At 33.1% G+C, this 72,089-nt stretch overlaps 3 protein-coding genes and 1 long non-coding RNA gene across 7 annotated transcripts; 2 read left to right on the top strand and 2 right to left on the bottom strand.

Moving 5' to 3' along the window:
* Positions 1–1,980: 1,980 nt before the first annotated feature.
* On the bottom strand, positions 1,981–16,183 carry LOC108473383 (probable polyribonucleotide nucleotidyltransferase 1, chloroplastic). Of its 4 annotated transcripts, XR_001869741.2 has the most exons (25): positions 15,747–16,182; positions 15,170–15,238; positions 14,900–15,006; positions 14,766–14,808; positions 14,189–14,272; positions 12,436–12,500; positions 12,176–12,332; positions 10,720–10,776; positions 9,690–9,803; positions 9,034–9,297; positions 8,847–8,918; positions 8,199–8,312; positions 7,778–7,870; positions 6,690–6,868; positions 6,373–6,556; positions 6,187–6,234; positions 5,999–6,071; positions 5,380–5,453; positions 5,180–5,287; positions 5,008–5,102; positions 4,467–4,530; positions 4,012–4,065; positions 3,871–3,912; positions 2,559–3,036; positions 1,981–2,147 (listed from the first exon to the last, which is right to left on the bottom strand). XR_001869741.2 is itself a non-coding variant. In XM_017774908.2 (24 exons), exons 1-24 carry the CDS (start codon positions 16,062–16,064, stop codon positions 2,674–2,676), a joined length of 2,841 nt encoding a protein of 946 aa, XP_017630397.1. In that variant the 5' UTR covers positions 16,065–16,182; the 3' UTR covers positions 1,981–2,673. The 4 variants fall into 4 exon arrangements, 2 of the variants coding, with proteins under 2 accessions (XP_017630397.1, XP_052877459.1); XR_001869743.2 differs by lacking the exon at positions 8,847–8,918; XM_017774908.2 differs by having other exon boundaries at positions 1,981–3,036.
* Positions 16,184–24,907: 8,724 nt separating this feature from the next.
* Positions 24,908–27,839, top strand: LOC108471545 (uncharacterized). Its single transcript, XM_017773146.1, has 5 exons — positions 24,908–25,099; positions 25,674–25,780; positions 25,972–26,584; positions 26,718–27,234; positions 27,358–27,839. The coding sequence occupies exons 1-5, from the start codon at positions 24,908–24,910 to the stop codon at positions 27,837–27,839; spliced, it is 1,911 nt and encodes a 636-aa protein (XP_017628635.1).
* Positions 27,840–53,198: 25,359 nt separating this feature from the next.
* On the top strand, positions 53,199–54,320 carry LOC108473255 (cytosolic sulfotransferase 15-like). The gene has a single exon (XM_017774772.2). It carries the CDS (start codon positions 53,209–53,211, stop codon positions 54,238–54,240), a length of 1,032 nt encoding a protein of 343 aa, XP_017630261.2. The 5' UTR covers positions 53,199–53,208; the 3' UTR covers positions 54,241–54,320.
* A 680-nt stretch (positions 54,321–55,000) lies between these two features.
* LOC108470890 (uncharacterized) lies at positions 55,001–59,342 on the bottom strand. The gene is made up of 6 exons (XR_001869427.2): positions 59,014–59,342; positions 58,758–58,876; positions 57,305–57,396; positions 56,525–57,069; positions 55,657–55,926; positions 55,001–55,256 (listed from the first exon to the last, which is right to left on the bottom strand). It is a non-coding gene; the product is annotated as an uncharacterized LOC108470890 (long non-coding RNA).
* Positions 59,343–72,089: the final 12,747 nt, after the last annotated feature.

Below are 72,089 nucleotides of genomic sequence, written 5' to 3' on the forward strand. Positions count from 1 at the left end.
TAGCGTAGTACTCTAATGAATTTCCCTTGTGGCAGGTTCTGTATGAAATTATACGGTGTATCCAGTATGGCTTTTAAGCATGATCATAAGAATAGCATGAGTTTAAGGTATCTAATGAATACAAGGTAAATACTAAACAAAGATAAGAAATTACTGAAAATGATGAGTTGAAGAGATATTCAAATATGTCGGTTTTTATTTTTTTATTGAAAAGACACTTCTGAACAAATATTTGAGATTGAATAATAGAAGAGGCCATCCATCAATTATCCGTAATTGTGAAAGTTAGCATGGGTTAAATCTATGTTTGAAATGAAGTTCTGAATGTGTCGAATTGCAAAGGATACTGATAAGAAACTATGAATAAAAAGAGTTGATAGAAATTCTTGGAAAGTTCAAAGTTATTGTCAAAATGATGGAAGTGGATACAAGACAAGATATGGCAAGTCATGGAGAATAAATATGTCTGAGTTGGATAATGTTCTCTTTAATAGAACTATGTCCTTGAGAAAAAGAAAAGATCGCTTTGTTGAGCTATATGCTATTTTATGAAAGTACCAGTTAAGGTAAATGAAAATTTTCTCACTAAGTTTCTGTGAACTTATTAATGTTTTATGCTCTTGTTTCAAGCTTAAAGGATTAAGTTTGCGCCAAGAGGGATGACGCCAAGACTACGCCAAAAAGAATGGCATATCAGGTTATTATGCATACAAAACAAGTTTGGTGGCATAGATAATCGTAATAAGTTAAGATATTAGATTGGAAACCTTTGTAATTAAACTATCTTATTTAGCATTGTGTAATTACTTGAGCTTTTTGTATGTTGGTTTAAATTCGTGATAGGTAAAGTTGTAAATAATTGAAAGTTGTACTAGCAGCTCAAATTCTTGTATGTAATTATATGGTAACCCCCGAGATTTGGATCTGACTATTCAAATCGAATTGAGGGTATTACATAAAATAGAGAGGAGGAAAAAAAAAAATAGAAGAGCTGTAATATCAATAATTTGTAATATTCGATTTTTATCATTGCTATTCTATTACATTTAACGAATCAAGTATCACCTAAGATTAAGTCCACATCAGTGATGAAAAATTTGAATGGGATAAGCCTACAAAGCAAATTTAGCCAAAAATCCAAAATCTATCCAATCCATGTACATGCTATATGAAAAAAGAAAAGAGAAATCAAAATCATAATAAATTGATTGTAAATATTGAAAAAGAGTTAACTTATTGTTTTTCATTAAAAAAAAACTTTTAATGCCGAGCGTAGATTTTGTTTTCGGGGCCAAGTTTAATGCGAAACCATCCCGTCTTTAAATATTTACAAAAATCTATCTTTATATATTTTTTTATATGAAGTGAAAAAATTCCTTATGCTTTATCACTCCCAACATCATTTTATGACCTTTATTTTACTAGTTTCTTTCCTCCTTTCATTTTAATTTATTTTTCCAAACCTCCCTCTCCTTTTCGTTTCTTATTTTTTCCTTCTATGATGTAATATATATTTACTCAGTCACCCCAAGCATAATTTTTTTAAAAATAATTTTGAATTTAATTAATCACATTTTCCAATAAAAAAAGTTTGAACTCAAGATTAGATCAGGGTCAGGTATGCAATTAATTTTCAAGCTCAGGACAGATTAATTCTTTTTAAGCTCAGGGACAGGTCAAGGTCAAGGCATGACGGTAGAGTATCTGGTCGGAATAGGCAGCCAAAAGTCCGCCCCACCCCGCCCTGTTACCATCACTAATTTTTATCAACTATTTACTACATATAATATTTAAATTATTTTTAAAAATATTTGAATTCTTGTTTAAATAAGTAGACCGATCCAACCAATTTGCCTAGTCCTTTTTTCTTAACCTTTCTTCAAATGCATAAATATGTATTTGCCAAACCCAAGATCCAATACAAAACAATGGTCCAAACAGAAAATAGAAAACAAGGGGGCTAGCAGAGCATAAAATCAGTAACTTTGCAACCATCAAAATGTTATTTCTTTTCTCCGAAACAGAACTTAAGATCCAGCTTGTGGCAGCCTTACCTGCCTTAACCATCTTACATAAAAATATGAGACGAAGACTAGCTTCTGAATCACATTTCACAAGTGTAGGCCTCCAGTTATGATGAAATGTACCTGTACAAGAATCTAATATTTAGCCAATTCACTAGTAACAATAGATTTCAGACGATCGGTATGAGCATCCAGTACCCATTTCATCCAATGAGTATATTGCTGCTCAGGTTCTAGTGCTATTTCATTTGTTTGAGACAACCCAGGCATTTTCCCCCTTTTCTTACCAGTCATAATTAATGTCGCATGCTTAATTGGTAAGTTACCTCATGATAAGCAATTCAAGAACTTATCTGATTAGTAATTTATAACTCCACATTGAACCCAACAACAAGAACGCAAGTTCTCATAATGGAATCACAAGCAATTAATAAGACTAGAAAGACGTTGATGTAGTCTGCTTTTTGTAACAGCATATCTGCTTTAAATGGTGTTTAAAAGGACCAGTGAACAAAAGAAAGTAGGTTGCCTTACCTCTGTTTCTTCTATGTGAGGAAGCTATTCTGTCACCTTTCGTACAATGGTCATTGGATATGGAAATTCTTGTCAGCATATTATAAGCACAATAAAACTCCCATTCAGTTATTGACTACTCCCCATCATTGCTGGAGACACCAGTGACAGCTTTACTGCCACTCTTCTTTACCCTCTTAAAAACCTTCTTCCGTGGAAGTAGAGTGGTCTCCGCAGAATTACTTTTGGATGAGGTTGCAACTTTGGTAGCACTACTTTTAACCTTGGCCCTATCAATCTTCTCTTCAGCTAAACCTTCTGCTTTGGGGACACTCACATATTTTTGAGGCGCACCTTCGTCAGATGCTTTACCAGAATCAGCAATAACAACCACATCTGGGTTGCCAGTAAGCTGCTTTGAACTGGGATCCTCTGGACTTGTTTCAGGAACAGGAAGAAGTGCACGGCGGCTAAGGCGAAGTTGTCCCTTATCATTAACCTGCATCAGGTGACACAGCTAATGGAGAGAGATTTTTTGAAGTAAGGAAAAACGGTGCAGATAAAGAAAACGACTAATAATTGATGCAATCTAGCTCTTTGATGGATTTACAAGACCAACAGTAAGGATAAAAATTTGGGAACCACTTTTACCATCTCACTGATTACATATTTAATATGCATAGTACTAGAATATAGCTCAAGCCTGTAGAATGGTTGAGTACTGCATGAACAAGCCACGGAATAACGGTAAAACATCCAGTTAAGTATATGGTTATCATCAACTTATTAAGTGGTAAGTAGCAAGCCAACATCGAACGCATAGAATAACAAGTTTTTTATACAATGAGAAGATTAGTTGTTAAGCATCCAACCTAAAACCAATTGATAATAGAAAAGGCCCAACTTTAAGATAAAACCAGAAGAAATCTAATAGTTAGTAGATGTGAGATAAAACCACTTAACACCTCAAGAGTAGCTCACAAGGCCTACACATGGACAACCTCACCGAGGGTCGTCAACCTCACATGGAGATAGGTAGGAAGAACAACATAATAAAACCTGGGCTGTGATACCATGTTCAGCATTGAATCTAAAATCAATTGGTAATAGGCTGAAAGACCTACTTTAATACAAGGCAACGGGAAACTAATACTTGATAGATGTGAGATAAGACCACTTAAACAATTAGTAATGTACTAGCATGATACAAGCAAAGATAGTAGGGATCCAACACTAAAATGCATGGATAAATCAATTTTAAGTGGACAACATTCACCATATCTAGTTTATGATTGAATAAGCTTGTCAACAAGACAAAAAATAAGTTGCTTACCTCGATAAGTTTAACATCAACACGTTCACCAACCTTAAAAGCCTATGATGGAACCAAATTACATCAAATAATAATTTCAATAGCTCATCACAATAAAGCATCTATAAGTTGAGGATAAAAGAAACAGAAAAATATGCTTACATCTTCAGCCTTGGCCAACCAGTCTGACGTCAGCTCACTAATGTGGCAAAGTCCCTGAGAGAACAGATTTTTTCATACATTTGAATCTCCCATACTCGTCACTAAAAATCTCACACTTTCCTTATATAAATTTGTTAGTATTTCAAGCACCACAGGACTCTTCTTTCAATATTTTGCTCAATTGCTTCAATTTGAAGTAATTTTATTGCAAGAAGAAAAGTCATGGTTTTTGTGTCAACTATAAAAGTATCACCAAAAATAGTGCATACAAGTGTGTGTATGTATATATACTTTTTATACATCCCAATTGTATGAACCTCAAATTAAAACACAAATGGAAATGTGAGTTAAAGCAAAGGAGAAAACTTTCTATGTAAAACAAATTCTATATTACCTAAACTAAATCATTAAACTTTTACCAAAAAATGTGCAATTTTCAGGATAAAAAAATGTACCTCTCGTCCTGGAGCTATCTCAACGAAAACCCCATATGGAACTATTGATTTGATCTCACAGTTCCTGCTTGAAACGATGATAGAGACTCAAAGACTTCCCCACTTTACATTAACATCCAACAAGCAAACAAGAAATGATATGCTTCTTAAAGATACAGAGAACAGAACATAAAACTTGTTTCCTACACTGAATGGTAGCATCAGAGACTTCTACTGAAATATGACAAGTTTGGCCCCAATCAAACAATACCAATGGCGAAAATTAGCTCCCCAAACTGCCATAATAAATTTTAACCTTTGCCAAGTTTTGTCTGGGAGACATCAAATCTGCGTAAAACTGTTTCCCAGGCCCCACAGAAAGAACCAGACACATCACACAAGAACTTTGACAAACAGAAAGAATGCTTGAACATCTATGGTGCATATCTCCAATATGCAGTTCTAAGACATCTTTACTGTAACATAAAGATAGAAAGTTAACAATGGTATTCTTCGTTTATCTGAAAGGCGAGGAAAATGAAATGGTAAATAAACGAGATACCTGTATATATCACCAACAGTTGGAACCATCGTCAGGCTGCTAATAATGGATTTGGACTTCTCCAGACTTGACAGATCTTTTGCAGTGATTTTTACCTGTGAAAAACATAGATAAGAAACCTTGTGTTGAAATAATCATGTCTATTGCATAAAAAGGTTGCATAGGATCTTACAATTCCATCATCTTGCGTGTCAATAGCTTCTACTCCAGTTTCTTCAATAATGCTTTTTACCTTTTTTCCACCAGAACCTATAATCATGTTAACTTTCTCTGGAGCAACCTGAAATTGACACAACGCAATGGAATGCATTATATACTGCAGACTGTCCATTAAATGAACAAGAAAAAAGAATGGGTCTAAGATCAACAGACCTTCATGATATGAATAAGTGGAGCATACTTCGAGAGACTTTTTGCAGGGGGAGGGGAACATTTCATCATTTCAGCTAAAGAATTCAGTCAAGAACAAGAATGTATGAAAAAGAAAGAGAAATTAGTTTATATGATGAAAAAATTTTAATTTCTTGGATAGCATCTCTACATCTAGAGCATGGCAATCATCAGACAGTTCTCCACCCCATGCATATAAAAACAAGTTGCAATCAACAAAAAAGCGTACATACTGCTCAAGGCAATATATGGTTGGCATGCCACCATATATGTAAGAAATTTAAGCCATATCCATGCCTAGTATGTATGACATTGAATAAAAATGAAGTACAGATTTAAAGTACCCATGGCTGAACCTTTAAAGAAAACCTAATTCAACAGGAACATGTATAAGAAAGAAAGGTAATGTTAGCTATGACACTCTTAACAAGGGGGAAAATATACAAGATATTAGAAAAGGGATCAGGAAGCAACTTTGCCTGGCATAGAAATGATTGTACAATTAAACTTATCAATGTGCCATCAAATTATATACGGTGTAAGAACCACACTTAAACTATTAACTCAAGAAGGTTAAATCAAGAGAATACAGGTTTATTACCAAGAATACGCCTGCGCCCATCCCTTGCCTGTAGGAGTGCCTCTCTCATAACAGGTAAGGTTATCCCTTCTACCTGTCAGAGAAGAATAATGATCATCTATTATAATCTAAAACTGACAAAAGGATGGGAAACACATATCAGTAATTGGAGCCGGAAAGGCAGATTACAATAGTGTAGGACCAGTGACCTTTATGTCCATCTGAAATGCAGTTATGCCATCTTCATTTCCAGCAACCTGAAAAGAACATTCTTACAAGGTCATTTATGCAACTCTGTGATCGGTTCTGAGAGGAAACTACATAATTTTTTATCTTCCCAAGAATACTTCACTGAACAAAATAGATCTCAAATTATAACCAAAATCCATGAAGACCTTGAAATCCATATCTCCAGAAGCATCTTCAGCTCCAGTAATGTCAGAAAGAATAAGTGGTGTACCATCTCCTCCAAATTCATGTGTGTCTAAAACCAAACCCATCGCAATCCCCGCAATAGAGCATTTTAGGGGAACACCAGCATCTTGCAATGCCAAGCAACCTCCACAAACAGATGCCATACTGTTATGCAGCAAAACTTCATGTTAAGTGATATCACAACATAAAACACTTAACATGCAGATATTAAAGAAACAGAGGTTTTGAATGCAGAAAAGTGCATGACAGCATTTGGACACTTCATTTTCAAAAACACCTTGAGGAACCATTGCTTTCAGTAATGGTACTTTCAACTCGTATAGTGTAAGGAAATGCATCTTCAGTAGGTAATATAGGCTCAAGAGCTCTCTCTGCAAGAGTTCCATGTCCAATTTCTCTTCTACTAGGAGCTCCCATCCGTCCGACCTCTCCAACACTTGACGGAGGAAATGAGTACTGAAATATCAGATAAAATATCGCAAGTTGTTAGCAGGTCTCTCTTAGGAAAGAAGGGGTTTCTCATTTGATTAGGAAGCAAAGCTTTGATTCCGCTAATTATTAGCAGATTAATTATGATGTTGAGCAAAGATTTTTCTTTAAATATGTGAGCATCATCCACAGTTTTTCACAGGGAAAGAGTGCAACATCCCCCTATTTAAGAGAGGCGGTATTGAAGAAAGCCAAAGACTAAATTATAAATTATACTTTGACTAAGTTGCATTACAACTGCAGGTACATGTGAACTGAATAAGTAAATAGGCAATTTTCAAAATGAAATCAACATTAGTTCTCCGAGGCAAAGTTTCCTATAACATAATCATATCATGACAAAGTTAACTACATGTGATTATTATTTGTCCTGCAAAACTATTACAGTAAATTAAAATTATCCATTTCACCATACCACTTATTTCAATAATCAAGCACTTCATCCAACCAATTTTATGGGATAGCAAAGCAAATCACAATAATTATCTATCTGAAAAGTATGACATGAACATGATAACCAAATAACCATGTCAATAACATCCACGTTTATCACGTCCATTTGCAGGTAAATCACATGCCACCCTATTAGCCAGGCTAACAAGTAGAACCTAAGGATGCAACAAAACTTCAGTGAATAGTTCCAAATTAAACAGAGAAGACTACGTAAATTATGATCTTGGTTTCTCTGATATCAATACGAACTCATTAATAATGTATTTGTTGAAGATAAATGTTGTATTAGTGGTGTCAAAGGTTAATTGCAAATTTGACAAGTTCAGTCCCACAAAAGCAGGAACTACTAACTAGTATATACATAAAGGAACTATAGCTGATAACTGAAGAAAAGAACAAGATATTGAATATTTCAGACTTGACCTGAAGATAGAACCTCTTGAATTCCTCTACATTTGCTAGATTGTCCAGTTTTTGTGCCATTTGTTTATCACCAAGTGTGACCACTGCCAGCGACTAAAAGGAGAACAGATGAAAAAGATAAAATAAGTATTAAGGCACAGTGAAAACATAGCAATACGCAACCACGCATCATGCAGATAAAATCAATGGACAGAAAGACATGAAAAGTTTTCTATCAGGAACGAACATATGAAATTATGAAACTGAATGTTATCTTGGGGACACCTTAATGTAAACCAGAATTCAGAAAATATCAAATGAGCAGGAATAACAGTCATATGGGCATATTAAATCACTTATCCATAAAACAAGGATGCATGTGGTAACAAAAACCATGGGTGCACACTTAAACATTCTAAGCAAAAGCACTGCATTTACAAACCTGTGTCTCCCCACGTGTAAAGAGAGCACTTCCATGCGCCCTTGGAAGCAATCCACAGCTTGAAGTGATTGGACGTATATCTTCTGGAGACCTCCCATCGCTTCTTTTTCCTCCCTGTAACAGTTTTCAAGATAAAATGTTAAGAAAGTGTATCTGCTAGGAAGAATTCACGTTTGGCTGAAAAGCACCCATCCCTAAGAAGCAAAAAAGGTTATTGACCTTTCTCAGTGTAGTCCAGCATAAACTGGCTAAGCAGATACTATTGAATGTATATGACATGATTTGCCACTTGAGAACAGTTTCAAGAGAAAACTATGTGTTCTAGAGCAAAATGCTAGTCTTAGAAAATGACAGTAGTCTTAGAAAATATAGGTTTTACTTTTGAGTACACAAAATTCTAGTTCACAGGATTAACACTGATTTCACTTAACTACTTTAAAGATCAGGAAAATAAAAGATTACAGATGGAATACATATAAACTCCACGGATAAAGGACAAAGCTCTCCCTCCATAGTTTCAGAATCACTGCTTCATTGCTTTGAAGAGAAAGCAAAACTCAGAGAAATTTAATACCAATAAAGTTATTATCCACCAATGGTTATTTAGACCAAAATTCTCATTTTCTAATTGAATATATGCCTTATTACCTCCACAATACGTCTCCGTAAGATTTTGGATGAAACCTCCTTAAATACCAGCTTCACATCTACCTCAGTAAACTATAATAGAACAATAGGAATAAGAAACTCTGTCATTGAATTGACAAACCCCAAATATTTACTAAATTTTACAGGACAGGCAAATGAACTGCCGATTACCCTGTTTACAACTCACCAAAGGAGTGGATTTTCGAGAACCCGGCTTTATGTGCACATCACCTTCATCTACTTCACCATCAACAACAATTTCTTCATCCTCGTCTTCCTCATCAATTAAGTCTTGTATTGTTTCACCAGATCCTGATAGGCCCTCTATGCTGATATATCCCTTATCTGTCAGTCTGTTAATAACTTTCTCTTCTAACAATGAGATGGCCTTTCTTCTTGGTATTTTACTCTTAATTTGAAGTACATTATGCAATTCGTCACCTGCAATTTTCTGTATATAGAAATTAACCATTCCATTACCACAAAGTACATTTTGTTAGAGGAAGCTACAAAGAAAAGGTAGAGAAGTAAATACACATGGAAAACAACAAAACATTGAAAATACTATAATTACATAACACTGAGAAATAGGACTCTGAGTTATAACTACAAAGTTGCAATGTCATGCTCAGTTGACTCAAATTATCAGTATTATCTTCTATCACCACTAATTGCTCAAAAGTTTCAATTGTTAAAACAGATAAGAGCTAGCTTAGTTAAATAAGATCACATAAATTAGTGAAAACAATAGAAATTTATATGAAAAAAAATCAAAATCAGTTCAAAAGTCAACAGAAAGAAAAAACAATACATGCTGATGGAAATAGAAAAGAAGAACCATACTTCCACGAGCCGATAAAGCTCAGGAGGTGGCAATCTGATAGCATCAAGCATTTTGGGTTTCCCACACTTCATAACCAAAGCCTTCACAGCGCTGCAGATTTCTCTCACTGCACCCTGGTATTAGTGAAGTAGAAAAGATTAAATATTATAATCAAGATGATCTGGAAATCTCTAGATTCTTTTTTTCTTTTGGCATTTGTAAGATGCAATGCTGATAAACTTTCAGCATAATAATGCAGGACAGATATAGTAAATGCAAAATTGCAATTGAAAAAGCATATGTACATTTCTATATATGCCAGTTAATGTATCTCTTCAAAATTTAAAATAGAACAGGTACCGGCCAAGAAAGGTAAGGTTAATGCACAATGCTCATTCTTTTCAAAATTGCCTAATCAGTTTCCTATAATGAGTAAACCAAAGATAAAAAGGATGAGCCATTTAAAATGTAACATAAAAATTCCATAAAAGTTGTTAATGGTTTCTTCTCTAAAAACCTCCTAAATAAAGTTTTTAAAATTATCATGGCAAAAAGAAGAAGAAGAAGGAGAAGAAGAAGAAGAAGAAGAAGAAGAAAAGGATATGACAAGACAAGCTAACTCGTAAGAATATAATCTAAAATGCGCATCCAAGTGACATGTTGAAATCAACATCCCTTTAAAATCTAAATAATCTCATGCAGAAGACAAGACACTTTCAGGCTAGGGGGTGCTCACAGTTTGAAATAGTCCAGTCTAGCGTTCTGAAACAAAAATGAAAATCTAAGTTCAGTTTGAGCTTCCTTTGGGGGTGTTCTTAATAAACCTACCAAATTCTGAATTTAACAAATTCAATTCAAGTCTTAGCCTCTCAGACACTCTCTTTCCAGTTGGGTTCAACCAAGGTAGTAGATTGATGCCATTGCATGAAGACATAGCAACTCTCATGGGCAATAGAAAACCGAGTTCCTCAAATGACATCAAATTGACAACTCATGGCTTTAAGAAAATGAAATACTAGATAAGTAATATACTAAGATATAAGAAACAACCTGCCCTACTTGTACTGCTTCAAGCAACTTTTCTTCAGGTAGAAAATCACAATAGCCCTGCAAGGGATAAATTTTGGAACATCTGTGACTATCAACATGCCAATGAGTGGTAGTTAAATAAGAAAATAAGTAAATAAAAGACCCAAAATCTAGAACAATGTATAACCTTGAATAACATTCATACAGGCAAACAAAGTGAAATGATAAATGGCCTTGGAGCTCATAAAAATGATCCGTCCTTGACCATTCACCTTTTGAAAACTGTTAGGAATAGGGATTGGTTTATGATCCGTCCTTGACCATTCACCTTTTTTCTTGGTTTATATCTATGTACCTCATAACATTCAATTATTGATGAGCACAGGTCCATTACTAAATAGAAAAATTTAGAAACTGATAAGTCAGCTCATAACATTCAGTTATTGATGAGCACAGGCTCCATTACTAAATAGAAAAATTTAGAAACTGATAAGTCAGCTCCACATCTATGAATCTGTTATGTGTGTCTATTGAATGATGATCTTGTAAGTGCTAACCTGTCCTCGACTCAACTCTCAAGTTTGGATCACAAGTGCAACTTATCCAATAATAAACCTAGTACAAGAAATTTCTTGGTCATTAGAAAAGATAATAACTTCAAGGGTAACATTTACCCACATCATTGCATACAACTAGGGAATGTCTTTGCACATAAATTATTGTTTTTTTCAGTTGCCTCTCTTGTTTGTGAAATCCTTGATCTTTTCTATCACATCACCTAAGAAATAAGGCTACATACTATACTCCATCTGTTGACATTTAAACCATGTACACTTTCTCATTCTACTGTAAACTTATTTTATAATGTTTTCAATTACAGTTTCTTGGACTTTGAAGATGCTCAATTGAATCCCAAACGAAATAACTCGCAGAAGCACAACTGCTTAACAATTAAACCATAAGCCCCATATAATCATGGTATAAAATTAAGGAGATAGCAACAAAACAGGTAGAGGAAAACACGAGCACTTCTACCATGAGCTTCATCTTAGAAAAGCTCTTACTAAAATATCTAAGGATTTACCAATATTTCTTAGAAATATTAGAAATATTGGTAAATCCTTAGATATTTTGGTAAAAGCTTTTCTTAAGCTTTTTTTTGTGGAGCTCACCCTAGAATTTCCCAGGAAAACACACCAAATTTCATGTTTCTTAACTTGAAATTCCTTATATGACAGTTAGAACAGGCTTCAACATCCAACAAATGAGGTAAAGTTAACAGGAGATGATTTAGATGGAATCATGCTAACAGTGCACACACCAATCAAAATATTTCCATGAACAAACGATAAAAGGAAAAACAAAAACAAAGATCCTTTAGAAAAGAACAAAATCAGCAGCCATGTGTTCTAGTAACTGGTAAAAGTTCATCATAATCCTTTATATCCTAATACAAAGAATTAGGATTGAAATTAACCTCTATCATTAATATAGCATTATCCGTGCCTGCCAAAAATAGGTCTAGTGTTGAGTCTTCCATCTCCTTTGTCGTTGGATTTACAACAAATTTATCACCAAGTAAACCAACTCGAACTCCTGCGATAGCTTCTGAGTGTGGCACTTCAGAGAGCGCTCTGTGGCATTGGTGAGTATATTGAACAACATCGTCTCAAAAGTTACTATACATATAAAAAGGCCACATATGCAAGGAAGACCAAAAACTATAATAACCCTTACACTGCTATACCGGCTGCAGTAACTGCTAAAGCATCTGGACAGTGTAAACCATCATAACTCAAAACCTGAAAGAAAAAATGTAATTTAGACATGAACCAAGAAATGAAATGTATACAAGTCACGTGTAACTAATGCCTCAAATCCTAGAAAGCAAGCATCAATAATAGAGCATAGGGAACAGAGAGAAGCACGTCATCCACAACATATTGGTCAAAATTACCCTCAGCAGATAATCTGCTCTTATGGGAAACAAAATCCTCAAGTGTATGTCACTTTTGCATAAATATTACAATATATACTTACACAGAATGCAAGTCCCTAAATGAAACTATGTACATAATCTTTTAGAACAATAATCAAACAAAGACAACATCAGTATTCAAAACATCTGCCAATAGTAACTGCTTTCCAACTATGGATAGTGCAAGGACATTGTGGACATGCATCTTTTAGGGCCCCTTTGGATGGGCAGTGCGTTTACTTAAGGTTAGTGTAAAAATAGCGGTGGCGACGAGATTAGATACTGTAGTGTGAGACAAAAAGAAAGCTAAACAAACCGCACTGGAGGTAAACACCCACCCAAAGGGGCCCTTAATTATTAAGATGAAGGTTAGAGAGAGGATCAGCCAACCATGTAGTTCAGTTGACAAAGCAAACATCCCTCTACAGAGGGAAAATCCAGGAGAAGGAAACAGGGAAGTAAGTTCTCCAAGAAATATTTACCTAATGTTGCTCCCTCTGTAACCAAATTACAGTCTCTCCATTGACCAATGAAGCATGGATGCATTGACATTGAGGGAAGAGAATGAACCGGGAATTAAGTTCTCCAGGAACGATTACCTAACACTGCTCCCTTTTACAAAAGAATAGTCTCTTTCTTGACCTAGGAAGCATGGGCACAGCAACATGGGAATTTCTATAAAATTCTTGACATTGTCCTATTTTTTTTGGCATGTCGTTATCTGTGCAACACGTATCCGGCCATGTCATATGCCCGTCTCAGACACATGTACAAGACTAGCATGCAATGGTGAATGATGTCTCCATGTTTCATATCCTTTGACCAGGTACAAAATCTAATGAAATTGCATATTACTGCACTCATGTGACATATTGTTTAGTTTTGGTGTTTTTATCAACAAAAAAGATGGCATGCATGCTAATATTTCCACAAAGGAAAAATTAAAGAACAAATAAATAACAATGACATGTTCCAAGTTGTGTGAAAGGGTAATGCATGTAGATGATTTGCATTTGAGTAACAAGTTGTGCTCTACACAAAAGCATAATCATATTGTAAAATTTCAAATCATGGTCAAGCTTCCAGGTCAGGCACTTTCTGTAAACCCAAAAAACAACTAATGAACAAGGATGCAGTCCTTCAAATTAAACAGAAATCAGAAAAAAAGAAAAAAAAAAACAGCCAAAAAACGAAGCAGCTTATCAAGCATGGAAAACAAAAGGGTTGGTTACCTCTCATTTTAGCTAACATTTGAAACAATATGAAATAATTATTATTTAGACATTGCAGATAATTAGGCTTTGAAACCTTATCGTGTAGATTTAAAACAACTGCATAGATAAAGTTCACTTATTTTCTACACCATCATGTGTTTAAGAATCACCACAGTATCAAATTTTAGAAAATGAATTTTCACCGAAAAATTCAAAATATAAGTCAAAATTACATAAAATTCAACAGACGCTGGCTAAAAGAAAAACAATCATGTGAAGAAAAAGAAATAAGGTTTACCCAAGATAGTAACTGAGTTTCATGGTAGAATCCCTTAAGCATAGTTGGGCGCAATGGCCTATCAATCATCCGACAAATAAGAACCTACAAATAACAAAAGAAAAAAGAATAGATAAATGACACATTAAAAGGCATTTGCATCAGTGACTCATGAAGACATGGAAGCCATAAAATAACAAAAAAAACAACTGCAGCCTTCAGTAAGTTACTAAAGAAAATAGCTCCTCAAACACCAAGTGCTGAGCCAAATTGAACTACTCATATTGTCCTACGATTGTCAAATTTAAATACTTATTTTTAAGAAAACTGAAACAGGAAAGTTACATATAAAAGTGGTCAAACTAATAGTCTGCCTAGTGGAGTCTCTTACTTTTTAAAGGTAACTATGAAAGAGTAATAAGGGAAACTGAAGCATTAATATACTGACTATTAGAACAAGGACATTTTAGTTGCGACAATTTACAATGATAAAGTGATGAAATGATAGGATGGATGGAGCATGTCCATCGTTCCAAGAATTCTTCATACGTCAACTAGGTCTAAAAATTTTCCATGCTTGGATAGCAGTGATTAGTACCTCATTGTCCTTTGTCTTCCCTTCGCGTTTAAAGAAACCACCACTGAAGCAATAGAAAAAAGTTTAAGCATGATATACATAAGTTCATTTCAAGTAATTAATTAAACTAATACATAGGTTGGAAAAAGACACACCTAGTCCGACCTGCTGCTGAAAATCGTTCTTGATATGTAACACTAAGCGGGAAAAAATCAGAAGGCTCACTTGGGACATCTGACAAACAAACAGATGTGTATACAATCTACAAAAAAAATAATAATAATAATAATAACAAAAATAATAAACCCTACTATTTCTTTTGATATATGAAATATACATATATAATATACAAATCTAAATGCAATGAATTTTAATATTTTTTCATAGGAACACATTACTCATCCACGGAAGGAATTAACACTTACTGTTTCTCCATCAGTTGCCATCACAGAACCACTAGCTTGCCTCCCTATATGACCTGTCTCAATCAGAATCTGCAATAAGCAACAAAATTACTTATGCATTCAGCAAATAACATCAGGTTGAGTTCAGTATTCGCCTGATTATCATCATGAAACACAACAAGTAACAACACCAAAACAAAACTAGCATTTCAACTAACCCAAAGCGCAAAAGCTGAGCAAGAAAAGAAATGCAGAAAAATGTATGGCCGCTACTTTCTAAAAGAAAACTGCCTATATATGTCCCAACTATTGCATTAGCAACTACTTAGCATACACTCATTTCCTAAACATTTCCATTATCAAGTTCCCGTAACACATTATGTTAAATTTGCTCAGATTTTTTTTCGCAAAGCTAATGGTAAAAAGGCTACATTCAATCAAAAGCAAGCACCTTTTAAATAGTTAAAATATTTAGATAACAAAATTCATGGTTCTAAATTTAAGTTGTAAATCACTTGAAGAATTTGTTTTTACTTTGTACTCCATCTACGACTAAATTTTGGTATTAGGAGTAAAATAATAAGTTCCCTCAGCTTACCTCTCTATCTCCAAAGGGAATTTTGACAGAAACAGGTGGCAGTAAACCAGAACCACCAGCACCAGCTCCCCCGGCAGCAGCAGCAACAGACTCGGAAACTTCCGGCTCGGCCAAAGCTTTAACGGCAAAGCGGTTACATCTGACGCCATCTCGCGATAAAAGCAGTGAGAGAGAGCAAAACTTAGAGGTTTTTTTGGGACTAAGAAAGCGAGGGCGATTTGGAAAAGATGAAAGAAGTTTGCAACGGCCGGAGAAAGCGAAATGAGAAGGTTGAGCATAACACGCCGTGCTTCGTACGCCGCTAGGGTTTGCCAGCATTTCGTTTTTTTTTTTCCTTTTTTTTTTTTTTTTTAAGTTTCAGAGCTTGGAGAGGGAGAAAAGAAGAAAAAAGAGAAGGTTTATCCGTTTCCAAGGCGCGCTACGGGTAAAGAGAGTGGAAGGGAACGGAGATGACGTAGTTTGGGCTCATAATGGATATTGATTCAATGGGCCTATCTATATTACCCATTCGTCCTTCAATTACGGGCTTCTAATTTTCAATGAATTTAATGAGTCCTTACGTGAATCCTTTTAACGTTAAAAATCCACTTGTTTATTATCAAATTGGCTTAAATTGAATTTGGTCCCTTAACTTGTCACCTTCTCCCGAATTTCAAATTGGTACTTGCAGGTTCATTCCGTCAATTAATTTAGTACTTTTTATGAAACACGGTATAAAGTCAGAAATTTTGGACCTAGTAAAGAGATTACGAGCTATTCGTAGAAGTGGTATACTATTAAGTTTCGTACGGGATGTAACCCCTATGCCACATAATGGTCAGAGACCCTAAAAAAGACGTGTGTAGAAATAAACACTAAAGAGATTTCAAGAGAAATAAATGATTCAATGATCGATCAAATAAAATAATATTACTATGGTTCGAGAGAAAGTAAAAGTCTCTACTTGACTCGGACACGACAAAGGAAGTGTGTTGAATCAAGAATGATAGTAAACGCCTTTATTATGGACGCTTTATTCTGCTCCACTTATGAAAGGCCAAGCCGACACAATAGGCATTATGATGCGAAGAGCTTTGCTTGGAGAACTAGAAGGAACATGCATTACACGTGCAAAATCTGAGAAAATACCCCACGAATATTCTACCATAGTAGGTATTCAAGAATCAATCCATGAAATTTTAATGAATTTGAAAGAAATTGTATTGAGAGGAATTTGAAAGAAATTAAATCCTTTTAGAACTCTTATATATATAAAAAACAATATTCTTTAAGGGTTATTTTATTTCTAATTAATTAAATTAATATGAGGTAAATAATAAATAAATGAGTTTAGTCCTTATAGAATCCTCAAATGAAGAAGTTAAATTCTAAAAGAACTCTCACTTGACTAATTGGCACTATAAAAACAGGTTACCTCCAAACCTTTAACACACATTAACAAGTTCAAGAAGTTCAGAAATCATCTGTAGAAATCTTTGAAGAAATTTTGATGAACAACATATTAGTTCTGAACAAAAGCTACCTTCCAATCCAAGTTCAACCAAGAAGAGAACCAAAAGCTGTTTTTGAAAAAAGTTGCCTTTTGATCCATTTCAACTAATAGAAAGGAGACTAAACTTTTTTTTCAAGATCAAGCCTAAAAGGCCTTTGAAGCAGAATCTTCCATCCAATATTGAATCTAGACAACACTCAGGTCAAAACTCTCCTCAATTCAATTGCATCAACGTAAAAAATATAAAACCCATTTTCAAGATAAGGTTCGATGACTCAAGACAAACTCAACCATCTAAGATCAAGTCTGGATGATCTTTCCATCCAAACTCTCTCCAAACCTCTTTTTAAGATCAAATCTTGACAACTCATGAATCCAAATGAAATTAATTTTTCAAACAAGTATCTCGCCTTCAAGATCAAGTTTCGACAATCCTTGAATCAATGCTATATCAAAGAGAAGAACCAAATGAGATTTTTTTTTTTTTTGTTTGCAATCAAGAAATATTCGACTTGAAATTTGTGGGTCCACACTATTTAACTTGGGATAGGTGGCATTCTTGTATTTTGAAACATGGAATGATAATATTGTATATATAATTTAAAGAAAAAATTTTAAAAATTAGAAAAATAGAAGAGATTAAAAATATAAAAATAATTTAAAATTTAAAATAATATGTTTTTAAATTCTAAAAGTACAATATATATGTATAAAAATTTCAAATCTAAAAATTTAAACTTTCTTTTCATTTTCAAATTTAATCATAGAACTAAAAAAACCAACATCTTGAAATCAATTAAGGCCTCGTTCTTCATTCCTTTTCTGATGGGCTTTTGCTCAAAAAACTGCTTTTTCTTTAAAAGCAATAGAAAACAAATAGCAGTGTTGAAATTTTTTTAACTTAAATTAAGCACTTTTGCACAGATGAAAAAGGAGAAATTTTGAGCTTTTCTCAACCAAAAGTGCTTCTTGGCTGGTATTTTACTATTTTAACCTTGCTGCTTTTTCTAGACATTAGAAGATTTTTTTTCCCTTTTCTTGTCTGAACTTTACTTTTCTTGTCTGGTTTGTTCCTCTTCTCCACCACTGGTGAGTTTTATATTTTCCTTCTCATCTTCTTCTCTTTGATTTTATGAAATAATTATGAAATATAGTTTAAATTTTTCACATTTTTTCAGCTCAGTAACGTCGGCATCTTGTTAATATTTAAATATAGTTTATATATTCTAATTAAATTTAATAAATAATTAATATTAATTACTTAGAAATATTAAAATTTAATATTATATATTAAAATATTAACAATAAGTTATAATAAATTATTTTTTATATTTTTGCTAAAATATCGTAATATTAACTAATTTGAATATTATTTAAATACATATTTGTTACTTTATAATATCATGTCTAAAATGGACATTTTACTTCTCAAAAGCACTTTTTGACAGCAATACCAAACACTTAAATTTTTCAAAAGTACTTCTGAAAAGCATTCTCAAAAGCACTTTTCCACAGCACTTCTCAAAAGCATTTCTCAAAAGCATTGCCAAACTGACCCTAAACCTTTTAAGGTGAACCTCGCTACGCGTTGAAATATGAGTCACGATTTTAAAGTTCCCGGTCATTCTTAACAGATATTCTCTTGAAATATGATAGAAATAGGAAGGAAAAGATATCAAAGGATAACTTGGGATATAATTTTCGAACTTGAAACAAACCAGAAACGAACCTACGTTATAAAACAATGCGACCCAATTTCTATAAGATTGTTAAAAACTCGAGAAGTTTTTTAAAAGGATGAAGAACCTTGACCCACTATCTATATGGAGATAGGAACCAAAGATATAGGGTTGATCGCTACACTGACAAACTTAGAAGGAAAAACAGGAGTGATAAGATCGAAATGGCGTGAATGCCATAAGAACGAATCTTGGTAAGTTCAGAATAAGTTCTTAAAGAATAAAGAGAAGTTATCTCACAATTATAAAATGTTCATTCATTGATCAACCTTCAAATGTTTACAAGACAACAATTTATACTAAAAATATGAACATGAATAGCAATTTTCAGCCATTAATAAGTTACAAGTATCAACCCATTCATGAACCAAATTAATGATGTTAGTTCATTTGTAGAAACCCATTTTTGCCCGGGCTCGTGAAATAAAATAAACAAAATTTATAAACTAAATAAATAAAATGTCCCTGTTAAATGTCCAAATTATAATATACAGGCTTAAAGGCCTGATAACCTAAAATTTGGTTACAGCCCAATTAGTCTAAAACCCAAATACCCGGTTACACCCAACCCAACAAATAAACATGGCCCAAAGGGCCCAAACCATTAACAGAAGATAGAGGGCCTAAGGTTTCTGAAACCCTAGGCGCCGCAAGCACCCCGACACCAGGCCTTATCTCGCGCCGCAATCGGCGCCCCAATCCCACCACAGGCAGATTCGCGTCATCAGCGCACGATCATCGCCGATTCTCTCGTCGTCACCTGCAAAAGGAAAGAAACAGCAGAGACAAATACCAATATAGCAAGAAATAAATATTGTAAAATTTTATGTTGATTTTCAGTGGCTATAAATGCCCGAATCAAAACAATGTAAAAGGAATGGGTTTTTTACAAGCACATATACAATAAAAATACAGCAATTTATCGAAGAAACAGAGGTGATTCGTTTTTATCCTCTCTTTTTTTTTTCTTTCTTTTTATTATGAATATATACATATAAAATACTAAAAAATAAATAAAAAGAGGATTACCTCTCGATTCGCTGTGAAAAGTGAGGCTCTTCGAATTTCGACCGCCGTGTGTGGTGGAGTTGACAGCGGCATGTGGGCGCGTGGGTGCGTGGGAGCCCGATGACGGAGGCTCGACGGAGCTCTGAGGGCCTGCTCTCTGCCCCCTTTCAGAGGTTTATTTAGTTTTTTTTTTAAAACAGGTTAAAAAATGAATTTTAGGGGCCAAAATTTGGCTTATATAGCCTCATGGAAACGACGTCGTTTTGCTTAAAACGATAAGCTTCAAAACGGCGTCGTTTCAAAGCTTAGGATACGCGCGTTGACCTGTGACCCAGATAGGATCCGCATGTTTTTGTTTAAAGGGCTAATTGCCCAATTGATCCTTCCGCATTTTTAATATTTATAATTTCATTTTATTTTTATTTTAATTTGGCCCTGACCTTTTATTTTTGTTTTAATTTAGTCCTAGTTGCTATTATAAGACTTATTTTGAGAACGAAGCCGTTTTGGGATTAGGGCTAATTGCTCAGTGAGTCCCTCAGATTTTAGCGCACGTTTCAATTAGGTCCAAATTTTTTTATTATTTTAAAATTAACCCTAGAACTTTATTTTTATTTAATTTTAATCCTTTTAAATATTTTTATATAATTTATTTATTAAATACTTTATATATTATTTATCTTTACTATCAATATTATTTATATATGTAAAAATTATTATATATTATATCTTTTATTATTCATTATATTATTTTATTTTACTATATCATTTTATTATTAATTATTTATTATGTATAATTTTAAAATTTGTAAATTATTATTGAAAATTACATTTTTATATATCATTATTTAGTGTTTAGTATGTAATATTCTAAAATTTAATATAAAATTTTGTTCCTATTTAATATATTAATATTTTTTATAAATATATATTAAGTTATTATATCATATAATATATATTTTATATTAACCATTTTTTTAAAAATTCTCCTTTATTATTTATATATTGTTTTAAATATTTTTTACCTCATTTATTTTTTTAATTGTATTTAGATTTTATCTTTTTTATATGTTCATAATTTGTTTGCTTATTTTTGTATCTTTTTATATTTATTTAGTATTGTTTTAATATGTTAATTTTATCTCATAAATTATTTATTATTTTATTTATTTTTTTATGTATTTGCATGAAAATTGATTGTTTATGTTGTTATTTTAAGTTATATTCGCATGAAATATTATTGTATATATTATGTAATTTATATTTTTATATTCATTATTCTCTATGTTGTATTTTGCATGAAATGATAATGTATGTATATTTATGTTATTTATGATTATATATGCATGAAATGTTAATGTATATTGTGTAATTTATGTCATTATTTATCATTTTCTATACTATATTTGCATGAAATGTTAAAGTATGTATCATGTAGTTTAATTTATTTAATATTGATCTTTTGTAATATGTTAAATACATCATTGCTTTTAAAAATTATGTTCATTTAATCCAAAAGAATTTTAAAAGTGAGGCGTTGTTTTTATATTTAGGAATTTGGGAAGTAGTGCCCTAACATGTCTTTGGTTGCGATCTCCGTTTGTCTAAATGTCTAAAGTATCCTTTTAAATAGATTTTGTAAATCACGAGATGATTTTAGAAAGTTTAAGAATATCGTGTCCAATCATACTGGATGTGATGTTTATACTCTTTTGGAGCAAAAGAATCTCGATTTTCAGCTCAAATTATTTCGATTTCAAAAAAAGGATCCTATTTTTAAATTCTTTCAAACTTTTGACACTAAGACAGAAAACTATTCAATTTGGTACCAATTTTGGGTGTTGCGAGGGTGCTAATCCTTCCTCGTGCGTAACCGACTCCCGAACCTGTTTTCTCACATTTTTTGTAGACCAAAATGTTTTATAAGGTGATCCAATCACACTTAAAAGTGTTGGTGGCGACTCCTGTTTTCAAAATCTCCCTTAAAAAATGGTTTCAACAGCTTGGCGACTCCACTGGGGAAGTCATAAGAGAGTCAAGCCAAGAAATTGATTATTTTTTGTCTTAATGTCAAAAGTTTGGAAAAATTTTAAAATATCGATCTTTTACATATGTTTGCTGCATATGTTTGTTATTTTGATTTCACACACATTGCATTTGCATGACTGCTGTGGTCGCGCCCTTAAGTGGGAGTGAGAAGCTACGCTTTCGTGAGGTTTTCACCTCCGCATCGGCTAGTAGATTGCTTCCGGGATACATCCATACCTATGTCTTCGTGAGATTTTCATCTCCGCATGGCCATAGGGAAATGTGTCCCCCTGAACCGAACTTGGTCCATATGAGCCTATAATGGGTGAGGACCGAGGAATCTGCTAGTTCAGGTACCCTTGCTTCAGAACTGAAACACATATAGTGAACTTTAAGCGCTTACCCTAGGAAGTATAGTGATAGCCTTTAGTAAGCTACCTTTATAAGTGCTTGTTTATTATACCTTTTATATATGATACTGACTTATTTTATTTTGCTATTATTGCATGTCACTCAATATTTAAAGGTATCGATTCACGATTTGATTTCTAGATTAAAAAGTTTTGTAATGAGGAACGAATATCTTGATAAAGTGGAGGACAACGCTTCTATCTGTGCGTAGTCAAAGAAAACCCAGTTAGAGAAAGGAGAAAGTGTCACCGAAGGGTATAAGTCAGAGTTGTGGGACTTCACTCATATTAGTTCGACACAAAATGAGTTTCAAGAGTTGAAGGACATTTGGGCCCAATGGGATGACGAGGCTAAGCAACTGTTCTATCAGAATTATGGAGATCTTCTCTATTTGCTAGACATCAAGGTGGATAAGCATCTGTTTCAAGCTATGGTACAGTTTTGGAACCCTGCTTATAGTTGTTTTACATTTGGAGAGGTAGATTTTGTACCTACTTTGGAGGAGTATACGACCTTGCTTCGCTGTCCAAAAATTCAAAGTAACAAAGCTTATGTTAGGGCTGCTAATCTCCCAACTTTCGTGAAGAAATTAATGATGATCACAGGGATGAGTGAACAGTGGGCCGCAGCTCGAATCCAACAAAAGGGTGATGGTAAATGCATTCCATAGGTAAGTTTGAGGGATCTGATATTGGCGCACCCAGATGTGAAGAAGAGGGTTGATGTCTTGGCCTTAAGTATTTATGGTTTGGTAATTTTCCCCAAAGCTATGGTGCACATAGATGAAGCAGTTACAGATTTGTTCGATAGACTTGGTAAACAGAACACACTTGTGCTTGCAATCCTAGCCGAGAAGTTTAGATCCTTGAGTGCATGTCGGAGAGCTGGTGAAGGTCGATTCATTGGATGCGCACAGTTGTTGTTAGTATGGTTTCACAGTCACTTTTGGAAGGTTGATAAGGTTCCTTGCCGAGTGTTCTTTGAGGATTATTCTCCCTTAAAGGAAGCAGCAGCTACGCCAAGGAGGGACGACATTATAGAGGAAAGGTGGATGGAAATACTTCAGAATCTCCGAGAGGAAGATGTTATGTGGAAAGCCCCTTGGATGGCTCCTAATGAAGTCCTTTATTATTGCGGAAGCTTTGATTGGGTACCTTTTCCTGGAATTTGGGGAGTTGTTGGTTATGCGCCATTACTCGTCCTAAGGCAATACAAAGCGGGGCAGTTTATACCAGCAACACAAGGGTTAGCTCAGAGTGATTTTTCATATAAAGGGGATCATTATAAGAAGAAGATGCGAGAAATTTTCGAGGCTTGGAAGAAGATTTGCTGTGTGAAGATTCTGACGGAAGGCTCGACTACAACTCTTGAGTACAAAGGGTGGTTTAGCAAAAGGATCAATGATAACATTCTTAGGCCGAGTTCGGGGGCTGATCGATCGATGGAAGAGAGTTTACGAGTGATTCTATTGGAGTTAGAAGTCATAAAACAAGAGTTCAAAAGGAAGAATTTGGAGCTTGGGAGAGATATAGAAAGGCTTGAAGAGGAGAAGATGTACCTAAACTTAGACATCGACGTTCAGAAAATTGAGGTCGAAAATGTGATGAAAGAAAAGAGGAAGATTGAGGAAGACCAAGATGGCTTGAAGATGCAATATAAGATGATACAGTTATCAATGAAGAGAGTTGGATTGGGGAAGTCTTCAGAGTAGTGGCAATAAGAGGTTCAAGAAGAAAAAGCCAAAGCCGAGTATTGGGAGAAGAAGTTTCAATAGATGCAGGCACAGAATTAGGTCCTAGAGAAGGAGAATCAAGGATTAAAAGCTAAGGTGACTGAGCTTGGACGATCTCTTCATCATCATCGAAGTCGTAACTCTGCGGTCGAATTAAAGGCAAGTCTGAACAAGATCGAGGAAATGAAGCACAATATCGGAGGGTTGGAAGCAGCACTGCAGAACTGTGAACTTCAGATTGAGCAGCTCGAGGAAAGAGAAGGACATTAGAAGGGATAGCTTCACCATTTTCAGGATCAAGTCAAAGATAGGGACTATCTCATGGGAGAAACCATAGTCCAGATTCGAGAGGTTGCTGATCATTTGCAAGACCTGGCAACTCAAGCTAATGTATTGAGTGCAAAGTATGAGTTAGTGTCAGATAGAGGTCGAGAGTTAGCTTTGTTATTGGATAGGGTTAAAACTCTGGGCCTGAAGGAAAAAGCATATTTGTAATTCGTTTTATGTAAAGATTTTTGTTTCTTAAATAACGTTTTCTAAAAGAAACTGAATCAGAATCGATTTCTTTTTGCATTCATGCATTTTCATCTCATTGCATCATATGCATTCCAATTTATAGAATGACCCTAATTAGTTAAAATTACAGAGAGAGAGAGAGAGAGAGAAAGAAAACCTGGAAGTAACACATCCTTACAATACACGCACTAAAACAAAAAATATGGATCAAAGACTTGAGCAGATCTAGAAAAAAATGCAAGAGCAATTGCAGGAACAATTGACAAAAACCCAACAAAAGATGAAGGATCAAATGTTGGAGGCCCAAAAGAATATGATGGCTGAAATGGCTCAGTTGCTGAAGGGGGCAACGGATAAAAGAAAGGCCTCTATGACTATCACTGAAGAGGATAATGAGGATCATCCTCCTGGTTTTACTCTACCTCATGTGTAAACTCAACCTGAGGCGTATCCCCGGAGGCCGTCCATCACAATAAGGCCTCAACATGGGCAAGTAGATACTGGAATACCCATGAACTTTCAAACTGGCTCGGGATTCAACCTGGGACTACCAATCCAGTCATCCCTGATTTAGATATAGCTGAGAGGGAAGAGATGAGACTCGAATCATTAAGGTAATTAGAGGAACGTTATAGATTATTAGAGGAGAAATTTAAGGCATTGGAAAACACTGATAATCGTCAGGGAATTGATGCCAAGGACTTGAGTTTGGTCCCAGATTTGGTGCTTCCTCATAAGTTTAAGATGCCGGAATTTAAGAAGTACAATGGACTACTTATCCTGAGGCCCATATCACCATGTTCTATAGGCGGATGACTAGCTATATAAACAATGATCAATTATTGATCCATTGTTTTCAGGATAGTTTGGTTGGGGCAGCTGCTAGGTGGTACAATCAATTGAGTCACGCAAGGATCGGTTTTTGGAGAGACTTAGCGTAAACCTTTATGCAGCAATATAATCATGTGACTGACATGACTCTTGATAAAATCACTTTGCAGAACATGGAAAAGAAGCCTAATGAGAGCTTTAGGCAATATGCATTGAGGTGGAGGGAGGTTGCCATACAAGTTCAACCACCGCTCTTGGAGAAAGAAACTACCATGATGTTCATTAACACCTTGAAGGCCCCATTCATTACTCATATGATTGGAAGTACCACCAAGAGCTTTGCTGATATAGTTATGGTAGGAGAAATGATTGAGAACGCCATAAGAGGTGGCAAGATAGAGGGGGAAACTGCTAAAAGATCAACCCCAAGAAGGAAAGATAATGAGGTAACAATACGATTACGATTAGTCAGCCCAGAGCAACTACAGTTGGGCAACAGGATTCCCAAAAGCAGGGATCTGGTTCGAGACAAAATTCTAAGAAGGTCTCATTTACGCGTCACCGGGAGCTTTATCAAAGTCTATTTAATGCGCATGCAATAGCTCATTTTCATTTGAAACCACTGCAACCCCCATATCCCAAATGGTACGGTGCAAATGCCAAATGTGAATACCATGCAGGGATATCGGGGCATTCAATCAAAAATTGCACTGGCTTTAAAAAAGCAGTGGAAAGACTGATCAAGATGGGGATCGTAAAATTTGACGACACCCCTAGTACAAAGAACCCGTTGTCAAACCATGATGATCAAGGGGTAAACGCAATTGGGGAAACTGGAATGAGAAGGATTAAAGAGGATGTGGCCAAGGTAAGAATGCCGATGAAAATAATTTGGGAAAAAATGGTGGAAAGAGAGATGATAATCTCTGGAGAAAGAAATAAAGGAGTGAGGGACTACTACGAGTTCCATGTAGAAGAGGGACACGAGATCCAGGAATGTGATGAGTTTAAGGCTTTGATACAAAGCCTTATAGATAATAAGGAGCTGGAATTTTATGAAGTTGGCTCAGATAAAGGACATGTATGCACATTGAAAGGAGAATCAAAGAATCAACCGGCCAAGGATCATTATTTCTATACCAAGGAATAATGAAGTTGAGATACAAACAGTGCCGAAAGTCATTATTCACAAACCTGTTTCCTTTCCTTATAAGGATAACAAGAGGGTACCTTGGAATTATGACTGTAATGTGACAATACCAGAGAGAGAAGATATAGCTAGTACTTCTAAGGAGGTTCAAGTTGAAGGATCCTACACACGTAGTGGGAAGTATTATGATGCAAAAGGCATCAGAGTTGAGACCACAAAAGTGAAAGCCTTTGACGTTGAAAAGGATAATAGGACTGAGATACTTGTTAATGAACCAGTGAAGGAAGAAGAAGCTAGAGAGTTTCTAAAATTCCTGAAATACAGTGAATACAGCGTGATTGAACAATTGCATAAACAACCAGCTCGTATATCAGTGTTGGCTTTGCTTTTGAGTTCAGAGGTACATCGTGAGGCATTAATGAAGGTGCTGAATGAGACTTACGTTACCAATAATATATCTGTCAACAAGTTGGATCGATTGGTTAGTAATATAAGCGCTGACAATTTCATTTATTTCAATGATGATGAAATTCCACCTGGCGACATGGGATCAGCTAAAGCTTTGCACATCACCACTCACTGTAAATGATATACATTGCCTAGTGTGCTTATTGATAATGGGTCAACCTTAAATGTCTTGCCATTTTCTACATTAAACAGATTACCCATAGACAGTTCTCTCACGAAAACATGCCATAATGTAGTGAGAGCATTCGATGGCACGGAGAGAAAGGTCATGAGAAGAATTGATATCCCTTTAATGATCGAGCCAAACACGTATGAGGTAGACTTTCTAGTAATGGACATCAAGCCTTCTTATAATTACTTGTTGGGGAAGCCTTGGATACATTCGGCAGGAGTGGCGCCCTCATCTTTGCACCAGAAATTAAAGCTAGTAACAGACGAACAGCTGATCACCATAAATGCAGAGGAAGACATCATAGCAGCAGTTACTAGTGGTGCACCCTATGTAGAGGTGAACGAGGAGGCCGTTGAGTGCTCTTTTCGTTCCTTAGAATTCGTTAATGCAACATTTATTTCAGAGGGTAATGAGGTGTCGGTGCCTAGGATGTCTAGAACCACAAGAATGGGTTTGCAGATGACAGTGAGGAAAGGAGCCTTGCCAGGAAAAGGATTGGGAAGATATCTCCAAGGAGGAATTCAAGTTCCAGAACTAAAAGAGTAGAGAGATCATTTTAGCTTAGGTTTTAGGCCAGATCACAGGCATAGAAGGTAGGAAATAGAGAAGCGTCAAGAAAGAAGAAGGGCGCGTTTAAGTGGAAGAGAAGTAGAGTGGAGATCAATAACTTTCCCTCATACATCCTAGACCTTTATATTAGGAGGGATAATTCACCCTAAGAGAGGGCTACTCGAAAAAGGAAGTCATCATATCAATGCTGTATATAATGAAGAGTCTGAACGAAGAAACCTTAAGGGCATTCGCCCTTATGAACCGGGAAGCTCTTTAAATAATTGGACTGCAGAAGAACTTCCTGTAGTTTTTAAAGATTTTTCAAAGTAATTTTCAGAACACTCTTGTTACTCTATAGCCTAGGAGTAATAAGATTTCATTTGTAAAATAGGCTCATGTTCGGATATTTGTATTTCAATAAAACACGACTTTTATTATCAATCCGAGTGAATATTCTTTTATACCGATCAATATTCTTTTGACCTTTTTTAATTTCTTTCAAATTTTTCATTTCATACATAACACATAAATAAATATTCTTAAAATTCATTCATTCTTTGTACATTCTTTCGTATCCCGCAGATCCCTAGATATCAATGACATGAGCACTGATACTACAAATCCTGAATTCTCTTTTGAGCAAGACATGTATTTAGAAGAACCTCAGGATCTTGAAGATAACAGGGATTGTGAGGTGTCTCTAGATCTGTTGAGAATGGTGAAACAAGAGGAAAAACAAATCCTACCCTATGAAAAAGATGCAATAGAGAATGTAGCCTTGGAGGAAGGAAAAGAGGTGAAAATTGGGACACACATTGCTAAGGAAACGAGACAAGGTCTTGTTGAGCTGCTACATGAATTCAAAGATATCTTTGCATGGTCATATAAGGATATGCTGGGGTTGAATACTGATATCGTGGTACATCATCTCCCTATAAGACAGGATTGCAAGCCAGTCCAACAAAAATTGCGAAGGATGAGGCCTGATATTGTACTGAAAATAAAAGATAAAGTCAAGAACAGTTTGATGCTGGAATCCTACAAGAGGTTAAGTACTCAGAATGGGTGGCTAACATTGTGCCTGTCCCTAAGAAGGATGGAAAGGTACGAATGTGTGTTGATTACAGATATTTGAATAAAGCTAGCCCAAAGGATAATTTTTCTTTACCGCACATCGACACTTTGGTGGACAATACAGCAGGATATTCTTTGTTCTCCTTTATGGATGGCTTCTCAAGGTATAATCAGATAAAGATGCATTTTGAAGACATGGATAAAACCACCTTCATAACATTGTGGGGCACCTTTTGTTACAAGGTAATGCCCTTTGGGCTGAAGAATGCAAGTGCAACATATCAAAGGGCTATGGTGACCTTATTCCACGATATGATGCACAAGGAGATTGAGGTGTATGTTGATGACATGATTGTCAAATCTCGAATAGAGACGGAGCATATTGAAGTCTTAAGAAAGTTGTTTCTGAGATTGAAGAAGTTTCAGTTGAAGCTTAATCCGGCAAAGTGCATATTCAGAGCTGGGTCGGGGAAGTTATTGGGCTTTGTGGTCAGCGAAAAGGGAATAGAAGTTGACTTAGACAAGGTCAGAGCCATACAAGAATTGCCTCCACCACTTACTCAGAAGGAAGTTCGGGGTTTTCTTGAAAGGCTGAATTATATTGCTAGGTTTATTTCACAATTAACTGAGAAATGTGATCTTATATTTTGCCTCCTTAGAAAATACAGCCAATGTACTTTGGATGAGGAATGCAAGAATGCTTTTAATAAAGTCAAGCAATACTTGTTAAACGCTCTATATTATCCTCGCTCAGTCCAGATAGACCATTAATTCTGTACTTATCAGTATTTAGTAATTCTATGGGATGTGTGCTTGGTCAACATGACGAGTCAGGAAGGAAAGAAAAGGCGATATATTACTTCAGTAAGAAATTCACAAAGTGTGAGATGAGATATTCGCTAATTGAGAAGTTGTGTTGTACTTTAATCTGGACAACTCGAAGGTTGAGGCAATATATGCTATATCATATGACTTGGCTAATTTCGAAGCTTGATCCATTAAAGTACATGATGGAGTCAACAGCTCTAAATGGAAGAATGGCAAGGTGGCAAGTACTGCTTTCAGAGTTTGATATAGTCTATGTAAGTCAAAAGGCTATAAAAGGAAGCGCAATAGCAGAATTTCTGGCTAGCAGAGCTCTGGAAGATTATGAGCCATTGAGCTTTGATTTCCCTAATGAGGAGTTGATGTATGTGGCAACTACTGAAGAACATCCATGGAAGCTAAACTTTGACGGCGCATCCAACGCGATAGGAAATGGAATTGGTGCAGTCTTAGTATCCCCAAATGGTGATCATTATCCATTTACATGTAAATTGGATTTTGACTATAGGAATAATATGGCCGAGTATAAAGCATGCATCATGGGGATTCGAGCGGCCAAAGAGCAAAAAATTAGAACCCTGGAAGTATATGGAGACTCTGCGTTGGTAATTTACCAGCTTAGGGGTGAATGGGAGACAGGGGACCTTAAATTGATTAATTATCGAAGGGTAGTTTTGGAGTTACTTGAAGAGTTTGATAACATCACCTTCAATTATCTCCCACGGGACGAAAATCAGATGGCAGATGCTTTAGCAACACTAGTTTCCATGATTAAAGCAAATAAAAAAGAGGATGTAAGACCAATTCAGATGAGTATTTCTAAGGTCCCAGCTCATTGTTGTAACATCGAAGAAGAGGAAAAGGAGGACCATCCTTGGTATCAAGATATATTACGGTATGTGAGAAATCGTGAATATCCTGAGCAGGCAACTGAGAATGACAAAAGAACCTTGAGGAGGTTAGCATGTGAATATGTACTAGATGGGGATATCCTTTATAAAAGAAGGAAAGATCAGGTGCTTTTGAGATGTGTTGACGCTGTGGAAGCCAGACAAATCTTGGAAGAAGTACATGAAGGTGTTTGTGGGACACATGCTAATGGTTTTACAATGGCAAGGCAAATTATGAGGTTTGGATACTATTGGTCTACTATGAAAGGAGATTGTATCAGCTATGCCAAGAAATGTCATAAATGCCAGATATATGGGGACAAGATTCATGTACCACCTTCACCTTTGCATGTTATGACTTCTCCATGGCCCTTTTCCATGTGAGGCATGGATGTTATTGGGCCAATATCACCAAAAGCTTCGAATGGGCATCGTTGCATTTTCGTGGTCATTGACTACTTCACGAAATGGGTAGAGGTAGCTTCATATGCTAGTGTTACCAAGTCAGCAGTAAGTTGATTCTTGAAAAAGGAGATTATTTATCGGTATGGAATGCCTGAGAGGATTATATTGGACAATGCATTGAACTTGAATAACAGCATGATTGCAGAAGTTTGCAGCTAATTCAAGATCAAACATCATAATACATCTCCATATTGCCCAAAAATGAATGGAGCAGTGGAAGTTGCCAATAAAAATATCAAGAAGATAGTAAGGAAAATAACTGAGACCTACAGAGATTGGCATGAGAAATTACCATTTGCACTCTTTGCCTATCAAACGTCCGTCAGAACCTTTACTAGGGCAACTCATTTCTCGTTGGTTTATGGGATAGAGGCAGTGTTACCCATTGAAGTGGAAATACCTTCTCTTTGAATTTTGTCAGAGATAAAGCTAGATGAAGCAGAATGGATTCAATCGCGGTATGACCAATTGAACTTGATTGAAGAAAAGAGGCTAAGGGCTATTCGTCATGGCCAGATGTATCAGAAGCGAATGATGCGACATGACAAGAAAGTTCATCCAAGAGAATTTCACGAAGGGGATCTTGTATTGAAAAAAATTCTTCCCATACAGAAGGAATTTAGAGGAAAATGGATGCCAAATTGAGAAGGGCCGTATGTTGTGAATAAGGCTTTCTCTGGTGGTGCACTGATTTTTACAAAAATGGATGGGAAGAGTTTACCTAATCCAGTGAATTCAGACTCAGTTAAGAAGTACTTTGTCTAAAGAGAAGGGAATCCAAGGTGAAAACCCGCAAAGGGCACTTTGAGACTTCTAAAAAAATAAAAATAATAAAAAAAATGGAGAGGCCAAGGTGAAAACCCACAAAGGGCGCCTTGAGACCAAAAGGGGTTTTGAGTTGAAAACCAGAAAAGGGCAGCTCAAAATTTGAAAAGCATGCAGTGACTTTGCTATACTGGATTCAACAAGAAGTGGAGTGTTACATACTGGGGCATCAACAAAGTACTTTGGATTTTCTAAACACATGTTAAATTCAAAACAATCTTCATGAAGTTTGTATATAGAAGCCCAAGCTGTGATATGTAGGGCATCCGATTTTTGTCCTGTTTACTATCTTTGGATTCTTTTTCTTCTCAAAGATATGTTTTCAGATCAATTTCCTTTTGTATTTTTGATAATTTTTCTAACTATTCTCAAGATCAAATTATTTGTCTTCCATTATTCATAAAGTGTGTTGGATTGAAATAATGATTGATGAACTAAATATTTTTACAAACGAAGTTTTGCATAATACTCTGGAAATCTCTAGAGAATATGAGAAACTAAAATAGAACAATTGTTTGAAGAATTCCCATGAGTGAGGGTTGGAAGTGCTCGGAAAAATTTCTTCTTCAGGATGAGTGGACAATTCAAACGATTCAATCCTAGGGAAGGATTATCTCCAGCAAGTCGTAACATTCGAAGAATGGTATAATAGGACCAATTTGATTTAAAACATATGAGCAAAGTATGATTGATACTTTGAGTAGAATAAAAATGAAACTTTGATGGATGAATGAGTAAAGATGTCCGAAATATGAGTCATTCTCATAACATTTTGCATCATAATATGTCTAATTAGGAGCATTTGACTCATTTCGATCATGACATCCTAATCATTCGGCATAAGCACATATGCATTCTACAGGTTATGTCCTTTAGGGGACAATGTAGATCACTGATAGCAGATTTGACATCTCTGTATTGACGGGGAACAAATCGAATATGACAGATTTGGCGTCTCTGTATTAGACAGAGAGCAGATCGAGGATAGCAGATCTGACATTCGTGTGTTTACATCGAAGCAGATCGAAGATGACAGATTTGGCGTCTCTGTATTAGACGGGGAGCAGATCGAGGATAGCAGATCTGACATTCGTGTATTTACATCAAAGCAGATCGAAGATGACAGATTTGGCATCTCTGTATTAGACAGAGAGCAGATCGAGGATAGCAGATCTGACATTCGTGTATTTACATTGAAGCAGATCGAAGATGACAGATTTGGCGTCTCTCTATTAGACAGGGATTAGTTTGAGGATAGAAGATTTGACATTCGTGTATTTACATTGAAGCAGATCGAAGATGACAGATTTGGTGTCTCTGTATTAGATGGGGAGTAGATCGAGAATAGCAGATCTGACATTCGTGTATTTACATCGAAGCAGATCGAAGATGACAGATTTGGCATCCCTGTATTAGATGGGGAGCAGATCGAAGATAGCAGATCTGACATTCGTATGTTTACATCGAAGCAGATCGACGATGGCAGATTTGGTGTCTCTGTAATAGATAGGGAACAGATCAAAAATAGCAGATCTGACATTCGTGTGTTTACATCGAAGCAGATCGAAGATGACAGATTTGGTGTCTTTGTATTAGACGAGGAGCAGATCGAGGATAGCAGATCTGACATTTGTGTGTTTACATCGAAGTAGATCGAAGATGACAAATTTAGCGTCTCTGTATTAGGCGGGGAGCAGATCAAAGATTTCAACATGGCGTCCTTGAGTTTGTAGAGAGCAGGTTGAAGATAGCAGATTTGACATTCCTGAGTTACAATGAAGCAGTTCGAAGCTATTAGAATATCTTTGAAGAAGATGAGGATCAAGATTTCGAGACTTGGCCAGGCCGGGCAAAATTAGGTCCTTTTTTATAGTCTTTGCTCTATTCCCGTTACACGGTAATGAGCAAAGAGGGGCAGCTATAGGAACCCTTTTTTGCCCGGGCCCGTGAAATAAAATAATTTAAATTTATAAACTAAATAAATAAAATGTCCCTGTTAAATGTCCAAATTACAATAAACAGGCTTAAAGGCCTGATAACCCAAAATTTGGTTACAGCCCAATTAGTCTAAAACCCAAATACCCGGTTATACCCAACCCAACAAATAAACACGGCCCAAAGGGCCCAAACCATTAACAGAAGACAGAAGGCCTAAGGTTTCTAAAACCCTAGGCACCGCAAGCACCCCGACACCAGGCCTTATCTCGCGCCGCAATCGGCGCGCCAATCCCACCACCGGTAGATTCACGTCATCAGTACACGATCATCGCTGATTCTCTCGTCGTCACCTGTAAAAGGAAAGAAACAACAAAGACAAATACCAATATAGCAAGAAATAAATATTGTAAAATTTTATGTTGATTTTCAGTGGCTATAAATGCCCGAATCGAAACAATGTAAAAGGAATGGGTTTTTTACAAGCACATATACAATGAAAATACAGCAGTTTATCAAAGAAACAGAGGTGATTCGTTTTTATCCTTTTTTTTTTCTTTTTGTTATGAATATATACATATAAAATTCTAAAAAATAAATAAAAAGAGGATTACCTCTCGATTCGCTGTGAAAAGTGAGGCTCTTCGAATCCTGACCGCTGTGTGTGGTGGAGTTGACAGTGGCATGTGAGCGCGTGGGTGCGTGGGAGCCCGATGACAGAGGCTCGACGGAGCTCCAAGGGCCTGCTCTCTGCCCCCTTTCAGAGGTTTCTTTGGTTTTTTTTTTTAAAACAGGTTAAAAAATGAATTTTAGGGGCCAAAATTTGGCTTATATAGCCTCATGGAAATGGCGCCATTTTGCTTAAAACGATAAGCTTCAAAACGGCGTTGTTTCAAAGCTTAGGATCCATGCGTTGACCTGTGACCCAGGTAGGATCCGCGTGTTTTTGTTTAAAGGGCTAATTGCCCAATTGATCCTTCCGCATTTTTAATATTTATAATTTCATTTTATTTTTATTTTTATTTTAATTTGGCCCTGACCTTTTATTTTTGTTTTAATTTAGTCCTAGTTACAATTATAAGACTTATTTTGAGAACGACGCCGTTTTGGGATTAGGGCTAATTGCTCAGTGAGTCCCTCAGATTTTAGCGCGCGTTTCAATTAGGTCCAAATTTTTTTATTATTTTAAAATTAACCCTAGAGCTTTATTTTTATTTAATTTTAATCATTTTAAATATTTTTATATAATTTATTTATTAAATACTTTATATATTATTTATCTTTACTATCAACATTATTTATATATGTAAAAATTATTATATATTATATCTTTTTATTAGTCATTATATTATTTTTATTTTACTATATCATTTTATTATTAATTATTTATTATGTATAATTTTAAAATTTGTAAATTATTATTGAAAATTACATTTTATATATCATTATTTAGTATTTAGTATGTAATATTCTAAAATTTAATATAAAATTTTGTTTCTATTTAATATATTAATATTTTTATAAATATATATATTAAGTTATTATATCATATAATATATATTTTTATATTAACCATTTTTTTAACAAAATTCTCCTTTATTATTTATATATTGTTTTAAATATTTTTACCTCATTTATTTTTTTAATTGTATTTAAATTTTATCTTTTTTAGATGTTCATAATTTGTTTGTTTATTTTTGTATCTTTTTATATTTATTTAGTATTGTTTTATTATGTTAATTTTATCTCATAAATTATTTGTTACTTTATTTATTGTTTTTATGTATTTGCATGAAAATTGATTGTTTCGCATGAAATATTATTGTATATATTATGTAATTTATATTGTTATATTCATTATTCTCTATGTTGTATTTTGCATGAAATGATAATGCATGTATATTTATGATTATATATGCATGAAATGTTAAAGTATGTATCATGTAGTTTAATTTATTTAATATTGATCTTTTGTAATATGTTAAATACATCATTGCTTTTAAAAAATTATGTTCATTTAATCCTAAAGAATTTTAAAAGTGAGGCAATGTTTTTATATTTAGGAATTTGGGAAGTAGTGCCCTAACATGCTGGGTTGCGATCTCCCGTTTGTCTAAATGTCTAAAGTATCCTTTTAAATAGATTTTGTAAATCACGAGATGATTTTAGAAAGTTTAAGAATATCGTGTCCAATCATGCTGGATGTGATGTTTATACTCTTTTGGAGCAAAAGAATCTCGATTTTCAGCTCAAATTATTTCGGTTTCAAAAAAAGGATCCTATTTTTAAATTCTTTCAAACTTTTGACATTAAGATAGAAAACTATTCAATTTGGTACCAATTTTGGGTGTTGCGAGGGTGCTAATCCTTCCTCATGCGTAACCGACTTCCGAACCTATTTTCTCACATTTTTCGTAGACCAAAATGTTTTATAAGGTAATCCAATCACATCTAAAAGGGTTGGTGGTGACTCCTGTTTTCAAAATCTCCCTTAAAAAATGGTTTCGACACATTCATTGAATGACCATAAAGTCACATTTTTCCCCGTGTCGTCCATTCATGCATGCTTAATGGCTAAGCATTCTTCAAAAGTCTCATACTTCCCCTTTGGTGGATGATAGCCTTTATGGTGAATGGAAATGACCAAAAGTCTTCTTCTAGAATTCTCCAAAGAGCCTTGTTTAGCCCTCATTTGGACAATGGCAATTAATAAGGAAATGATTGGTTGAATGGTCATCTTTCAACCTAAAAAGAAACAACCATCTGGAATGTGAACACACATTGATTCCAAAAACGAACAGTCCTTTTGTAATACTTGAAAAATTGGCCGACCATTGGTACTCTTAGGATATAATAAACACACCATTAGGACCCAATAAACAAACTATTTAAAATGTAATAAAACAGACATGACAATGACAACAAAATTAAAATAGATTTTAGTTCATATTAAAATCTATGCAATAATAATACATAAATTAAACTTTAAATTAAATGTTGTGTAATTTAGAATACTAAGAAGGACTGTTTGGGCCTTAAAAGCCCGCATGCAAAATATTGCATAGACTTTAAACGTTTTCATCTTGAATTTGGGCCCTTTTGCGCTTGGCCCAATCTCGAGTCTTTTTAGCCATATCACATGATGTGACCGAGATCACATTATACCCTGCCTGTTTTAAGTGATTTCTCCTCAAATCGGACTATTTTCTCGAGAAAAATCTTTGTTAATCACGATCCCTTAAGTTGTACTTTCCAACCATTGAGTTAGTAACAACTCTTTTAATAACCTGACAAACAAAAACACCTTTACAACCAAAATCAATATAAGTTTGTTATTTCAATTCATCACCTACACAGAATTGAGATAATTTAAAGATCATGCAATTTATATAAACATGATGAATATCAAGATCTCCTTTCAAAATTTTGTAAACACAAGTTAACTACGGATCAAAGACATAGTTTTACCTTACCATTTCATCACAAATCACAAACTTCATTTTTGATAGCAACGGTGAAACATTGAGCAATTGAAAGTCATCAACACAATTATACAAAATGAAATTCTTACACTTGGAACCTTGTAAAAATGGTGTATTAACTTTCACTCCGAGTTGAAACACGCAGTTTTGATCTGCCACATCTTCATGCAGCAATTGTGTTTCTTTTGAGATCAAATCACACATGCTAAATAAAGAAAAAATAGGTATATGCATGTTCAAACAAACTAAACCCTCAATCTTTACTCGAATAAGCATGTATATCCATGAAAATTTTTAACCATGATTTAAAGAACTCACATAATAATTAGAATCCAAAATTTTAAAAGTTTTATGTGAAAATACTTTATCATTCCTAACAAAAAAATTTTGTAGGCATCTAGTTAAACTAAAGGCATCAATGGATATCTCAATTTGCGGTTTAATGTCACGTAAACCAACACAAAACATGTCATGAGGAAAATTTTTTAAGACACTATTAGAGACAAACTCATCAACAACATTCAAAGAATACCATGGTTTAGTCTTAAAAAGTTTGTTACCTTGTTTACCTTCAGACACTTGAAGAATATTTTCATTTTCCAACTTACCTTTCTCTCAAACATGGAATCACCTTTCATTAGGGGAAGTAATGAAATTGGAACTCCACCAATGGATCTTTACAAACCTAAAATGAAGAGATATCACAAGGCAAACTCGCATGTTGATTAGTTAAAATATCTCTCACTTTTGTATGAACATGTTCTTTCTTTTCACTCTCTTCTTTTTCAATCTCAATTTCTCTTCTCTCACACTTTTTTTCTTCTCTCAAGCTCTTTTATTTTTCTCTCGTTTTCTTTCATCAACAACTTTTCTTTTTCTTTTCTCTCAATTTCTTTTTGTCTCCATTTCTCACTTTCAAGTTCTTCTGTTCTTGCTTGGTATTTACAAATGGATTTTGAATTTGAAGAACCTAAAATGGTGGACTTCTCTTGGGATCGAATTTGAGGATTATCATAGAAAACACGTTCATCTTCCCTCATTGATGTGGGTGTATATATTGCCACACTCGTGGTAACAGTTGCATACTTGATTCATGTACCTTTATGTTTGCTTCGGAAATATGCAAACTTGCTATCCTCATTGCTTCGTCTTGGCTTTTATGTTAAAGAAGAATCAAAAAATTGATCCCTCCTAATGGAATCCTTTCTTTCTCATTACATAATAGAAGTCTTGTGTAATTGACTCCCTGGTGATCTTCCTTTAACTCAGTTTGATCTTTATGTACTTGTTTGAATTCAGATCAAATAAATCTCCGCATCTCTCTCATTAGATCTTGAAGTTCTAAATCTCAAAACTCTTCTTGGGACATGATTAACAAATATTAGTATACAAAAGAATAAATTTGATAGGAAATTGTGTATCTCACCAAAGCAAACCTCACAAATTTCATTCAGAAAGAAAGCCACTCATCTCGTGTTTGCAAACAAAATTCAACTTTTTCCACTCAAATGATTTCACTTGCTCATGCCTTTTTCCACTCGAACTCTTAAATTCTTTAAGAATGTTTTGGGTGAAATTAATTTAACAAAATATAATTCTTGAGGGCATTGTTGGGATGGAACATAAAAGAAAAAAAATGGCAGGTTTGAAAAATGATTTGGTAGAAAAGGTTCAAAAGGCTTAAACTGGTTATGGAAATTTAATTTTGGCTAAACGGGCAAATGAAAAAATTTTGGCACGAGAAAATTTTTGCTATCGTGTAAACTTACAAAAATGTGTAAAATAGGCTAAAAAACATGAATGAGATAAAAATTTTCTTAGAGGGTCTTCGGACTCTTTTTTTTTGTTTACTAATTTTAAATCGTTTTTTCCTTTCCTTTTTTCATGATTTTTTTGAAACTCGGGAGAGAGAAAATATACAATACCTGAAAAGACATTAGCTCTAATTCCAAATTATGTGAACCTCACTAGGCGTTGAAATATGAGTCATGATTTTAAAGTTCCTAATCATTTTTAACAAGTATTCTTTTTAAATATGATAGAAATATGAAGGAAAAGCTAACAAAGGATAACTTGGGATATAACTTTCGAACTTGAAACAAACCAGAAACGAACCTATGTTATAACACAACGCGACCCAATTTCTATAAGATTGTTAAAAACTCGAGAAGTTTTTGAAAAGGATGAAGAACCTTGACCCACTATAGGAATCAAAGGTACAGGGTTGATCGCCACATTGACAAACTTAGAAGGAAAAACGAGAGTGGTAAGATCGAAATGGTGTAAACGTCACAAAAATGAATCTTGGTAAGTTCGGAATAAGTTCTCAAAAGAGAAGTTATCTCATAATTATAAAATGTTCATTCATTGATTAACCTTCAAATGTTTACAAGACAACAATTTATACCAAAAATATGAACATGAATAGCAATTTTCAGCCATTAATGAGTTACATGTATCAACCCATTCATGAACTAAATTAATGGTATATGTTCATCTATTGCATGGCCATAAAGTCACATTCTTCCCCATGCCGTTCATACATGTATGCTTAATGGCTAAGCATTCTTCAAAAGTCTCATACTTCCCCCTTGGTGGACAATGGCCTTTATGGTTCATGGAAATAACCAAAAGTCTCCTTTTAGAATTCTCCAAAGAGCCTTGTTCAGCCTCCATTGGGATAATGGCAATTAATAAGGAAATGATTGGCCGAATGTTCACATTTCAAGATAAAAAGAAACAACCATCTTAAGTGTGAACACACGTTGATTCCAAAAACGAACAGTCCCTTTATAATACTTGAAAAGTTGGCTAGCCATTGGTACTCTTAGGATACAATAAACACACCATTAGGACCCAATAAACACACTATTTAAAATGTAATAAAATAGACATGATAATGACAACATAATTAGAACAGGTTTTAGGACATATTAAAATCTTTGCAATAACAATACATAAATTAAACTCTAAATTGAATATTTTGCAATTTAGAATACTAAAAAGGACGGTTTGGGCCTTAAAAGCCCACATGAAAAATGTTGCATAGACTTTGAAAGTTTTCATCTTGAATTGGAGCCCTTCGCACTTGGCCCAATCTCAAGTCTATAAATAAGGCTTTTAAGAACCCTAAAGAGATGGATAAAAACAAAATAATTAAGAGAGAGTTTTGTGGGAATTTCGGGAGAACTTTGTATTTTGGGGTTTGAGTTGTTTATTTCTTCATATTGTACTCCTCTTCTAGTTTTTTCTGTTTTAGTGTAGTTTTCTTTTCCTATGGTTTTTTATCTTCTTCGGAGGGATTTTTCCACGTAAATATTTATGTCCAATTTTCTCATTTTTCATTTTTGTTTATTGTTTAATTCGAGTTTACCCTAACAAACTGGTATCAAAGCTTGGTTCGATTTCTGTATTCAACTCATTTAGATATGAAAATGAGGTACGATATCGAGAAGCTCAATGAGATCACAAATTTTAGTTTGTGACAAGTTCGGATGACAATAATTTTGGCTCAGAACAGTCTGAAGAAGGTCATTACAGGGCAAAAGCTTACGGATGTGAATCAAATAGAATGAAAGGATCTTGATGAAAAGGCAGCATTAACAATTTATTTGTGCCTCACGAACAATATATTATAAGAGGTACTTATAGAGAAAATGACAGTAGCCTTATGGAGAAAATTGGAAGCCCTTTACATGACAAAGTCTATTGCAAATTGCTTGGTATTGAAACAATGATTATACAAGTTATATATGCCAAAAGGTGAGTCTGTTAGGGTCACATTAGTGAATTTGTCACTCTCTTTAATGACCTAAAGAATGTTGAGGCCAACATAGACGATGAAGATCAGACTATATTATTGGTTTGTTATTTGGCCATTCATACAAAACTTTTAGGGAGTACTAACTAGTTTAGAATCTTGCATTCTAAACCACTTGAGAATTCTTTCAATGTATCTCTATTATGATAGAAGGAATACTTGATATTAATGTTGTGTTTGGTATCTTGAGATGGGATTAACCAATATTTTGAATTTATTGTTTACTTATGAATATTTATGTCAACTTTTTTTTGTTTATCTATTTTGTTCTATATTCAGCTAGTTCATCTTCTGCTGTCACAATATCTACTAATATACATTCTATACTCATGCTTAATGGAACTAATTTTAAGGAATGAAAAAGGCACTTATAGTGCTTAGCTGTATGGACATATACCTGGCACTAAAGGAAGAACAACCTGTACCTCTCACTGTGGGAAGCACCCTTAAGGCTAAAAGGGATTTTAAGAGATAGGATCATTCAAACTGCATGAGTCTAATGATCATGAGCACAATATTCCAGAAGCCTGTAGGGGCACAGAATCTGAAGAGATTACTCAGGCTAAGGGTTTCCTTTGCGAAATTGAAAAATGTTTTGCCAAAAACGATAAGGTTGAAATGACATCGCTTTTGACTTCTTTGATGTCCATGAAGTATAAGGGTCAAGGAAACGTGAGAGAGTACATTATGGAGATGTTCCATGTTACTTCAAGACTTAAAGCACTTAAGATCGAGCTTTCTAAGTAATTGCTTGTTCTCATGGTTTTGGTATCGCTTCTTGCACAGTTTAACCAATTTAAAATTAGTTACAACTGTTAAAAAAAGAAATGGACTCTAAATGAGCACATCTCTCATTGTATGCAAGAGGAAGAAATGTTCAAACATGATAAGTATGAAAGTGCTCATTTGGCCCAGGTCTCTAAAGATAACAACTTACAATCTGAATATAATACCTATTAAAACAGCTACAAAAATACCTTATGAGCTTTTGACAGGCCGAAAGCCTAGTCTAAAGCACTTTCACATTTGGGGATGTCTAATTGAGGCAAGGATTTATAGGCCATATGAAAATAAATTGACTCCAAAACAATGAACAACTACTTTATTAGTTATTCTAAGCGATCTAGGGGTTATGAGTTTTATGATCCCACAATTAGGAAGATCTTTTAGACGGGAATTGCAACAGTTTTTTAGGATTTTGAGTTTGGAGGGAGAAATAAGACTAGAGACATTGTTTTTAAAGAGGAATTGGATTCTAAATCAGTTCCTGCTATCACTTTTGACAATATTTAGGTTCTCATACCTATCATTGATCAAGAAGTGAATCTAGAACCTCAATAAGACAATGATGAACAACTCCCTATTCAATATGAGGTAATTTTTCCATAATAAAAAACTCAACAACCTCAAGAATGAATATCATTAAGAAGGTTCACTAGAAAAAGGGTTATAATAGCTTTAGTGGAATATTTTGACCTTAAGTTGCATCAAATGAATGTTAAGTTAACGATTTCTCAATGGTAACATTGATCAAACATTTATATGGTGCAACTAGAAAACTTTGTGTCTGATGATGCAAAGTTAATGATTTTCAAATTAAAGAACTCCATTTATGGGTTTAAGAAGACATCTCGTCAATAGTATTACAAATTTTACCAAATGATTATCTCATTCGGTTTAGAGATGAATTTGGTCAATAATTGTATATACCCCAAGTTTAGTGGGAGTAAGGTTCTATATTTGGTTTTATATGTTAATGACATATTGCTTGTCAATAATAAGTTAAGTCTCCACCGATACCCTAAGAATGATTTTGTGATTAAGGAAATGCATAAGATTCCCTACGTTTTAAGAGTGGGGAGTCTAATGTATGCTCAAGTATGTACATGTCTAGGCATTATGTACATTGTTTGGATGTTAGACAAATATTTAAGCAACCCTGGAGCCAAGAAGGTTATGAGGTATATTTAGAGAAAAAAAGATTACATGCTCACATATTAGAGGTCTGATAAGTTAGAGATCATTAGGTATACAAACTCCGATTTTGATGGAATATTGATGCAAAATTTTTTCACTAGGGTGCAAATTTTGACAATAATTGGTAGTTCTTTATTTCAATAACAACAGGAGCATATCAAAAGCCAAAGCACATAGACTTTAAGTTCCTGGTTGTTAAAGTAAAAGTTCAAAGTGGTTAGGTGCCTATAAAACATATTATGACAAACTCTATAATTGTGGATCTGCTTACTAGGGGACTACACTTAAGGTTTTTCATGAGCACACTGCTCATATGGGTGTAATGTCATTAAGGATATTTGGTTTTAGTAGGAGTTTGTACTTTTAATTCTTTTGTGTTATAGATACATTTTCAGTTATTTCAGTTTACGGATATTAAGTTTATTTTCTGTAGAAATAAAGTTTATTTGGTTTATTCACACTTTGATTTTGGTAAAGTTTGATCTCACTAAGGTTTAGGAGGACCAGTTGGAAATAGACATGTTTGGATCATATTGCATGTAATTTCCATGCTACACATCCATACTTGATCTATGTTATTCGGTTGTGTTAATATACGTGATCAGAGATGGATTTAATTATGATATATATGTAATGAAAGTCACCTTGGTTCTATGTTAACATAATTAATGGAAATGATTATTTGAAATACCTTTTTGGATATGATAGTAAAGTTTTGAGCTCATAAGGTTATATAATGGCATGTAATTATAGAGTAATTTATATATGTGATCCAAGTGGGAGATTGTTGGAAAATATAGACATCACATATATAATAAGGGTAGTTACATGTTATTGTTTACTATCATAATAGATTGACCCAAATTAAAAGTGATCTAATTTGCTTAAGGTTTGTTGGGCTTTAATTATTAAATAAATTATGCGTCAAATATGTGTAGATACTCTAGTAACTAATTTCTAATTGATGATTGGCTGACTAGAAATTAGGGTTAATGTGCCAAAGTTATATATTAGGGTTATAGTCCCCAAATTACACCTATGTAACTTTTCTAATTTCTCATCTTTTGAAAGAGAGAGAGTCACATTCTCTAGATTACTGGTGTGTTAATTTGGAATATCAAAACCGCAAGATCCATATATTTCAAGAAATCGATAAATTCAAATGTGCCTCCGCATCTAGTTTTGTTCTTGATTTATTCTTGATAATTTAACATGACAGATTATGATTTATTAAGCTTTATTTCATACTTAGTTTTTGGTTCTAACACCCTAATCTTATAAATATTTTTTTGTATTCTCCATGTATTTTTTTTTTGTTCAAGTTCGTAGTTGTTCCTCCAATTATGTCCTCTCCAAAGTTCGAACTTATTTATTCTTTTAAAATACAATGTGCCTTATTTCTACCAAACACTTTGCTAAATATTATTATTTTTAAACAAACGAATTCTAGATTATGTAACTGATTTATCGAAATAACTTGACATATATTAAGATACGTACTTGTGTGATTTAAATAATCTAATAAAGGGCATGTAAGACAAAACTATGAATAATAGTATATTGTTTATCTATAAAATTAAAGTAATTTTACACATTTTGTAATTATTTATATGAATAATATTTTAACAATTTCAACGTTAAATTTATCAATATAATTGTACTTGTCATGCACGTAAATTTTCAAAACGATATGATATTTCTATCATATCGATCTAAAATACTTTATATATTAATAAATATTCAATTTACATCAAACAAATATTTTAAATTTTAATAATATATTAAAATACTCTATATATTATTTTTCATAAAATAAATAGTTAGAAATTTTAAATTTACATAAAATTTGACATGCATAATCAACATGAATAAATTATAAAATATAATAATGGATCGTTAAAATGTTAATTGTATAAATAGTTATGAAAATGTGTAAAACTATTTTAGTTTTTACATTATGTAAGTGGACCCTCCTCAATTTAAATAGTTTAAATTAAAAAATTTAAAATGATATAAAATGTAACTCAATATTTATATGTCATTATTTATTTAAATATTTTTATTTTGTTTTAATATAATAATATGTTCTTACGTTTAAATGGTCATTAAGAAAAATAGAAATTCATTTTTTATTACTATAAATTTATCAAATCATATTTATTCTTATGTTAAATATATTTAATGATTTTGCTTATTTAAACTTTTAAGTAATAATATAATAAAATATTTTTTAGTGTTTAAAATTTAACAATAATAAAATATTTTAAAGAGGTGTAAACTTTATGTTATAATTTTTTAAAAATAACAATATTTTGTATATTAAAAAAATCATTTTGACAAAAGGAAGCTCAAATGGGAATTTTTAATAATATAAGTATTTTTCTTCTAAAATTATCTTTGAAACTTTTTACAGTTTTATTAAGTATCGTTTGAATTATGTTGTGAAATAACAAAACTTCCTTTTTTTACAGAGTAAATTGTGCTATTTTAAAAATGTGTTTGTTATTTTTATCCTTTGCATAGAAAATATGATATATAACATATACATATGATAAGGTTTAAACTTTAAATTGTATAGTTTGTAATATTTATATTTTACTATTCTACTAAAGTATAAGTTATTATTTATATTATTTTTTAATAAATATATGTGTTGTATAATTTTACTTTGTATTATAATATAGTATTTTAAAACAATTTGAATAGATGATGGAAGGAACGAGAGTAGTTTGTGTAACCTCCCTAATCCGGCTTAGACGTTATGCTCGAATTTAGAAGATTACATCGGCCACCAAAATGGCCTAGCAGAGTTATCAGAGTTTATAAAACGGTTAATTTAAAACATTGGTTTATTTTTAAAGATAACTTGACCTATTTTTAGTATAACACATGAGATTGAAAACTTAGTTAATTTTCTTATTTATTTACTACTCAATCCTAATTTATGATTTAGCAGTGGAAAAGTGATTTTTAACTTAGTTTTATTAAAACTATATTTCATGCTTAATTAATTAATGCCACGATTTAAATAAAATATTACAGTTCCTGGATAGCAGAAAGTTTCGAATAATAAATCTAAAATATTTTAATAAATAAAACCCAAGCTGAGTCCCTTCTATTGTTCGCGTCCTAATCTTATGAGTCATTTGTATAGATGGAAATAAAAAGGGAGTAAGTTATGAAGCTCAATGTGAGTTTAGTTGCAAGAAAACCAGTACAAATAGTAGATCAATCAAGCAGAATAATCAAATCATATAATAAATCACAATTAATTAGCAATACAGAATATTGATAATTCAGATCAACTAATCAATATAACAACTTCGCGTTCATATCCATGTACATGTCTTATGAATGTAATGCAATTTCAATTTATCGGAAAAAGTTCCTACCCCACTACTACACACCACAATATGAGTTCCCAAGAACTCTTCTTCCTTTACACTACGATTTGGATCAACCATTAAACATTGCAAATGAACTGCCAATATGGTGTGGATAAACCACTAATAATAAAAAGTGTGGATAAACCATCGGGGTTTTTTTTTATAAAACGGTTTTTGCAGACAAGCTGTTAGTAGGTTGTGGGTGCACAACACATTTGTAGATAAAAGCTACTAATACGGAGAGGGTAAACCACTAATTCGATATAAATAAAAGTTGCTAATATGGTGTGGATAAACCACTAATCAGTGTAGATAAAAGTTGCTAATACGATATGGATAAACCACTAAACAGTGCAGAAAGTTGCAATCACTTCCTCCGTACATATAGTCTCACCCCATGCAATGCAACATGTCATGCCCAAATTGATCAGTACGATAATATTTAATATACTTTTAACAAAATAGTACGGTGGCAATCAGTATACTTATAACAGTTTGGTATAGTAGCAATTAATATACTTATAACAGTTCAATATAGTAGCAAGTATTATGCTTAAAATAGATCAAATCATAAAAAATGTCATGCTTATTAAGTGTTCGATTTAACAATGCCATAAAACATATTATATGTATAGTTGCAAACACAGAAGCAATAATCATACGTATTGTTTACAATTCATGCAATTATATAAACACCATATTAGTACGGTTAATCAATTCATGGATTCTAACATAATCCATAATATCAGGGACTCAATTGAATAATATAATATGCTAAAACAGTTTGGGAATCAACCAGGAACTAAACTTAATATATCTTAAAATTTTGCGTAAAATTGTAAAATCTAAAAACAAAGGCACAACTTTAAAATCTATAAAATATAGGCAAAATTGTAAAATTTTAAAAATAGAGGAAATATTGTAAAATCTAAAAAATAGGGGCTAAATTGTAAAATATAAAAAATAGGGACAAGATTGTAAAATCTAAAAAATATGAGCAAAACTGTAAAATCCAAAAAATAGGGGAAAATTATAGAATCAAAAAAATAGGGGTAAAACTGTAAAAATTTTAAAGTAGGGGACAAAATTGTAAAATCTGAAAAATAGGAGACACACGGTCGTGTGACTGGATCATGTGGAAAGCTCTGGGCCATGTAGAGAGACTACACAGCTATGTGGTTGGGCCGTGTAACAAACTGAGGTTGTGTGAAAACCGAAAAACCTAGGTTCTAGAGGGACATGGTCATGTAAGGGGCCGTGTAGACCACATAGGTAGCCCACACGCCTACGTGGCTGGTCGTGTAGCTCTATTCCATGGCACAGTTTACCCCAATTTACTTGTAAAAGAACACACACCTTTCACTGGGAGCTCAATCAATGTCCCTTTTGATCAAATCTAATCCAATGTACCTAAAATAGATCCTTCAAACGACAATTTCACACAGTTTAAAGTTTGATTTCTAGATTCATCAAGATTATCGATAGATTTGTCAAGAACCGTGATAGGTTGACTAATTTTTTTGAAAGATTAATATTAGATAGAAATTATACAATTTTTAGGGTCTAAATTTGAGAATGAGATGTACTTACCAGACTTGATGGAATTATAGAGGCTATCAATGATGAGTTCAAAAATTGTAGAGAATCGATTTATCGAGAATTGGTTTGATATTTGAGAGCAAAATTAATTTTAACAATGGGTTGACCAATTTGATAAAAAGAAAAAGGGAGAGAAAAGAAAAAAAAAGAGAATTCAAGTTGAAATAGAAAAGAAACCAAAATTCTAGGGTAATTAGAAAAATGAGGGCTAAATACTTAGGGTTTTCAAATTTTAAGGGGTTGCATGGTAAATTATCCAATTTTGGCCAAAATTAAAATGGAAATGGGGAGTAATTAGAAAAATGAAGGCTAAATACTTAGGGTTTTCAAATTTTAAGGGGTTGCATGGCAAATTACCCAAATTTGGCCAAAATTAAAATGGAAATGGGGAGTTTGGCATGACTTGAACCTAGTTTGGCCAAAATTAAAATGAAAATGGGGAGTTTGGCATGGCTTGAACTTGACCAAAATTAAAATTGTCTATATTCCCTTACTTTAATGATTATTTGTTGCCTAATAATTATAATATAGTTCTCATGTCTAAAGTTTAAAGTGAGAAAATATAACTTGGATTATTTAATTAAATCTTGTTTGGAAATAAAATTAAAATAAAATCTGTTAAATGGTGGGAATAAATTCTGAAGCAGAATTATTTAATTAATTCTCATTTGGAAACAAAATCAAAATGGAATAAAATCATTAAACAATGAGAATAAATCCCGAAACATATTTTATTTAATTTAATTCTTGTTTAGAAACAAAATCAAAATGGAATAAATTTGTTAAACGATGAGAATAAATCAAAATGATTTTATTTAATTTAATTCTTATTTGGAAACAAAATAAAAAATAGAATAAAGTCTGTTGAATGATAGGAATAAATCCCAAAACAAATTTTATCTAATTTTAATTCTCGTTTAGAAAAAATAAAAATAGAATAAAATATGTTGAGCGGCGAGAATAAATCTTGAAATAGATTTTATTCAATTTTTATTTTATTTTAAAATAAAATATAATTTTTATTTCTTTTGCCTTAGTGTCTCGTTCATCTTGGATTAGAGAATTGCAAAATAATAAAAAGTCTGTCTTAAGATTGTTCGACAAAACACGTTAGTGAACAAATATAAGTATAAATAAACAAATATTTATATAAAATAAAATAAAATACATAATTTATATTTAAAATATCAGATACGAAAAACCAATAAATAAGATTATGAAAACCTGAAATCTAATAAAAGAATCGAGTTTTACTAGATATTGAGGCCTGTTTTACACAATTTCCTTAAGATAGATTCGACCGCTCCTATGGCATTTGGAGAAACATTAGTCGACTGTCTCTCAGGATACAACAACAAGATGATCGAAGCAGTAGCACTTCTGCAGGGATCAACGAACAAACCTTGCCTTCATCATATTTACCAATTGAGAATATGCCTCGAAATTTCCAAAAAATTCAATTTTTCTAACAATCCCCCACATGAATAAAAATTGATAGTTTTAATGCAAAAACATTGACTCGATGTGGTGATAGAATCTATGATCGATAGTTGTATAGGATAGGTAGGCATCCACCCTTGAACCTTCCCTTGTGAAAGTATATTTACTTTACTAGCTGACCAGTAGATGTGTTGTCCTTGAACTGTTCTGTCGTTTGTGTAAATAATGATATACCTCACACAACTACCTCCCTAGCAAGGTTTTAGTTCTCATAGGTATGTTCATATAGCCATGAACATCTCCTGGTTCTGCAAGAGTTTGAGAGAACTATGCCCCAATAGTCTCCTCAAAGCAGCCCCACTTCACTCTGGCATAAGTGCCTTATGTTGCTCAGCTCACTGAAACACACAACGGTCATTAAAAGCATTGCTTAACCTATCCTCTTTTTAGTCACTGTTTACATCATAGGAACAGACTTGGGATAAGAACTCCTACAGTGACCTCTTAAGGTCTATGTAATTAGGTTGTCTCTTTGAACCTAGATTTTGGGATCTCCAGTCAACTAGGTAGGGTTTTCCTTCACATAACGCATTTTATTTTCATGGGCTTTAGTCTTATTCCTTTCGGTGTTTTATCAACCTAATCTCGATTTAAGCCTTTAGTTAGTAGATCTGTAATGTTACCTTTTGATTTTACAAAATCAATAGAGATAACTCCATTTGAGATCAGTTACTTAACGGTATTGTATCGACAACGCATATGTCTCGACTTAACATTATACATTACGTTAGCAAGATACTCCCACACTTTCAAGTGGTTGTAGGATTATTTTCTAACTTTCCATAACTCATATGATGTCTTGTCTCTTTTCTTACAGGACACCTTATTTAAAAGGTAATTAGTTGATAGAAAAGCTTCCCTCCACATTTTCTGTGAAAACCCAAAGCTTTCTAGAAGGTGTTCATCATTTCCTTTAGAGACTAATTTTTCCGTTCGGCTACTTCATTTGATTGAGGAGAGTATGATGGTGTCACTTCATGAATAATACCATGTTGTGCATAGTATTCACCAAATGGTTCAACATATTCACCACCACAATCACTTTTCACCATTTTAATATTTTTATTAAATTGGTTTTCAACTTTCTGCTTATAGAGAATAAATTTCTCTATAGCTTTGTCTTTGCTATTAAAGAAATACATGTAGCAATATTTTGTGCTATCATATTTATTCCCTCTCTCCTTTGAATAAACTTTTAGTTACAAACATCGCTATGTATTAGATCAAGTGGTTTTGTGTTTCTTTCAACAGTTTAAAATGAACTAGAAAAATTATCAACTTTTGTTAGATTGCAGAAATTTAATAAAACCCGAAACAAAAGTTTACATGGTCTAATTGAAAAACACAATAAAACAATGCACTAGGTAGGTAACCCTGAAAGAGAGGTGGTGCACTTGGCACGCTTAAATAAAAGTCTTTCAAAGAACTAATCCTAGACATGCACTCTCATATTGTATTTTTAGTATACCGTTGATAATTTTTTTCTTTAATGTCAGAATTTTGAAGCTACAATTTAAAGCCACAATTAAGGCCACAATAAATAGAAAATTTAATTTTCAATTTATATTACCCTTTGAATTTGTTAAATGACAGAATTAAAATTCTGAAACATAATCAAAATCAATTCTGTTGAACAGTACGATTAAATCTTGAAATAAAATTATTTAATTAAATCTTGTTTGGAAACAAAATCAAAATAAAATCAGTTAAACGGCAGGAATAAATCTCGAAACAAAATTATTTGATTAATTCTCGTTTAGAAACAAAATCAAAATGGAATAAAATTTGTTAAACGGCAGAAATAAATCCCGAAATAGATTATTCAATTTAATTCTCAAAATGAAATAAAATCTGTTATATGGTGGGAATAAATCCCGAAACAGATTATTCAATTTAATTCTCATTTAGAAACAAAATAAAAAATGCAATAAAATCTGTTGAACGTAAATAGATTTTATTTAATTTAATTATCTTTTGAAAACAACATAAAAAAATAGAATAAAATCTGTTGAACAACGGGAATAAATTCTGAAATAAATTTTATTTAATTTTAATTCTCATTTGGAAACAAAATAAAAAATGGAATAAAATCTGGTGAACGGCGGGAATAAATCTCAAAACAGATTTTATTCAATTTTTATTTTTATTTTCAAATAAAATACAATTTTTTTCTTTCTTTCGCCTTTGTGTCTCGTTTGTCTCGGATTAGAGAATTGCAAAATAATAAAAAGTCTGTTTTAAGATTGTTGGACAAAACACATTAACGAGCAAATATAAATATAAATAAACAAATATTTATATAAATTAAATTAAATTACATAATTTATATTTAAAATATCAGATAGGAAAAACCAATAAATAATATGAAAACCAGAAATCGTATAAAAGAATCTAGTTTTACTAGATGTTGATGCCTGTTTTACATAATTTCCTTAAGACAAATTTGATCGTTCCTATGGTACTTGGAGAAACGTTGGTCAACTATCTCCCAGGATACAATAACAAGATGATCGAAGCAGTAGCACATCTGCAGGGATCAACAAACAAACCTTGCCTTCTTCTATTATCGAAATGTTGGGAAATATGGAGAGGAAAAAGAGAAGAATTTTGGAGAACAAAATAAACTCGGTGTGAGTGTATGTAAGAAATTCTGAAGAATTCTTTAGGCTTTTATAGGAATTCAATATGGAGGAATTTTGGAAATTTCCATGAATAAAGATACAAAATCTGCATTAAAGGGGCCCAACGTTTCACATCGTCCACATCGTCCACATCGTGCAAGTGTGTCCTAACCTCAATAGGTTTAGATCTACACCCTCCTACACACGAGGCTAAGTTTCAAGTTTAATCATTCAATAATTCTTCAAGTAGGTTCCCACACTTGGTTTTTAATTAATGTGAGATCTAAGCTTTTCTTTTCCTCAACAAATATGCACAAGTAGCTTACTTTGAGCATCAATTTCTCATTTATCACTCAACCATTTTGAGCATATGATATACCGTTGTAAAGGTCTCCTGGAATAGAATATAAAACCATAGTTTTATGATTCAACTCTCAACTTTTACCAATCGAGAATATGCTTCGAAGTTTCTAAAAATTCAAAATTTCCAACAAAATCAATTCTAATTATCTAATAATCACTCAACCAAAAATTACCCAAAGAAGCATATAAGTAAACTAATTAATTTAATAGAACAATTAAACTTATCTCATATTAAATTAATTAAAGATAAAAATAATGGCTTAATATTATCATTTAGTTAATTTAATAAGTTATCTAATAGTTAATTGGAGAAAATAATTATGACATTTTATAAGATGTCATTATTTTGACACTTAGTAATTCGAACTCACACGTGAAGTTTTATAATTGCTTTGAAATTTTCTAATATTTTAAATTAGAATGAAGAATATTTCAAGATGAATGAATACAAAAGGGTAATTAAATATTTTATCACACTATGTCAGTGTTAATATAGTGGAAATATTTTTTAGCAGTTTTAATTAAATCTACTAAAAATTTTCTAGAAAACTAGTTTCGAGTGCTTTCCTTTCCCCATTCTCGATTGACTACTGGTTTCGTTATGAATACAGCAGAAATGTTTTCGCTAACCCAAAAAATGGAGAAGTCATGGGAAAATGAATTCCAAGAACTGGTGAAAACCCTCCCTAAAGAAGATGGTTGGATTGGATCCCATCTTTATTTCTATAAAGGTTTTTGGTGCCCATCTCTTGTTTTAAAGTCTTTCATTTCTTTCCAAAAAAATTTCCAAGCATTTGCTTCTGATGTTATCCTTGCCACTTTCCCCAAATGTGGCACTACTTGGCTTAAGGCCTTGGCTTACATCACTTTATACCGCTCTCAATTTGCAAGGGATGAGAACCCCTTGCTTTCCTCTAGTCCTCACCAACTGGTTCGTTTCTTAGAGTCTGATCTTTACTTGAACAACCCTTTTCCTGATCTCCAAAACGCTTGTGCTTATGAGCCTAGGCTTTTTGCCACCCACGTTCCTTCTGCTTCTTTGCCTACTTCCATTACAGATTCCAACTCTAAGATTGTTTACATATGTAGGAACCCCTTGGATATGTTCATTTCGCTTTGGCTTTTCAGTACCAAGCTTCGAGACAACAACCTAAGGCCACTATCACCAGATGAAGCTTTTGACAAGTTCTACCATGGAATTTATGGATTTGGACCCTTTTTTGAGCATGTATTGGGATATTGGAAGGCAAGCCGAGAAAATCCCAACAAAATATTGTTTTTAAAATATGAAGATCTTATGGAAGATACCAATTCTCATCTAAAAAGTTTAGCTATGTTTTTAGGAGTTCCTTTCACAGAGGATGAAGAGAAACAAGGAGTTGTTCCAGAAATAGTGAAAATGTGTAGCTTTGAGAACTTAAAAGAATTGGAAGTGAACAAGAAGGGCTTACACGCTTCTGGAATTCCAAACACAGATTTTTTTAGAAAAGGAGAAGTGGGAGATTGGAGCAATCATCTCACAACTTCCATGGTTGAACGTTTGGAAAAACTTATTCAAGAGAAATTGAATAACTCAGGTTTAACATTTAAACTCTCCAGCAAAACTTCAAGGATATTGCACCCGTCAGAATAAAATCTATTTTACCCCATTTATTTGTTTATTTTGAGTTTGTTGTTTGCTGTAATATGTGTTATAGTTGGCTTATTATCATCTAAATAATGTTGAAGTTATTTTCTACATCGTTTCAATTTTGAATTATTTAAAGGCTTAAATCATAAATTGTGATTTAAACTATATGGATTTTATATTTATACTAAACCTTTTCTCCATCAAATGTGAATTATATTTTTAATTACTGCTATAGTTATGTTTGTTAAAAATATTCATCACCTATCATAAAAGCCACACAATCACAATTGTAACCTCTTGAACTTAACCTGAATATTATGATCGAATTTTAAAAGTTACATGAACCACCACTAAGAACAGACTTTTAGCGGCGTTTTCACAAGCGCCGCAAAAAACATTGCTATAGTCGACGCCGCAATATTTTGTGGCGTTTATTTAAAAAAAACGCCGTTAAAGACCATGACCTTTAGCGGCACTTTTCCCACAAACGCCGCTAAAGACCATAACCTTTAACGACGCTTTCCTCGTAAACGCCACTAAAAACCATGACCTTTAGCGGCACTTTTCCCACAAAAGCCGCTAAGGAATATAACCTTAAAAAATATATATATTTTTATTAAATAATATTTATTTTCTATATTATATTTTATTTTTGAAACTTTAAACTATATACTTTTAAGGATAAATAAAAAATATTAATTAAATTAAATTTTCTATTAAAATTTTAACTTTAAAACTAACTATAAAAATTGAAGAATTTAAATTTAGAATTTAAATATTATGTTTAAATAAATGGGCAATCTACCAGCAACAGAGAGATAATACAATTTATGAAAATTTATGTTGATGAGAATTTTTAGATAAATTTTAAGCACATTTACATTGATGGAAAGAAAGAAAAACAAAAAGCTCATACCAAATTCAAAGTAACAAAAATGGAAGAAAATGCCAAAGAATCAAAGGGAATGTCGTCCACATAACTACCTTGACTTATTACCACAAGCGCTGATGGCACAGGCCTGCAACCAGATAGAACAAACCATCAGTCACAATTCGTATAGTTCATGAAATACTAGTTTCTAGCAGGGTTTCTCATCTTTGAATAGTTTAATATTAGTAGTATTTGCTGCTTAATGTTTTAAATGAAGATGAATACATTAGCCATATAAAAATCAAAGGTTGAGTAAATAATAATATGCTAGAGACCAAACAAATTCACTGGGCAGAAGGTTTGAGCAAATACTTAACTGGAATGTAGAATAGCCATATAAGACAATAAGACAAGCATGCACATACAAATATAGCATATTATCATTCAAGAAACTATTAAACAAATTGCAAGAGGATATTTCAGTGCTCATGATTTTGGAAAATTGCTCAACCAATTTTTATAACTTGAAAGGGAAAAATCATCCTTACTTTAAATGGCAAGCCTTGTTGTCTTGCATTGTTCAGATTTCTAACAACTTCCGCATATACCGTCACTTTTTTCTCAACAACTGGCTTGTCAGCTAAAGGTAGAAGCCCACTGGCAGAAGGACCAGAAGAAACATGAGAACTAGAAGCCATGGGAACCATTTGACCTGAACGAATACCACCACTGCTTTTATCAATCATGTTTGTCTTAGGTAATGTTGAAATTCTGCTCAAACTCTATAAGAAGACCCGTTTTTCCTTTTGCCAATCTTCCTGCAAGGCATTAGACACCACCAATCAAACGTGTAAAAGCAGAAAACCTACAAACTTAGTTGTCATCGATTTGTTAAATTTTAGGTTCACTGATTCTAAGTTATTTGCAATGCACCAAAATTTAAGAGGAACAAAATGTATAATAGAGATTACAAGCCATCTCAGATAATATCAAAAATAAACAAATACATACAAACAAGAAATAGAGTGAGGCGTATGACATAGCTTGTAAGTAAAAAGTCTCCTTTTTATCTGGTTAGTGGATTAAAGGAGAGTGAATCAGTAACTGGGTTAAAACCTTAGTCATGAAGCACACCTCCTTGTGGCATAGGTTTGAAGAAGAATCAATTTGGTATGCAAAAGAACATTCAAATGTGCAAGTAGTTTAACTACAAATGCCCTTTATTTTATTTCACAGTGTGTTGAACAGCCAAATTGCTATAATTCACACATTATGCAACAACCAGTTAGTAAATAGCAATTGGATCTGAATACATGCTCTAACCCAAAAGAATGTGATTAGCCAGCGGAAATGAGCCATTAGTCATTATCCATTAAACTTATATTAAAAGTATGCAATCCATAGAGCAAATAGTACCTGCTGCAGATACTCCTCAATGCTTGTTGCTTCAGCAGGGAAAACATCCTCAAATGTTGTCTTGCAGAAAGATGATCAAGGAGAGGAAAACATGGTTTGTGAGATTGCAGTAAAGAGAAAACTATGAAAAGGGGGAGGGGGACCTTGAAGCAAGACTGTGAAGCAATCAATAGCAAAGCTCTCTAAAGTTGACCATACACATGCGTTTTAGGACAAAAGTAACATTTAAACAGTAAAAATACAAAAGCTGAAAACAAATATCATTTAATCATAGCAGATAAAGTTTAGGGGAAGGGGGAAAATGTCCTTATCTTGACATATCGTTATCAATATCCATTCCCCTCAAAATATCTATTAAATAGCCTTATATGCCAAAGAAAAACAAGTAACAAATTTTATGGTAGGTTTAGGGGGTTCTTGAGCTAGAAGCCACAAAAGCTGAGCTAACATAAATGAAAATGTGGAAAATAATACTTATCTTCAATTCAAAAGACTTCAGATCGTGTGTAAGCTGTTCAGCGTTAATTCCCTCCCGTGCAAGTAGCCTTAAAACACAACAGAGACCATTTTTATATATTCCGCATGTAAATAAATAATCTGGGAGAAATAAACAAAAGATAACCCTTCAAATTGTTGCTTAAAGCCAAGTTTGCAGCCTAAACAATGTTCCAAGCTAACAACTTCCACTTACTTTCTTAGCTAACATTCTGTCTGTTTTAACAGACTATGAATACAAGAATCACAAGAGTAATGAATTAAAATTATAAAGTATAAAGTTACCTTGTGGCAGCAATGGATTGAGAAGGAGCCTCAGTTCTTAAGGTTTTTGCCTTGAGCTTCTTCGATAGTGCTTCTAACTGATCTAAGTTTCTCTGAATAAATTTTAAGCAGATTGTCAGTGAAAACCTCATGTATGGGATCTATATCACTGAAATTTCCTTTTTTAAACAATAATCTCAGTTGAGATACATACCAACTCAAGATTCAATCACTGAAAACAAACAAACAAAAATTTTAAACAATTTTCAATTTGCTTGGATCAACAAATAGATAACCCTCCAACCAAGGTTTTTAACTCTAAGCTACTAACATCAAACATTAACTTGAATTACCGATATATTGATGAATGTTACTATAATTTATTGACATTATCAAGGAGATGGTACATTCACTTAATATCATCGTAGTAACAACTAATATCCATAATATGAATTGATAATAAATATTAACAGAAATATAGATAAATATGATGAACATCATGGGTATCATAGTCCATGTCTCCAACAGAAACATTCAAAAGGAGATGACCTAAGGAAAAGTATTTATTAGTTATTCTCATTATAATACAAAATAATGGATGAATAAAAGTTCATGGTTAAATTTCATAAAACCACTACATCATTTCATTGTGTCGTGTTCCTAATTTATTGTTGGCTAAATTGTCTACATAAGCCATTTCTTACCCTCTATAATAGATCTCTAAAAACCAATTTTCTGCTGAAGTTGAAGAAAATGAATCCCCATTAATGACTAATTATTTAGTGGAAAACAATATTAAGTCATTTCTAATCTAATCAGTTTACTAGTTAAAGGAATTAACAGAACTTGACAAAGACATGGCCTCCATTTAGCTAAATTTCTCATCTAAAACATTAATAGACATTTTAAGTTAAAGATTCTTGATTTTTCATACTATAATTTAATTCAGCAGCACTATAACAAAGCATTAGCTGAATTAACCTTCAGAATCAAACATTAATAAAATTAGAGCTTGGAAATACATGAAAATGCAGTGGTTCCTTTGCCTATTACTAAAACTTCCTCAATCATTACATTAAAGCGGAGAGATAAACCAGATATTACTACTGGACTACAGTTCAGCAGAGCCTTCTGTTCTCTGCTCCCTTGAACAATCTCACTTAAAAAAACACAACTTTGAACGAGGCATGAGAAATTTCCAGAAATTTTCTGCCTCAAGAAATATATGAACCATAGAAGGGTTTCCGCATTTCAATATCTCCTAAACTACCTCATTTCCCTCATTTTCTAGGCATCCAAACATAGCATAACCAGAAGCAAAAGTAAAAACAAAAAAAAATTCACAAAAACCTAACCACTTTCCCCTTTTCTTTAACAACGTTTGTCTCGATTCATTACAAACTCGAGCATTGTGTAAATTGATATTGAGAGAGAGCGAGAGAGAGAGAGAGAGAGAGAGAGAGAGTAACAGGACCTGAAGAGGAGGAAACTGAGCAGAAGGAGCAGCTTGCTCAAGAAGCTTGGTGGATGAGTGGAGAAGATCGGTCCAACTACTCATGCCTTGCTCACTCGCCATAGCTCTCATGTGAATCACTGATGCAAGGGAAAGCTCAAGAGTTTTACTCTTCAATTTATATTTTCTAAAACAGATACAAAAAATGCAAGAAATGCATTTTTAAAACAGTTACAAAAAATAGAAGTTTCTAAAACAGATTTGAACTTAGACTTACTAGATTTCAGCGAAAATCAAAGGGATGGAGATTTAGAGAAGGAGATTTAGAGATGGAGATTTAGAGAAGCAAGAAATGCAGTGAGAGAGATGCTGAGGATTAGGGATCAGTATGGCAACACAGAAATGGTGGAAGGATTTTGATTTGGGGATTTCGATTTGGGGGAAAAATTAGATATGTTTTGGGGATACCGATTTTAGGGGGAAATTTTAGAGGGAAATTTTAGACGTTTCAATGGGTAAAATTTGGGGATAAAATTAATAAGGATTTCGGCGATGTGGTTTAGGAGAAGCAAAATAGGTTTTTAGTAGGGTACAACAGCGTAGTTTTGTTACAAGTAAAATGATTTTTTTTGGCGTTTTTATGAAAAATGCTATTATTGCTTATCTTTTGCGGCGTTTTTTATAAAAACGCCACAAAAAATCATTTTATTTATTTTGCTTAAAATCTTTTGTTTTGTCTGGTGAAAATTATTAGTCAAATGATTTTATAAAATATTTATTATTATTATTTTTATAAATTTATTTGATAATATAATCTTGAATATATGAATTTCCTCTGTAGACAAAGCCTAAAATACTAAATTAAAATTTTGTTTTTTAGTGTTAGATTTTATAAAAAAAATGTTGACTTTTTTTTGTCACTTTTGCTCGATTTGAATATAGTATTGAAGTCGAAGCTATTAATTTCCTTTTTACTTATTTGAAAAGATAAAAACCAAAATAATAATTTATATTTTCTTTTGGTTTAATGTATAATTTGGTACCCGAGTTTGATATTTTTTAGTATTTAATTCGAGTTTTAGAGTTAATTTGATGATAATTCATGTTTAGATAATAATATTAGTTATTATTTTTTGCTAAAACAACCCTAAAATCATAATTAAATTACATCCATGAATGAAAATTTAAATAAATTCACAATTCACAATTGGCGTTGAATGTTAATTGCTAAGACTCAGTCAACAGTTGGGTGACATCCCAATACCATCAAACATGTCGTCTAATTTGTATGCCAACACACCAATGTTGTTCAATTGTAGTTCATGTTTCAAAGGTTTAGACCTTTTTCTTCCCTTTCAAACCCCATTCAGTTTTAAGCTACACTTTTTCAAATTGAAATTCTTTAATTGTATGTGATATCGTTTCAAACCCCATTCAGTTTTAATTCCATAATTTATTACGAACATAAGCTTTTACATTAATATCTATGTATATACACATCAACATCCATATGATGTTTTTTGGAGTTTAGGGTTTTAGGGGTTATAGTTTAGTATTTAGGTTTTTTTTGGATTTAGGGGTTTAGTGTTTTAGGGGTTATAGATTAGTGTTTATTATTTTTTTGGGGTTTAGGGTTTTAAGGATTATATGACTTTTAGCGGCGTTTTGCCAAAAGCGCTGCTAATGCTCTGTTTTTAGCGGCGTTTTACCAAAAGCGCTGCTCTTGCTCTGTTTTTAGCGGCGTTTTACCAAAAGCGCTGCTATTGCTCCGTGTTTTATAATTTTTGTGGTGTTTTTTAATAAAACGCCGCTAAAAACGCCGCTAAAGCCCTATTTTCCTGTAGTGCACTGAAATAGTCCGATAAATCTATCGAAGTTTATAAAGCAATCTCTTTTTTTCTTTCAAAACATTTTCTTACCTTAATAAAAAAAATTTAGTATATTTTCAAAAGATACAATTTCTTACAAAAAATGTTATTAAATTTTATATATTTTTCAAATATCATTTACATAGTAATGCAATGGAAAAATAATACTAAATTGAGTTTTGATTTAAAATCAAATTTCATGGCTCTTTAATTAAGTTTCAAACTTAAATGCCATGCACGCCATAATTAACTCAAAGTTTAAAGAATAAAATATTAAATTTTTATGTCAATTTAGTAATATAAAGGTCAAAATAGAGTATTTTTGTCGACACAACAATCTCTCTGCTCATATTTTATATATATATTAAGAATATGACCACGCAATGCATGGTTAGACTCTTATTTATTTTTAATATAATTATATTTTAATTACTTATTATTGTTCATTTTAATTTTATAAATTACCTAATAAATTTCATATTAAGTAATAATTATTTTCTTCTTCAAAAAGTTATGAATTTATTTTATAAATTATACTTTTTATATAATTGATATAAAATTTGTTGTATTATAAACATATACGTTTAAATTCCATAATATCATACTGTAAATTTTCAGGTTATCTCTAATTTTATCTTTTTTACTCTCTATATTAAACCTCACAATTGAAAACAATATTTAAAATGCAATGAATTTAATTAAATATAAGATAAAAAAGGTAAAGTGGAAAGATCTCAATTTGCTTTTGGAATAAAAAATTTCATTATTAGTGTATCAAATAATTATTTATAAAAAATTACGAAAAAATAATGAGAATTCATAAAGAAATTACGAAAAAATAATGAGAAATTTACTTAAACTTGACCCAGTTAGTTTAGGTTCAAACCTTTGCATATGGTATTTTCACCATTCGTATTTGCTCAAATTAAACTTGAATATCAGTCCATATTTATAAACCTTATTTAAATTAGTTTTAATTTTAAATGCACAAAAATTTAATTATTTAACTATTAAACACAAAAATTTAAATGAGGTATTAACTATTTTCTTGTCCAACATACATTAATTTGCTAAATTTAGGATTTTAACTTACATCTTAAAAATTATTTACGATTCTAAATTAAAAAAATATGAGTAAAATATATTTTTATGTAAGTTTTACAAACTTTATCGTATTATAATTATATATACTTATATGTTAAAAGTGTTATTTTGTAGGTTATATCTATTATATCGTTATTAGGGGCATTAGTGGGGCGGGTTTTACAGGGTCCTGCTCCACTTTGGACCCAATTAGGCGGGGATGGGTAAAGGTTTCACAGGTGGTAGGGTGAGGATGAGGACAAAAATTCGACCCGCCGTAGGTAGTGGGGCAGGCATGGGTATGACCTTGTCCTACCTCATCCCTACCCGCCCGCCCCCCCACATCATCCCTACCCACCTGCATAATATAATAAGCATATTTAAAAAATAAACATTTATAAAAAATTAATTTTGATAATAATACTTAACTCACATTCACTACTATTGTTTTTCTTTTCTAAAAAGAAGAGTATTCCACAATTTCTCACCCAATTTTAACACATCTCACTCCTTCAGTTTCTCACTTTCCTTGTTTTACATGAAAACCTTAAAATTGCTCACCATTGCTCCACGTCGCAACTTGCAAACTTGAAGCTCATACTTCATCATCTCCTTTATCTCCTACGGTCCTATTCTCCTCCAATTCTCTCTCTTGTAGCCTCTCTCTCTTTGTGGGATTCATCTCTAGTAGATTTATTCGATATGTTTTCTATGGTAATTGAATGTTAGTTGTTGGGTTTTTAAATTTTGTTCTTGTTTTGTTCCATTGCAATCTCGTTCTGTACTTTTTTTTGTTTAGTTGAGTGATTTTTTGTTTTGACTACTTGCAGCTTCATAGAAATTAAGAAATTAACTCCACATTGCAAGCTTTTGCTTCCATGCCGCAAGCTCCTATTCTCCTCCAACTTTCTCTCTCTCACTCTCTTTGTGGGAATCATCATAATTTGGTATGCTTTCTTTAGTAATTGAATGTTAGTTTTTTAGTTTTACTGACTTTCTATTCTTATTTTATTCAATTACAATCTCGTTTTCATAGGTCACTAACAAAAAATTACAAGCTGTATTTAATTCTATCTAGAACATGAAAAGCTAGTGTTGGAAAAAACCAGAGCCTTTGATGAGTTCAAAACATGAAACTTTGTCAGCAATATAGAAAATGTTACTCATTATCCATGCTACAATTAATAATAGCAAATGAGCTTACAAATTATAAGTGGCTTTGTGGAGTAACGAGTATATAGAAGAAAAATGAATGAGTTATTTCATTAGTTTTTTTTTGTTATTTTATATATTTTCTGAGGTGAGTCATTATATTAGTTTTGAATTGTTGTGTGGAGTCATTACATTAAATTTTTCTGTTTTGTTTTGATCTTTTTTTTTCCATATTAGTTCTTTTTTTTTTTGTTCAATTGAGTGATGTTTTGTTCATGTTTTGTTTGATGTTAGATAAACATGTTGGTTTATTAGATAAACAAAATCAGACTTCTAACTAAACTTATTTTATCTAATTATTTCTCACCCCCCCCCAAAAAAAAGGTACTAGAGTTCTCGCCAAATATATAAAGATTAGATATTGTTTTTGGCTTTTAGGTAATTTGGTTTCCATTAAATTTGAAGCAGAATATTAACTAGAATTAGTGAATTTAGTGACCTTGAACTTGAGAATGCAGCACTCATGCTAGAATGAATACTAAGCCTTTTGTTACTAACACTTTAGTTTAGTTGACAATATACTTTTATGGCTTTGCAAATGTTTCAGGGAAATGGCCAGTCCAGATGCTAATATTCCTACCCCCTCAAAACCATCGACTTCGGCGAGTTGTACTTCGATTTCATTGGATGATGATGAAAGCCTAGTAGATAGTGGTTTAAAGGATCCTTTTATTCTACCTTTAACAAGTAGACATACATCATCAGTTTGGACTGATTTCACAAGAAAACGAGTTGGTGATGCCATAAAAGTCGAGTGAAACCATTGTTCCAAGCTTTTTGCTGGTGGAAGAAGACCTGGAATAGCCCACTTGAAAGGTCATCTAAAAATTTGTCCAAAAAGAATATGTCAAGATATATGACAAACTAGATTGTATTGTGTAAAGGCTAATCCTATTAACAAAAGTGACACATTGACCTTTGCACCATATGAGTTCCACCAAGAGGATGAGAGAACAGACTTGACAGAAATGATTATTTTGCATTAGTATCCCATTAGCATGGTTGAGCACTATGGTTTTAGAAAGTATTCTAAGACACTTCAACCGAGGTTCAAAGTACCGAGTCACAATACAACTAAGAAAGACATCATGCAAAGATGGTGAGCAAAATCCGTTTCGATTTGAAAAACTAGATAAAAAATTCAAATTTTGAATTAAACAGTTCGAGTTATTTGAGTTAATCAAGTTATTCGGATCAACTCGAATAAAAAATTAAGTTTTTTGGTTTAACTCGAATATGAATTACACAATTCAAGTTATCCGAAAATCTAAATAAGAAAAGACAAAACTACGTCGTTTTGATAAATGTTTACTTTTTTAAAGTTAAAATTCAAAATAATTAAGTTAAAAGGCAAAACTACGTCGTTTTGATAATTGTTTGCCCATTAAGTTAAAAGGCAAAATCTTTATATTGTTTATGCAGTTAAATAATCTTGTACTTTGTCTACTACTTAAATAATCAGTCCATCTAAATGCAATATTAAGTATAAATAATAGGATTTGTTAACTTGACTCGACTAACTCAAAATTTTTTTACTCGATTCAACTCGACTCGATCGAATAGTCACCCCTACAAAGATATGTTTCTAAAAAGGAGAATATCAATATATTGTTGAGAAAAGAAAAGAGTCGGATTGCCTTAACTACTAATATGTGGAGTGCAAATAACCAAAGAAAAGGCTATATGGCTATCACTACATATCTTATTGATAATGCTTGGAAACTACAAAGTTGAATCATAAGGTATTGCATTCTTTTTAAATCTTTTAGGATGGATCTTTTTTAGCTAGTTTAGTAACCTTTTATTTATTGCATATGGTAAGTTTTGTTATGACCCAACCCTTCACACCATTGAGGTACTTGCTGTCACTTTGAAAAAATACATTCAATCTTGGAATCTTGATATTAGATTGTCTACTATCATTGTGGAAAATTGTACGACTAATGATACAATTATGGATATTTTGTGTGGAGAGTTTCCTTATGGTTCCCTTCTTTTTCATGGTTTGTTTTTTCATGTGTTGTTGTACTCATATATTAAATCTAATTGTTCAAGATGGGTTAAGTCATGTTGTAGTTGATAGTGTCCAAAGAATTAGAGATAGTGTTGTGTTTTGGACTGCTTCGGATAAAAGGATCCAAAAGTTTGAACAAGTAGCTAGGCAATTAGTTCCTAAATACAAAAAAAAAAAAATTGGCATTTCATTGCAAGACTCGGTGGAATTCTACTTTTGAAATGCTTACAGTTTCTATGAAGTATAGAAAAGTGTTTTTGTTTTGAGTGGCTGAGATAATCTTTATAAGAACCTACAAAACAATGAAGATTGGGAAAAATTAGAAAAAGTATGTGAAAGAATGGAAATGTTTAGTACTACCACCTTTGACTTCTCTACTTCAAGATTTCCCACTGTCAATATTTATTTTCCCAAAATTTGTACTCTTAGACTTGCTATATATCTAATTGGCTTTTGTCTCCTTATGATTATATAAGGAAAATGGCATAAGTAATGCTAGAAAAATACAGCAAGTACTGGATTGGTGTTAATGGTCTAATGGGTGTGGCGACAATACTTGATCCAAGATACAAAATGGCCCTTATCCGCTTCTATTTTTAAAAAAATATTTGATCATAATGAAGCATAGAGGGAGGTTAGTAGAATTAGTATGTTTCTTCACCAGTTGGCGGATGAATAAGGGTCTAAGAATGGTAGGGTTTAAGCTATTAGTTTTCAAGCACCTAGTGATATTGGTAACATTGGAGGAGATGCTTATATGCAAGGATTTGCACAATTTATGGAGCAAGATAAGAGTTAGAGTTATGAAAAAGCAGATTTGGAAAAATACTTGGAAGCTTCTAATGTACCACTGTGTGATGATTTTGATATCCTCGCCTGGTGGAAGAAAAATGAGAACACATACCCCATTCTTCAACAAATAGCTAAGGATATTATAAGCATTCATGTTTCTACAGTCCCTTCGGAGTCTGCTTTCAGCACTAGTAGTCAAGTACTTGATCCTTATCATAGTCGACTTCTACTAGAAACTATGGAGGCTTTGATGTGTGCTCAAAATTGGAATTGGACTGATTTATAGGTAGTTTATGATGTTTTTTATTTTTAATTTATTTATAAAATAGCAACATATCATTTGTTTACATTGAATCTATTTGTCAAATAGAAGTGCAAGTTATTTATAAAGAAGCTTACATACGCAGGTTCAGGAGAAGTTAAAGAGATACAATGCTCACAATTGATAGAAGAATTAGAAAATGAATGTGATATAGAAGCAACGAGAGTGACATGTATTGATTGATTTTTAGAATTTTTGCAATTGTGTTGCATTTGAAGACATTTATGATGTATTTGAGACATTGTTTGTATTTAGATATTATGTAAGGATTTTATTTTCTGAATTTTTTAAACTCGTGTTGAAGTTATATTTTATTTACCAATTAAAGGGTTGTGACGAATTTTTTTTCAATGGTGACAGTTGGAATAAAGTCACATATGCGGTGGGAGTTCAGAGGACAAATATTTCATACTTTTTTCATAAAAAATTTGGTGTATATTTATTTAACTGATACTTATAAATATATTATATGAAGTGGGTCATAGGGTGGATATAGCGAGGTTTAGGTGGCTTTGAAGACCCAAATGAGTGGTGGGGGGATGGATGCGTGAGGAGCACCCTCTGCACCCATCTTCCCTAGTTGAAGTCCCCAATCGTTATTTACTCAGTATATATAACATAGATATAAATATTGAACATAAAAAAAATTAAAACTTACTTTTAAAGTTTAATTAATTTAACCAAATTAAATATAGTGCCACATCCCAAAATTGGTGCTAGAAGAAATAGGGATAAAATTAAGGTTTTTTTTTTATTAAAGCATAGGGAAGGAGAATTCTTTAGAATGACTTAAAACTTATTTTGATAAAAGAGTTAATAAGAATGAGCCTATTGGTTCTGTGGTAAAGTTTTAGCTTTCCATTAAATCCCAAGTTCAAAACCCTTTGTGCACCTTTCAACCAAAATATTCTATTTTCTTATTTTTACCCATAAAGTACCAAATTTTCAAACTATCCCAAACAAAAAAAATGTTTTTTTTTTAAATTTAAACCTTAATTTAAGTAAATCCTAATTCTAAATGAATTATTAAAACTATTTCAATTAGGGAAACAAAATTTTATAAATAGCCAATCTTTTCAAACCCTAGAATTTTTCATCTAGAGAATTTTTCAAAGAAAAACTCTTAAAGTTCTTTCTTTATTCAACCACAGATTTCAAGATTTCAATCACAACCCTCCCCTCCCAGTAGATTGTCGATCTCTTCATCCAAATTAAGGTTTTTTGTGTCTTCAAATCAGGTGTGGGATCTAAAGTTACATCACTGTGTATGATTAATTGAAATGATAGAAAGTAATTTGTGTATAACCCCTCTGTATGCGAACTCTTGTAGGAGAACCCATGTATGCGAACCCTCTATAGGCGGACCCTTGTATGCGAACCATTATGAATAAGAACCCTATGAGCGAACTCTTATATAAATATTTATACGAACCCTACTTATATTAATGAGGAACTCTATATGTTTATTCATGCAAACCTTACATGTTATACATACAAACCTTATTTATGTACTCATATGAATGCTAGATGTGCAAACCCTATATGTGTGAACTTTACTGTTAAAATCAGGTATGAATTTATTCACAAGAAATTACATTGACATATATACACACAGTGAGCCTAACTTAGGAAACTTTATACTAGGAAACAGACTAATTCTAGGAATGTTGACCCTAAAAACAACCTTAAAGTTCGGTATGACAATCATTGAAATATTTATAGAATCCTAGCTAATACACACACAATATTCCTTATTTAGGAAACTGTAATTTGATACTCCTCCTCAAGCTAGGAAGTGGATATCATCCATTCTCAGCTTGCTTACTAGTTTCTTAAAGAACTTCCCAAACAATCCTTTGGTAAGTATATCTGCTAGTTGACCATAAGTGGACACAAATAGAGTGCAAATTAAGCCACTGTCAAGCTTTTCTTTTATAAAATGTCTGTCAACCTCAACATGCTTTGTACGATCATGTTGAACTGGATTATGTGCAATATTGCTAGCAGACTTATTATCACAATACAACTTCATTGGACCTTCCCACTTGATCTTCAAATCTTCCAAAATGATTTTCAGTCATAATAACTCACAAATCCTGAGTGCCATTGCCCTAAATTCAACTTCTACACTAGATCTAACCATAACATTCTATTTTTTACTCCTCCAAGTCACAAGGTTGCCTCCTAGGAAAGTGCAATAGCCCGAGGTTGATTTTCTATCAACAATAGACCTTGTGTAATCTGATACACTGCTCTAAGATGTGATTATTTGGGGTTGTACATGAATTGAATTACAACATCGATTGCATAGGCAATATCTGATCTAGTATGTGACAAGTAGATGAGCTTCCCCACAAGTCTTTGATATGAACCTTTATCAACTGCTGCATCTTCTAGTGCACCTCCAAGTTTGTGGTTAACCTTTATAGGCATCTCTGCTGGTCTGCATCCCAACTTGCTCGTTTCTGTCAACAAATCAATTATGTATTTTTGCTGAGATATGAAGATTTCTTCCTGATAATGTGCCGCTTCAATACTGAGAAAATATTTTAACTTACCGAGCTCTTTGACTTCAAATTCTTTTACTAGACATTTCTTTAAATTCTCCATTCCTTCCAGATCATTACTAGTCACTATAATGTTATCTATATATACTAATAAAGCAGTCACTCCCAATAAATATGAGTGCTTTACAAACAAAGTGTGATCTCCTTAGCTCTGTTTATACCCTAACTTGAGCATTAATTTGGTAAACCTTCCAAACCAAGCTCTCGGGGACTATTTTAGTCTGTACAAAGCCTTTTTTAGTTAGCAAACTACCTGTCTTATATTTGGACCAAATCCTGGTGGAACATCCATATAGACTTCCTCCTCAAGATCACCATGTAAAAAGGCATTTTTGATATCAAATTACTATAATTTCTAGCCTTGATTGGCAGCTAGTAACAATAACACTCTCACAGTGTTCATCTTTGCAATAGGAGCAAATATCTCAAGGTAGTCTATTCCATACATTTGAGTGTACCCTTTAGCAACCAATCTTGCTTTGTACCTCTCTAAAGAACCATCTGACTTATATTTTACTGTGAACCCATCGACATCCCACTGGTTTCTTTCCTCTCGGTAATTTCACCAAGTCCCATGTCTTATTTTTTTAAGGGCTTCCATTTCGACCTTTATGGCAATTTTCCAATTCTCATCATCTAATGCCTCAGATACGGTTTTGGGAATGGAGATGAAATTTAGGCTAGTAAGAAAGGCTTTTTGCTTATGGGACAAATTTTTGTAAGACATGAAGGTTTTGGAAATGTCTTGTGCAGGCTCTAGTCCCTTTTCTAATAGCAATGGGAAAATCATAGTCTCTCTGATCTAAATTTTTAATAGTTTTAGTATTAGTATTCAAAGTAGGTTCAACAATTACCTCGGGTTGTATAGTAGCAGGTTGTATAGAAGAAGATGATGATTGAACTTGCACCGATGCTTTCTTCCTTGAGTAAACCAGTAAAAGATGAGTAGTATTTTGAATCCCTTCTTGTGATTTGGGTGTATTAGGCTCTGTTTCAGGTTGCATAGTTTCGAGGGCAGGCTGGTTGCCAGGAAAAGATTGAGTGTTTGACTGGGTAGGAGCTGGAAAATTAAGAAGAAAGAATTCTCTGTCCTTATCTTCTGTGAATGAGATCTTCCTCCAAAGATACGGACTAGTAAAGTAATTCTCTTGTTCTGTAAAAGTAACATCAACTGATACATAATATTTTTTTGTGGCTGGATGATAGCATTTGTTCCCTTTTTTAGTGGAAGAATAACCGAGAAAGACACATTTGACAGTTGATGGATCAAGTTTTCCCCTATTTTGAGAATGTACATGTACAAAGGCAACACAACCAAATATTTTAGGAGTAAGGTTATTTTAAGTATTGAAATAAGGAAAGAATTTTACTAGAACTTGCATAAGACTTTGAGATTCAAGGACTTTTTAGGCAATCTATTTATCATATGAGTAGCAGTTAAAACAGCCTCCCCTAGTATTGTTTAGGGACATTTTTTTTGGAACAAGAAAGCTTTTGTAATAGCTAAAATGTGACCATCCTTTCTTTCGACAACATCATTTTGTTGGGGTGTGCTAACACAAGATAACTCATGTATAATGCCTCTTTCTTGGAAATTTGGTGAAAGAAATTGATTGAAATAGTCATTGGCATTGTCTGACCTAAACTTTTTTTATTTCAGCATCAAATTGTGTTTTGATCATATTGTAAAAGGTTAGGAAGACAGACCTTCCATCAGATTTCTATTTTAAAAGGAATATCCAAGATGCACGGGTACAACCATCAATAAAAGATACAAACCACTGAGCCCTAGAAATATTTGAAATAGTGGATTGTCCCTAAACATCAATATGAATAAGAGAAAAAGAAGCAGATGTTCTTTTATTGCTTACCAGAAAAGATGTATGTTTATGTTTTGTTTTGCAAGTTCACATGCATCACAATGTAATTTTTCAACAGTTAATCCTTTGAACAATGAAGGAAACATAACTTTAAGGACTCTAAATGATGGATGACTAATGCGGAGGTGATGGAGCCAAATTTGGTATTTATTGGTTTTAACAGATTCTGAAATGAATGGTAAATGTGAGGAGTTCAGAGCACTAACTTGTCCACGAGATTCTTCAAGATAGTATAGGCCATTTACTTCTTTAACATGTCCAATCATCCTCCTCGTATTCTATTCTTAAAAAACACATCGATTGGGATAGAAAACCAAACTACAATTAGAGTTTTTGGTAAATTTTTGGATGGATAGAGGATTGGTAAACTATTTTGGAACATGGAGGACATTTCTAAGACTAAGAGTTTTGTTTATAACAATATCACCCTGACCAGCCATTGTGATCACAGAACCATCGACTACTGTTATCTTTCTATTACTAGGGCAAGGTGTATATAAAACAAATTTTTGTGAGGAATGGGTCATGTGGTCTGTAGCTCCTGAGTCAATGACCCAAGAAATTTTTGTGGGTAAATTCGAGACTTTAGAGTCTTGAGAAGAGGATATACTTGAAAAATCCAAACTATAAGTACTTGTTGAAGAATATTTTTCCAATGATCCCAACAGATTCTTCAACTTCTCAATTTCTTCTTTATTGAACTCAACAGATGATTCTTGAGAATTCTCTTCTCCAGCCAGCTGTCTTGCTGTATGTGTTTGCCCTTGTCCCTTTGGTTATCCACTTTTTTTTAGAAAAAATTATTCGTTGTCTATGGCTTTCTATGGATTTTTCAGCATATTTCTTTAGTGTGACGGGGTTTTTTTTAGTAAGTAGACCATAAGGAATCCCTGTTAATAGGCCTTGCAAGTTCTGTCTGCCTACAATCTTCACTAATTGGCTGCTCCAGGCCAAATCTCCTCTCATTTACAACTTTTGTAACCAAGGCTGAACTATCCACCTAACTATTCTCAATCATAACTCCTCTTTTTCCTTCCTCAGCACAAAGAATCGCAATTGTCTCATTTAGTGATGGTAGATCCTCTTTTCCAAGTATTTAAACTCTTACTGCATCAAACTCAACATTTAATCCAACAAGAAAATCTTAAATTTGATCCTTTTCAATGAACCTTTTCAAGAGTGTTGCATCTTCACTATACTTCATCTAAATACATTGGTAGTGATCCATCTCTTGTCATAAGCTTTGCAACTGATTTGAATACTCTATGATTGAACGATTTCCTTGCTTGGTAGATGAAATCTTAGTCTTGATTTCATAAATTTAGGCAACATCTCAAAATTTAGAATAAGTCTACTTCACAGCTTCCCATATTTCTTTTGTTGTGTTAAGGAACATGCATGTATCACTGATTTCTGGCATCATAGAGTTCCATAACCAAGACATTACCATAGAGTCTTGTTCATCCCAAGCACCAAACTTAGGATCTCCTTCTTTAGGTCCAGTTCCGAGTAGGTGACTCAGCTTTCCTCTTCCGTTCAAGAACGTACAAACCAGTTGAGACCACTTCAGGTAATTCTTCCCATTTAACCTATAGGCTGCTTGGATGTTCTGCAA

The sequence above is a fragment of the Gossypium arboreum genome, chromosome 11 (assembly GCF_025698485.1).
Source record: "Gossypium arboreum isolate Shixiya-1 chromosome 11, ASM2569848v2, whole genome shotgun sequence".
Taxonomy (NCBI): domain Eukaryota; kingdom Viridiplantae; phylum Streptophyta; class Magnoliopsida; order Malvales; family Malvaceae; genus Gossypium; species Gossypium arboreum.

What these genes read in the sequence shown, in the direction of transcription:
- LOC108473383 (XM_017774908.2), bottom strand. Translation starts at nt 16,064, where the DNA reads ATGCTGGCAAACCCTAGCGGCGTACGAAGCACGGCGTGTTATGCTCAA. An exon ending in AAGCAGTACAAGTAGGGCAG is followed by an intron (nt 9,804 to 10,719) that starts GTTGTTTCTTAT and finishes CACTAATACCAG; the next exon opens with GGTGCAGTGAGAGAAATCTG. An exon ending in TGGGCGCAGGCGTATTCTTG is followed by an intron (nt 5,454 to 5,998) that starts GTAATAAACCTG and finishes TGAATTCTTTAG; the next exon opens with CTGAAATGATGAAATGTTCC.
- LOC108471545 (XM_017773146.1), top strand. Translation starts at nt 24,908, where the DNA reads ATGCAAGAGCAATTGCAGGAACAATTGACAAAAACCCAACAAAAGATG. An exon ending in GAGAAAGAAACTACCATGAT is followed by an intron (nt 25,781 to 25,971) that starts GTTCATTAACAC and finishes GATTACGATTAG; the next exon opens with TCAGCCCAGAGCAACTACAG. An exon ending in TTGGCTCAGATAAAGGACAT is followed by an intron (nt 26,585 to 26,717) that starts GTATGCACATTG and finishes TTTCCTTATAAG; the next exon opens with GATAACAAGAGGGTACCTTG.
- LOC108473255 (XM_017774772.2), top strand. Translation starts at nt 53,209, where the DNA reads ATGAATACAGCAGAAATGTTTTCGCTAACCCAAAAAATGGAGAAGTCA.